The sequence below is a fragment of the Nicotiana sylvestris genome, chromosome 3, assembly GCF_000393655.2.
Source record: "Nicotiana sylvestris chromosome 3, ASM39365v2, whole genome shotgun sequence".
Lineage (NCBI taxonomy): Eukaryota > Viridiplantae > Streptophyta > Magnoliopsida > Solanales > Solanaceae > Nicotiana > Nicotiana sylvestris.
The window spans coordinates 168,306,150-168,378,238 of record NC_091059.1 but is presented as its reverse complement, the minus strand read 5'-3'; the positions used below and the strand labels follow the sequence as shown (position 1 = coordinate 168,378,238).

The following is a 72,089-nucleotide window of genomic DNA, read 5'->3' as shown; positions in this document are numbered from 1 at the left end:
TTAAAAGAAAAGAAAAAAAGGAAAAAGAAAAAAAAGAAGGAAAAAAAGAGAGGTGAAATTGTGGGATGTGAGATATGAGAGAAAGAAAAGAGTGATGATAAAAAAAAAGAAAAATGAAGGAAAATGGGCAAGCCAAGAGGTGCTAGAAAAGCAAAGAAAAGAAAGGACTGAAATGAACAAATTGGGATGATGCAAACTGACCGTTGTACCCTCGAAGTCATTTTAGAACCGATAACTGTGGCTAGGTGCATTGCACATAAAGTGAGGTTATCTTATGTTAAATGCCCTAACGCTAACGTGATGACTTCATTTTGTAATAGTCATAGCAGAAGGGTGGTTGGTTTGTGGTTTTTAAAGTGGTAACTCTTCTCTATAACACAAAGTCAAAAGGCAATGGAAGACAACAACAGAACTGAGTTGGTTGATACCGGTGCCCTGAAGCAGTCGGTTGAACAGGATAATGGGTTGGTTGAAGAGGTAAAGATGTTAAGAGAACACATGGCGGACATGTATCAGGCCTGGATGACTGAGAAGGCACCACCCCCGCCACCACCTAGCTTCCTAAATGCTACCCTTACCCGACCACCGGTCACAGTTCCTGATGATCCCCCATACTCTCCAGATCCACCCACTTATCATGACTTTCCCAACTGCCCTAGTAGCTCCATCACTCATCTTCCAATTACCTTTCCCAAAAATTGCCCTCCGGTCTTATCCACCATCCCCAACAATGAACACCCATTCAAAGCTCACGATGCCCAATATTACCCCTCAGAGGTTGCCCACAAAGTTCCCAACTCATACAAGCAGGGCCCGCGGGATGAACCTCATGTTGAAAATGAAAAGTTTACAGGAAGAAAAGGGCGAGATGGGATACCCAGGAGGCCGAAAGGCATAGAACAGTCCTTAAAGAACAAGCAAGGAATGAGAGACCAGGGTAGCATGTCTTACAAAGAATTTTCTGTGTCCCCTGACGTTCGTCTGCCCGCGGGATTCAAAGTGTCAGGATTTAACTTGTATGATGGGTGTGGAGATCCGATAGCCCATTTGAGGGATTATTGCAGTAAAATGAGAAGTGTTGGCGAGAAAGATGATTTGTTGATGGCGTACTTCAGTGAGGGCCTGACTAGGGCAGCTTTGGAATGGCATAATCGTCAAGATGTTGGTAAGTGGCCTACATTGGGTGATATGGCTCAAGATTTTGTTTGATACTTTCAATACAGATCAGGTGTTGTCCCAGACCGCTCCTCCCTATCTCAAATGGAAAAGAAACCCAAGAAAAGTTTTAGGATTTTTGGCTTAGATAGAACGAAGAAATTGCTCGGGATAGTCCTCTTATTGATAGAAAAGATGTTGGTGAGCCCCGCCGACGACAGGGTCCAATGGTCGTTCTTGCTAAACGCTTCCAGCCTCAATGTCGACCTCATGGATATGCTTGCAATCCTCTCCAATGCTGCTTCTCCCCACAGAACTCCCAAAGTCGTACATCACTTTCCCAGTACCCTGTCCAAAATGCACCACTATATGCTCCACACCCACAAGGCCCGCGATGGCCCACACCACTTCCCCAAATGTCTTACCCGCCCCCACGAGCCTGCCAAAAACCCCCTGGATCAGGTTTTTGGCCCAATCAAGCATTTAAAAATGAGAGGATGCTGAAAAAAGAAAAGGCTTTCACCCCATTGGGAGTGTCATACGCCAGTTTGTTCCAAAGGTTGAAGCAATTGGACATGTTGAAGCCGATTCATATAAAAATGTCAAACCCTCTGTCAAAGAAGTTTGATTTTTCTCAAAGGTGCGCATATTGCTCAGATGCCCCGGGGCATGACATAGAGAAGTGTTGGAATCTGAAGAAAGCAATTCAAAAGCTTATTGATGCAGGTGACATTGTCGTGCAAAATCCAGATGCAGCAGACACTAGCTAAAGTCCATCGCCTGAGACGCATATGGTGAGTATGATTTGTTTTGAAAAGGAATATGAAAATTCTTTTGAGATCCTCGAAGGTCCACGCGCTGCAAGGTTTTCAGTGCTATCAGAGGTTGATCTTAAGAATGAGCTAGCAAAGGGAACCCAAAAGCGATTTGTTAAGAACAATGTGATGGAAGTTTGTGAAGGTCCTAGTAATGTTGATGCGGAATTCAATAACTAAGATGCCGAGCTTGGCAATCGGAGAGACGCTCCTGTCTTGGTTAGCCAGGGAGAAGTTTTGGTGGTTTATTTTGTTGTCATTTCTGTTGTCCGGGTTATTTTCAGGGTTGTAATCCGGATATTGTCTTGTGACTCAAACCCTTCTATCCTTTTATTTTGCCTAGTTTGTTTAGTCGTAGTAGCTCGTTTAATGTTGTCTAGGTTTGTTCCAGGTTTGTGACCCCAGTTTAGTTTGTTTGTTTTGTTGTCCAAACCCTTTCACCATCTTTCTAATGCAAGTTTCTGTTTTATGTTATTTCTAGTCATTTTTGTTTAGTTCTCTTTTCCTTTTATAATCCTTTTCCTGTTGACTCTAGTGACGTGACACGCACGCGTAATTCTCAGCCTGGTTTTAAAAGTCAATTTAATCACGAAGCAATGAAACAATATTGAAGATGTTAGGACATTTGAGGGAAACAAGTAAAGGCATGTTGAGATCACTTCAAGCCCGAATTGTGTGAAACTGGGGCAGATAGAATATGAAGAAACCCTATTGAAATGTATCATGCCGCATCAGTTTGAAGCTAAAGGCAAGTTTGCCCAAATTGACAGGGGTCGTTCGTGGTAATGAGAGTGAGAGTGTTGTCCAATGGTTCTTTGTATATAACAGATGTAGAAGGCGAATGTGTGGATACGGTCGTCAAGTCTGGCGTAATCAAAAGATGTTACGAATGTTTTTCTTAATTTGTTTAATTGTGTTGTTTGTACCTGGTATGTTTTAAAGATTGGAATGACGAAGGCATTTTGTTCTGCTATCTAAACACTTTATCCTTCGTTCTCCTTTGAGCCTTATTTATTTTCTTTCATACCCCTCTTTCGAAATTAATAACGAAGATCAGAAACGTAAGCGTGAAAGATGAGTAAAGGAAAAAGAGAAAAGAAAAAGAATGAAAAGAGAGAGAAGAAAAAGAAGAAGAAAGAGAAAAGAAAAAGAAAAGAGAAAAGAAAAAAAGAATAAGAAAGAGAAGAAAAACAACAACAAAAGAAAAAGAAGGAAAAAAGAGAGAAGAAAGAGAAAAGGAAAAAAAACACAACAACAAAGTAATTTCTATGACATGAACTACGTTCGACCTAATTCTTTTTAAAGATACGTAGGTAGTCTCACGGTTCGGTCTCATAAAAATAAAAATCCAAAAGTCCCCAAGAAAGAAATTGGGGCAGAAGTTGTGGTTGTTGTAAGAAATCTGATTCCGAAAGTTGTAATTTAAAACCCATGAGAATTATTTTTGAGCCTTTGACATCCTTTCTTTTTAACCTTATCCAAAAGCCCACGTTACGGTCCAAAGAAAGACCTTCCGATCAGTTTTCGAGAGATGCCAAGTCAAGCAAGAGGAGGTAATTCATATCAGGGGAAACACTCTGGTCCAAGCAGAAAAACAATAAAAATGAGAGAGTCTTATTGGTGAAAACTCTTGCGGGCACCGCAAGGCGACGGTAATTGGAGAGAAAGAATCAAAAATGAGAGAGGCTTGATGGTGAAAACCCTTCAGGCACCACAGGTCGAATAAGGATTATGAATCAAGATTGGATAATCGGAGCATTGAAGCTCAGTTTCACAGTTTAGGGGTGTAACAGGAGTTGAACATCAGACTTGCTCAACAGAATAGGCCACATGTGCATGTCATGGTCATTAGAGTTGGTATCCACATCTGATAGGTTTCTACTTTGTAGTTTTCTTGTTAAAAATCATTTCTTTCCTTTGTCCTTCACTCTATTGCTTTTGTCTTGTTTACTTCCTCTTTCTGAGTCGGTTTGGTCAGAACAAGTGAGAAATGACTTCAAAATTTGCCGCCAGCTTTCCAATTGCACAAAACGGGATCTAGCCAGCACATCAAAGTGGCATAAGTTAGGAAAGAACAACAAGTGCTCTGAGTTGGTAGCAATCAACATGCTTTGGGGTCCATGAGAAATGCAAAGGTTTGGTATATTTCAACTCGTGAACAGTGCAACAGATAGAGGATGTTGGGTGAACGGGTCAAAGGTATTCTCTGTGCTGAGATCAACAAAGAAAGTGTTTAACCAGTAACAAGCAAGGTATTCCAAGCCGAAATCAAAGTTATCGTGACAAGTAAGGGAACAATAGACTTCAAGGCCAAGGCCAGTGATTTAAGTCAGGAAGGAACAACATGCGCACTATGTGGATGGCAATTAATGTGCTTTGGAATTCATGTCAACACAAGAGCATGATGCAACAGATGGAAGGTGTTAGGTGGACGGATCAAAGGTATTTTCGGTGAAACAAAAAGTTTGGTAAATGTCAGTTCATGAGCAATGCAATAGATAAAGGGAATTGGGTCTGAATGGAGAAGGAGTATTTTATGTGATAAGGATGACAGATAAAGTGGTTAGTCCATAAGCAAGCAAGGTCCTTGAGTGGAAATCAGTTATCATGGGAAGTGAAGGAGCAATCGCTCTCAAAATCAAGGCTACAAACCAACCACCACATTTTAAACTGACAAATATTTTCTTTGATTAAAACAAGGGCAGTAAATTTCGGTTGTTTCGGAGAAACCCTCCGTGGAGAAAGGCAGTCACCAAACAGGTTTGATTTTTGATTTTCAGGACCCTCCTGGAAAATGGGACCTAGTTTAAAGTTCAGAAATAGCATAATCTAGCATAAATGTATCCCAAAGGAATATAAGTTGGTTTAGAAGTGTGCATGCTTGAGATAAGAATCAATTAAGAGTTTTCAGGACCCTCCTGAATAATGGGACTTAGCTTTAAGATTTCTATTAGATAACAACATTTAGCGTAAAGTCTGCTGTAGGGTAGTATAATTCAACCATAAAAGTTGTCACTCTTAAGATAAAATTGGACTTTGATTTTCAGGACCCTCCTGGATAATGAGGAGTAGTTTAAAGATCCTTTTAGATAGCAAGATTTAGCATAAGTCACACCTGTAGAAGATATAACTTACATTTTAAATTGTCGTTTAGTTAAGAGTTGTCAGGACTCCCCTGAATAATGGGACCTAGCTTGCAAATCCTTAGTAATACTTGGTAATATGATTTAGTTTTACAATCACATCTGTCCCCAGCCACCAAACTGGGGTAGAAGATTTTCTTTGTTTTTTTCTGTTTTGTTGAAGTCAGGAGCCCGCCTGGAGAACAGGGAATACATTTCAAGTTGAAGTCGGGAGCCCACCTGGAGAGCAGGGAATACTTTCAAGCGCAGCAGTCAGGAGCCCGCCTGGAGAACAAGGGAGTACAATTTAAGTTTTAGCTTTCAAACTCTTTGTTTTGTCTATTATGAAGTCAGGAGCCCGCCTGTAGAGCAGAGAATATATTTCAAGTTGAAGTCAGGAGCCCGCCTGGAGAGCAGGGAATACTTTCAAGCGCAGCAGTCAGGAGCCCGCCTGGAGAACAAGGGAGTACAATTTAAGTTAGCTTTCAAACTCTTTGTTTTGTCTATTATGAAGTCAGGAGCCTGCCTGGAGAGCAGGGAATATATTTCAAGTTGAAGTTAGAAGCCCACCTGGAGAGTAGGGAATACTTTCAAACGCAACAATCAGGAGCCCGCCTGGAGAACAAGGGAGTACAATTTAAGTTTTAGCTTTCAAACTCTTTGTTTTGTCTATGTTGAAGTCATGAGCCCGCCTGGAGAGCAGGGAATACATTTCAAGTTGAAGTCAGGAGCCCGCCTGGAGAGCAGGAAATACTTTCAAGCATAGCAGTCAGGAGCCCGCCTGGAGAACAAGGGAGTACAATTTAAATTTTAGCTTTCAAATTCTTTGTTTTGTCTATCTTGAAGTCAGGAGCCCGCCTGGAGAGCAGGGAATACATTTCAAGTCCAGCAATCAGGAGCCCGCCTGGAGAGTAGGGAATACATTTCAAGTCAGCAATCAGGAGCCCGCCTGTAGAGCAGGGAATATATTTCAAGTTGAAGTCAGGAGCCCGCCTGAAGAGCAGAGAATACATTTCACGTCGGCAGTTAGGGAGCCCCGCCTGGAGAATAGGGTCAGTTTTTACTTTAGTCAAGCCTAGTTTATAGTTTTCCTAGTCTATTCTTTAGTTTAATTTCATCACTGCATCAATAGTACAAGCGGTTTACAATTTTGCTAACAAACCACAAATCTTCCTAGTGCAAACTGGGGCAGAAAATTTCTTTGTTTTGTCTATTTTGTTGTAATCAGGCGCCCACCTGGAGAACAAGGGGAAACAACTCAAGTATTTAGGGAAAGAAGTGTCGAAGGAAGACAATTCAAGTTTCAGGGGAAATGGTTCAATGTGCAAAGGAAACCAGTGTCAAGTAACAAGAGAAGACGGTTTGAGTTCAACAGTCAGGCGTCCACCTGAAGAAAAGGAAAAACATCTCAAAAGGCAATGCAAGTCAGCAACCAAAGAATCTCGCAGCAAAAATGCGAGTCAGCAGTCCGGGGTGATCAACAGAAGTTAGTCACAATAAAGAAAAAGAAAGGCAAGAAGTGAATCCAAATGCAGAAGTTGATGAAAGATGTGAACTGCTTAAGACGTGGTGGAAGTCACAAGCACTACATGTTCGGTCCTGACCCAAAAGCTATAGAAGAACGAGCTGGCACCTGCAGCTAACAAGCGCCAAGGTTCAAATCTAAAGTCTGCATGAAGAACCATTCAAGACTCAAGATCAAGCTTCAGAAGACTTATAGATAGGAATATTGTAACTCGTAGTTGATAGGCGTAGCTAGTCTTTTTCATGTTTTGATTTTGATGTAATAGCAGGACTGCGGACCGGAACCTCAACGGAACGGCACCTCGAGCGGCTCTCCACCTCAGTATACTCCATCATCTTACTCATCTCTGAACTACACGTCACCTGATTCTTTTATAGCCAAGGATATGTAGGCAGCCCAGATACCAAGGCTCGGTCACATTCCTTTTCTCTCTCAGTTTTAGTCTCTCCAAATAAGGGTCAGGTCAAAAAACCTGTCTAGTCAGTCTTTGTCTGAAAACTCTGTACGTTTCCAGTCAAAGAGGGCAGCTATAGACATGTGATTTTTGACCCTCCCCAAGATTTTTCATATTTTAGCGCGTAAATATTTAATTTAGGCATAATATAGATATTTTAAGTAATTTTGACTCTTTTACTTTATTTTATTACAAGAAAACAAAAAAATCACAAAAATAGGTTCATTAATATTGTAGTCATTTTAATCTTAAAAAAAATCTAAAAAAACTATATATACAACAATAGTATCGTATTTTTATATGATATTTGAAAATACCAAAAATAGATTTGTTTTAATGATTTGTTTTATTTTAATAATTATTTGAATAGTAAGAATAATTAACAAATGGGCCCGTATTTTTAATCTCGTTCGCAGCGAAAGAATAGAGCTTGGGCTCGAGCAGCCCATCTTTAGGCCTAATTTTGGACCTAGCCCATAATTGCCAAGCCTATAATTCTTAGGCCCATACCCCTTAACCTAAAACCCTACAAAAACCTAGACTATAAATAAAATGAACGGATAAAAAAATACACAAGAAAGTTGCGCAGAAACGACCCCTACCTCCCAGACTCCATCTTCTCCAATGACCCCCCTCCACAAGCCATCATCCTCTTCAGAAAAAGCAACCGGAACAAAAATCCAAACACTGAAGAAGGACGGATGCAGAAAAGAGAAGGAAAAGGGCGGACAAGGCTGAAAACGAAAAGCTAAGAAAAGTTGCGCGCAGTACACGGACCCCCTGATCATCGTCTTCTCCAACTCACCCATGGAACCTTGGACAAAATCCTAGCAAGGAGCTTCAGTCGTAGAACTAAAAGAACTCACCCCCACCCGTTCCCTTCTTCTTCAACAACAGCCAACCACCCATAACCCAGCACCAAAACGCTGTCGCCGAGCTCCATCACCACCATAGCAGCCCACCCCTTCACCAGCACATCGCCGGACCTTCTGCCAGCGACGCCATATCCGGCGAGCTTCACCTTCGCACACACACAGTCACGCACATGAACAAAGTAAGGGAGCGAGCGTAAGGCAGCTGAAGTTTTGGAGTCGTTTGTGAGTTCGAGTCGTATAGAAAGTTGTCGTATGTTAGTTCCGGTCAATGGTTATCACTGTCCATTTTTTCCGTCGAGCTCGAGCTGCTGAAACTCGACGTTGCTATAAACTCAGGCGTTCCGTTCGTACGTCGAGGTGAGGCTTCGGGTCCGGCGAGGTCGTAAATTTGTCGAGGTTAACGTTCGTAGCTCCGGTGTTGGTTCTGTTTACTTTTGGACGATTGAGTTGGGGTGTTGTTCAAGTTGGGTTCGTTCGAGTTTCCATCGAGGTACTGTCTGTTGGTCTTCCAGTTCGATTTTTACTGATTTCGTTCAAAGCTATATCGACTTCCGACTGTAATTATCGCTGCGTTTCAATCCGTGTAATTACTGCATTTCAATTAATCAGGAAGCTAATTTAGGTTACTTCTAATCTCTTATTTCATTTTGGAACTAAACATGATTTGAGCTAGAGTTTGTGGTTATAACTGTTGCGCCGGTATTTTAGGAGTGAGCTTACTTAAAGGATGATTTTGTGATTGTTGGCACTAGAACGTATTCAGCCATTGGTTAGCGTATCTGTTTGTTGGTGATATTAAGGTAGAACTCAATTGTTATAAGGTTTTGTTGGCCTTCCTGATTAGTTGGAAGTTTGATTCATGTTATGACTCCACCTTGGTGACTGATGGGAATATGTTTGTGACTTATTGCTTACTGCTAATTGACAAAGGGTACACTCTATTGTTTCTATTTCTATACCATGTTCTTTCCAAGAGTCCAAGTAACAAAATCCACTAAAAAATGAAATACAACAACCCATCTCTTTATGCTTGAATACTAGTTGATTATTGTTACAAAAGCTTATGTCTAATAAGCGACGAAAACAGAGGCGAACGAACTTGAGATTTTGAATGATGTCATATAATATTTGTTTGGTTGTGCTGATTTTGATTCTGAATTATTCTGTTAATAAGCCATTTTGATAAATGTTTTAGCCATAAGGCCATTCTGAAATGAGGAATGTATAGACTTGCAACTCATTTGGGCCAGCTGCCAGCCCAATGCCATTTTAGCTGAACGCTTAGCTTCAATTTAACACAAGCCCAATAGTTATTAAGTTAGTTTGAACATTAGCCTAAAATAATTACAATTCCTTTAAGCTCTCCTTAATTAATTAGACTCTTACAATTGGTTTGAGATGTGCCATATTAGCCAAGTCAACAATTATGGCCCTCACTTAATTAACTTTAATTCTTTAGAAATCGAGGTGTGCCATTTAGTGAATTTTTCATGGCCCTCGCAAAGTTAAAAATGCGTAGTGGCTTTAAGGGCGATATTTTAATAAAGTTGTTTTCCTAAATTCGGGTGCGCATTTATTTGACCCAAATCCAAATCTCAACGATGTTAAAGTATGTCAAGGACCATAGGTGCATTTATGTGACGTGGTTCGATACGTGTCTTAATAACGTTGCACTCTTCTTTAAATAATTAAATGAAGTAGTTAAAGAGTCAGAATTGCACATAGGTTAAAACCTGTATTAAAATCAGATAATTAAGCCGGATATAACAGTTGAGCGATCGTGCTAGAACCACGGAACTCGGGAATGCCTAACACCTTCTTCCGGGTTAACAGAATTCCTTACTCGGATTTCTGGTTCGCGGACTGTTAAATAAAGTCATATTCTCCTCGATTCAGGATTCAACCGGTGACTTGGGATACCACAAATCTCCCAAGTGGCGACTCTGAATTTCTTAGTATAAATTCCGTTTCGATTGTCTTTTAATTGGAAAAACTCCTTTATACATCCCCTTTCATCCGGGGGTGTAGGTAAAAAGGAGGTGTGACAGTACTTACCTAAATATGGCAAGTACTACCTCTCTGATTCTGTCCAAATGAGTTCTATTTCCTGAATCTGGATTGTATTTCGTCTACACGCGTTTGATTCTATATTATGTGGGTCCGATTTCGTTTGGATTTTGTGATTTACACTTTCCCTAAAAACTAGGGTTTACCGAATTTCTCTCTTAAATCGATTTCAAATTGATTTTCATGTTGTCTTTCCTTGTTTATTGTTTATTTTTACTTTGTTTCCTTATATATTTGCCTGATTTTTGACTACTATATAAACGTCCTCATTTTCCCTTCTGGGATAGTTTTAGAAATTGATCCTTTACTAAAATTTAAGGTTTTGTTATTCTCTTGCTTGCTATTCTGTGTTGGCCGGCTGAAAGTCAAGGCCATTAACATCTTAAACTCGTTCCTGGTGCGAGCACTGCCTTGAGTTCATCAAGGCTTTTGGGAACTTTGACGCATTAGGGATTCTGGGTTTTCTGTGGAGATTTATTCTTTATTGTTCTTCGCCTAACTGGTGAGTTACTATACTTTGCAATTTCTTTCCTAAGCATCTATGGTTTGTACATGTTTTCATTCCCGAAGTTAGTCAACTCAATATGTTTTCTTGGGTTGTGTTTATGTGTAATTCTGTTTGCTTTTTAGGTTTCTTTAACTTTAGTTTCAAGCATGCCTAGTTCTATTGAATTATGACTAGCCAATGTGTCAAAATTACTACTGTTTAGGGCTCTTTTTGTGTTTTATTTAGTCTTTTGTTTGCATATGCCTTACTTGCATAATTTGAACTTCTTTTAGTCGACTAGTGGATTGCGTGCAAAGCATGAATGTATACACTCACTGTATGGACAAACCTGTTCTAGATTTCTGTGGTAGTTTGCTTAGCTAAGATGCTTTGACCCTGCTCTCTATCAGCTTGCCCTTTAGCATGTTTAACCCCCATCCTTGTTTCACCAGTAATGGTAATCTGCTCTTCTCATGTCTAAATGCTGCCCTATTACTTATACTCAGCATAATCTAAACTTTCTTAGGGTAGTCGGTCTACTGCTTGTGGTATGCTTCACTATGATTTGCACTCTGTGATTTTTTATCTCCTGAGATTGGATCTGTACCCTGTAGCATCTTAACATGTTTAATTTTGGATCACTTCAACATGAGTCTGACTATTGTGGTTGTATGTTGTTTCTACATATTGTGTTTAGATAATACCTTAACTCTATAGAGATTCTCCTTTTTTACTTGAATGAACTTTTTACTAAGTCCTGTGTATATTGGAATGCTCTTTAATGCTGCCTAAAAATCTATTCTAAGCTTTTTTCATGTTATTCTGGTTTTCTAAAAGACAAACACTATATTTTCGTTAACTAGGACCTTACTCTTATGTCAACATGTTTTCAGTATGCTTTGGTTCATTTGACATTCTCTCCTTTCTGTAATTATCAATATATGTAACTCTCCATTATGTCTAAGTGTAAGCACGTGATTTTTGACCCTCCCCGAGGATTTTCACATTTTTTAGCATAAATATGTAATTGGGTCTAATATAGTCATTTTAACTATTTTGCTTTATTTCGTTGCAAAAAGAAAAATCACAAAAATATATATAAATTTTAGTTTATGTATTTCTCATAAACTTGAAAAATACAAAAAAAAATTGTACTTTATTTTGGTACTTTATATAAATTCGAAAATTACAAAAAAAATATAATTCTATTAATGTTTTGTAGTCGTTTTAATTTTGGAAAAATACAAAAAAAATATTACTTTATATTTTGTCTTTATTAAAAAACAAAAATTACAAAAAATAGTTTTATTAATATTTTATAGTCATTTTAACTTTGAAAAATACAAAAAATATTACTTCATATTTTATCTTAATATTTACGAAAATTACAAAAAATAGTTTTATTAATATTTTGTAGCTATTTTAAATCTTGAAAAATATTTAAAAAAGATATAGTTTTGTTTAAATACTAGTCTTATTTTTGGTAGTTATTTTGCTTACATAGGACTAGTTAAGCAACGTGTTCCTATTTCTCGGGTCCGGGCAAAAGAATAATATTCGGGTTCAAACTACCCGCTTTTAGGCCTAATTTTCGGACCTAGCCCATAATAATCCGAGTCCGCCACACGTGGGGAACACGGACGGAATCCCATACACGGGGAACCCCACCACGCGTGGGGGACACAAGCCTCGAACCCCACCACGCGTGGGGCTCATTTCCCTGGGCAAAACCATATCAAATAGACGGACAGATTTTTGGGATTTAGGGAGACTACTGTAGATCTTCTTCTTCAAAAGAAGAAGAAGAAAAACCCCTTCTGAGCCTAGTCCCAAAACCAGTGGAAACCATTTCCCTCCGTCACCTTCACCAAACGTCTGAAACCACCTGCTGAGCAAGCAAAACCCAGCAGCCATCGTCTTCTTCCTCTCCTTAGCAAACCAGAGAAACCCTACCCAAACCCCACGTCCAAACACCATCCGCAACCACCACCACCCCCTCGTCGCAACTCCCCAGCTCCGCCATCGTCAACCTACCACCCAAACACCACCACCGCAGCTTCAGCCTCCTCCGCCATCGTCGACCGCTGACCACCAAGCTTCCAGCGAACCTCCATAACTGCCCAAGACACCACGACCAACAGCTCCCCCCCTTTGTCGTCAAACAACCACTGCCACCTACACCACCGAGCAACCAGCCCCCTCGTCGTCATTTCCAGACGACAACCAAACAACCCGTCACCTCCACGTCCAAACACCATCGCCCAAACACCACATCCATCAACACCATGAAACCACCACCGGACAGTCCCGACCGTAGCGGCTTCACCATTTTTAGTCCGACGAGCAGCTGTTGCTGCGTGCCAAGCAGCTGTGGCTGCGTTTCTGAGCAGCTGTCGTTGCGCGTCTTAACCTTCCCATCGTGACCCATCTCCGACCTGCTGCATCGTCCAACCAGCTTCCCCCCGTTGTCGCTGTCCTCCACCAAACAGACCATCGACCATCTTAGCCCAGTTCCCTCCATCTCGTCACCTTGGTTGTTCCCCGTCGATAGCCCAGTTCCTTACGCAACAACCAAACAATCCTTGGTTGTTGACAGTTGTGGGTCCGAGCTTTCTATTTCCATCGAGGTCGTCTTTGGTTCATCGAGGTCCGGTACGTCGAGGTGTTCGTCCGAGGTTTCATCATTGTTCCTCGTCGAGTGAGGTCCGGTTCGAGTTCCGTAGGAGGCACTGTTGTCGTTCTAGGATTGTCGAGGTTCGAAGGTTGGTGTTCTTCGTCCTTTGTTTCATTTCATTCGTTTTGCATATTATGGTTCAAGGCAAAAAAAAATTAGAATATTCGATATTTATGAATGTCAACAAATGCAATTTTTTGTTGTTGTGTTAAAATGTTTATTCTATGTTTAGACTGCATGCTTAAAGTAAATATGAGCATATGAACGAGGTTATTCTATTTTTCATTTTACCATGGATATTATTACCTGTCAGAATCGTTGTTTTTTTGTTTAACCTCAGATGATTTCATTGGTAGAAAATCGTAGTTGCCTTAAGTTTGCCCTCAAATAATAAAAACGAGACGAGCTTCGCCAAATAAAAATGTACAGGTTGCGGAGCCCTCACAAAATATATGTATTAAATACTTAGATTCCGGGACGGGCCGTTTTAGCAAATTTCACGGCCCTACCCAAAATAATAATGCGCTAGTTGCTTTAGGCGCGCCTTTAATAATTTAATTTTCCTAAACTCGAGTGCACATTTATGTGACCCAAATCTAAATCTCAACGGAATCGAAATGTGTCTCTAATCACGGGTGTATTGATTATGGCGTGGCCCGAGATGTATTTCCATGACGTTGCAAATTCTTTTAAAAATAATGAATGAGACGAGCCTCGACAAACAAAAATGTAGAAGTTGCGGGGCCCTCTAAATGTTATATATTAAAATACTTAGAATTCGGGACATGCCGTTTAGCAAATTTTGCGGCCTTCTCCAAAATAACAATACATTAGTTGCTTTAGGTGCGTCTTAATAACGTATTTTTCTTAATTCGGGTGCACATTTATGTGACCCAAATCCAAATCTCAACCGAGTCGAGATATGTCAATAACCACGGGTGCATTGATGTAACGTGGTTTGAGATATATTTTCACGACGTTGCAATTCTCGTAAAAAATAATAATAAAAGCGGTCAAGAGTTTAAAACTTGCACATAGGTTTTAACATGTATAAAATCAGATAATCAAGCCAAATATAACAGTTGAGCGACCGTGCTAGAACCACGGAACTCGGGAATGCCTAACACCTTCTCCCGGGTTAACAGAATTCCCTATCCGGATTTCTGGTACGCAGACCATAATATAGAGTCATTCTTTTCCTCGATTCGGGATTAAAATTGGTGACTGGGGACACCCTAAATCTCCCAAGTGGCGACTCTGAAATAAATAAACCAATCCCGTTTCGATTGTCCTTTAATTGGAACAAACTCCCTTGCGCCCTCGCGGGTGCGGAAAAAGGAGGTGTGACAGCTCTGGCGACTCTGCTGGGGATTAGACCCAGAACCACTGGTTCAGGGTTAAGAATTCGAGCTTAGAATAATTGTTATTATTTGGCTTTATTTATTATCTGATTTTATTACATGTTTTGAGCCTAATGTGCTAAATGCTGCTTTTACCGCTTTGATATTATTTGAACTGTATATAAATTGTGCCGAAACCTTTCTCTTCTTACCTCCGGGGATGTGCTTACTGGTTGAGACTCCCTATTCTGTTAGTGTCATACCCTGAATAAAAGAGGCTCGGAAAGTTTCTAAGCCGGCTGGCCTTTTGGTTCCCGGAAAGGAGCTCCTTCCTCAGCTCGAGTTGTCCGCTCGGGTACACTGTCTAGAACACCGACCCAGGTTTTTGAACCTAGTATAACAAAGCCACATGCCGGATCCCTAGTAGGAACGTTTATTTGCATCATGTGCATTTGACTTAGGGGACTCAACATAGGGGTTGGGTCCGTCTAGGACAAGCAACCTGAAAATAATAGACCATCTTTCGGCATCCTATGTGCTACATGTTGTATTTAGTCAAGGGCGAATGGGTCATTTGGTCATTTCCAGCATGGTGTTATTTTAATCAAAGCATGGGGAACATTTGTGGAATCCAAGAAGCCTTGGAATTCCCTATGTCCCCCACGCTTCGTTTTTGGGAATGCACATGGGGAACATTTGTGGAATCCAAGAAGCCTTGGAATTCCCCTATGTCCCCCATGCTTCATATGTTGGAAAAAGCGCACGGGGAACATTTGCGAAATCCAAGATGTCTTGGAAATCCTTATGTTTCCCATGCCACATTTTTGAAAATAATAATAAATATAAAAAAATAAAAATACATATAAAAACAAAGCATGGAAATTCAAAAGATTTTGTATGTCTTCATCATTTTCCACGGATTTAAAAAAAACGTGAAAAAAATGAGAAAATAACAGTGTAGAGATATAACTAGTTATTTTTATAAATAATAAAAAAAAAACAAATGTCCGAGTAGTATCGAAACTCTGCCGAAATTTTGAAAATGAAAAGAAAATGTCTTATTAGTTTGTTATATTAAAAGCAAAGGAAAAATAGAAAAAAAATCATCATTGTTCTGTCAAAAAATATAGAAAAGAAAATAGTTTGTTTTGCCATGAAAATGAAAATGAAAAAGAGTCTGGTTTTTAAAATATTTTATTTTATTTTATTTGTCTATGAAAATGCCAAAAATAAAATAAAAAGAGTAAGGCGTTGAACGTGATTTTATTATTTGTTCCAAAATAAATATGTTTTGATTCTTCTTTAAAAAATTCAAGCATTTCTTTTATTAAAGGAAAAATTCCAAAAAAAAAAAAAAAAAACATTTTCTTTAGAATAAGAAAAACAAATGAAAAAGAAGGAATGTTTTTAGGTTTTACGTTAGTTAGTTTGTTTGTTATGAATGAAAAATAATAGTTTGTTTGTTTGTTATATATATAAAAAAAAAAAGAATAATAGAAAATGGAAAAGGGTCTTCTCAAAAATAGTATATTTGCCCGAACTACGCGGGTTTGATTCTCACCGGATGTGAGATACGTAGGCAACCCTCATCGGGTCCAACCCCACCTTTTGCTAAAAAGCCAAAAATAAAATAAATAACAAAAAGTATATGTCAAATTTTAATTTTGGTGATGTTGTTTTGTCATAAATAGCCGAATGTTCCCGAATGGGACGCCGGAAGGCTGACTTTGCATAAACAGCCACCTTTGGGTCATTTTTTAAGACTTGGTCCAGTCGACCCACATAGCCTTAAAAATCTTCGTCCCCGAGGCATTGAAAGGCCGTGTTTGCAATGTTGAATTTTCTATTTTTGAAAAATGATAAAAGAGTCATAAACAAGTCCGGGTGATGCCGCTTATGTCAAAAATGGCCAAATGTTCCCGAAAGGAACTCCAGAAGGCTGCCTTGGTACAGACGACCACCTCGTTTTTTTTTTCCTCACACAACCTTAAAAATCTTCGTTCATGAAGTGCTGAGAGGTCGTGTTCAGAAATCCTTTTGAGAAAAATCGCATATATTTTTGTTTTTTATCAGAATAAGTGTCGTTTGTTAAAATCTTATTAATAAATGTGCAGAATGAGCACGACTCCAAATGAACCCTTTTCAATCATGAATAAAATCCCCCTCCAATTGCGGCTCTGGTGGAATGATTTAGGCAAAGAAGGGCATGACGAAATCAAGAAGTATCTGAAAGGCCTCACGAGTTTGTTGGATATCAGGCCACGAGGAGATATCATAAGGGCACTAGTCCCCCACTGGGATCCTGCGCACAATGTCTTCCATTTCTCGGATTTTGAACTTACCCCAACTTTAGAAGAAATAGCAGGGTATATCGGCAGCGCTGAGACTCCTTTGAGGCACAAATATCTGATTGCTCCAAGAGCTGTAGCAATACACCGGTTTCTGGACTCCTTAAAGATAGTCAGAACAATTCATAACCCTGACTTGGCAAAAGGTTTTTGCAGCATGAGTTTCATATATCAAAGATATGGTCACATAGGAGGATTCGACAAGCCAGAAAACCAGTTGTGCAGCAAAAGTAATCGTCAAAAGTGGGAAGAACATAGACGGATTGCTTTCATGATAACTTTCTTAGGACTACTAGTATTCCCAAGAAAAGACGGGAATATTGACATAAAGATAGCAGGGGTCGTCAGTACATTGCTCACACAGAGAGATAGTACGTTGGCGCCCATGATAGTATCTGATATGTTCCGGGCTCTCACGTCTTGCAAAGCCGGAGGAAGCTTTTTCGAGGGTTGCAATTTGTTGTTGCAAATGTGGATGACCGAACACCTATGTCACCGAGCCCAGTTTCTGAGCCATGGATCCGCTGAAAAGACCTGCATAGAGGAGTTCTATACCAGAGTTAATGAGACCTACCTACCGGAAGGAGTCACAGCATGGACCTCATATTTCCATACCCTCAACGCCAGTCAAATACAGTGGGCGCTAGGATGGTTACCGATCGACGAAGTCATATACATGCCAGCAGCCAGGCCCCATTTTCTCTTAATGGGACTTAAGAGCATTCAACCATACGCGCCGCATCGGGTTTTAAGGCAACTTGGGAGGTGTCAGATAGTGCCGAAAGACGAGGATCTAAGCACCCAGGTGATTGAGATCAGTCCCGACGGCCAGTTTCCTGAAGCAAGGGTTCGCCAAATTTGGAGCCAATGTCAATACTTAGAAGCAAATACTTGTGTAATGAATCGGGCAAAAGGGGAAGTTTCGCCCGGGTATCAGGCCTGGTACAAAGGGGAGACATCATCTGGAAGGCCGACCAAAAGACCTCACCTGCAAGAATTTGCCAAATCTTCACAAGAGCAGTGGGGCTGGTTGGCCAAAGAGCGGGAATATCTTGCCGAAACAGGCAAACTGAAGCAACAAGTTCAGGATATGAGGTTTGAATGCCAATTACAGTCTGCTGCCCACAAGGGAGAAAAGAACAGATTAATCAGAGAAGGCGAGATCCTCAAAGCTCAGATCCGGAGGATGAAAAAGGAGGCTGATAACCAGCTGAGAAGCCGGGCGGATAAAAGATTGATAGCGGGGTTAAAGGATCAGGTTGCGGAATGCCAGGAAGATTTGGAAAGAGCCAAGGCTAGCACAGCAAGATTGCGGACCAAGTGGGCAAAGGGTACAATGGCCCGGAGGCAGCGCCTGCAACAAGTCATAAGGGATTATGAACTGAGCATCGGGACATTAAGGGAAACGAATGCCTCTCTTCAAGAGAGGATCTTCAAGCAAACACGAGATGCCCAAGCCGACAGAAGGCGATGTTACGATGCAATGACCAGAATGGAAAGACAAATGGAGATGTTCCAGGATCAGCTTGCCAACAATGCGCAAACACTAGGATTGAAGAACCGACAGATAAGGCAGTTGTTCGCAGAAAGGGACAACATTCGAGGAAGGATCGACGAGATTGGGCATTACATCTACATGAGATGCCTGGCATGCGAGCAAATGCCTCGGAAGACCCTCCTTGTTTCCATCATGGGTTGCGTCCACCGAATCATGAATGAGTTGAAAAGCCTGCAGAGGGACCTCACACCAAGGGCCGCGGAAAGGCCGAATGATGCCTCGCGGGCCCCTAAGTTGGAAAATTAATCTTTGGTTGAGTCTTGTTTATTTGGCTTTGTTGCTTTTCCATATGTTGTTTTCTTTTCTTTTAGTCAAAACGGGTTAAGAACTGTGGAGTCTGTACTATTGCTATTCCTTGCTTGAAGTAATTTGTAATAGCAAAATTTTGAGAATGAATTTAATGATTTCACAAGAATTTTGTGTTTCTTTACTTTAAGGCAGAACTACGCCTGGTCTGATTCGCGCGGGGACGTGATACGTAGGCAATCCCCATAAGATTCGACCGCCTTTAATAAAGAAAGAAAAGAAAATATAAAAATAAAAAAAAAGAAAAATAATAAAAACAAAAAAAAAGAAAAAAAAACAAGAAAAGGGGATAAATGAGCAAACCGGGATGATGCATGTTGTTTAAAGCAAAGCATGTAGAAACGGTTAACTGCCTAGGAGCATTGCATCCTCTATGTGTTGAGATTAAATCCGTTAAACTCTAACGCTAACAAAGTTTGTTGTTGTCTGATCAAGACAGTTAGTTGTTAAAGAATTCTGGCAACACACCCTTACCAAACCAGATCCAAAGGACCGGTAGCAATAAGCATGACTACTTCAGAGAATAGTAACGAGGAAGAAAGGCCGATGAGCCAGTTGTTAAAAGAAGCGATGGAAAAGATTGAAAGGATGGGACTAGAGATGAATGCAATGCAGCTAGCTTTAGCCAAAGCACAAAAGAGTCCTGAGCCATTGGGGCGCATGCCGGAATACCCTCATTCCGGCCCTTCCACAAGCCTCCCAAATCCCCTTTATCATCAAGAAAGAAGCCCTCATGATTCCCAAGCTCCACCACCCCATCAACCTCTCCCAACACCCAATATTCCCATTTTTGTGGGACCAACATCAGCCCCTTTGCAAAGAACGACCAGTGAGCCATTGTTTCAGGCTCACGATACACAATACTACCCCCCCGAGCCTACGTTTCATGCCCCCGAACCACAGGCTTACAATCCACATTTGGAAGTGCCGACAGAGATTGAGAAGCCGGCTAAGGCCCCTGAACAGGATGAAGTATTGAGAAAGTTCAAAAGCCTGGAGCAGTCCTTCAGGAACTTGCACGGGCTGGGCAATCAAGTCAGCGTAGCATACAAAGATCTGTGCCCTTTCCCAGACGTCCAACTCCCGGCTGGGTTCAAGATGCCTAAGTTTGATTTATATGAAGGGCACGGTGATCCCATGGCACATTTGCGGGGATTCTGTAGCAAAATGAGAGGGGCAGGCGGCAAGGATGAGCTGCTGATAGCTTATTTCGGCCAAAGTCTGAGCGGATCTGCACTAGAATGGTATACCAGGCAGGATTCCAGCAGGTGGTACACGTGGGATGATCTGGCGCAGGCTTTTGCAGGTCATTTCCAGTACAATCTCGAGATAGTCCCTGACCGTCTCACATTATTGAGAACTGGGAAGAAACCCGGGGAAAGTTTTCGCGAGTTCGGGTTCCGCTGGAGAGAACAAGCAGCTAGAGTCGATCCTCCCATGAGAGAGGGAGAGATGGTGGACTATTTCTTGCAGACACTGGATCCAACCTACTTTGGTCACTTGGTGACAACAGTTGGAAAATCTTTCAACGAGGTGGTCAAGATAGGGGTCATGATAGAAGAGGGTCTGAGGTCTGACAAAATCTTGAACTATTCGGCACTCAAAGCCGCAACCCAGTCTATTCAAAGCGGCACGGTAGGTGCGCTGAGAAGAAAGAAAGAAGAGGTTGCCACGATCGAGGCAGGCAGTTGGTCCAGGGCCGGCAGGCCGCACTACAACCAACCCAGACCTCACAGGTCAAACTACCCATACAACCCACCACAAAATTTCTATCCGCCTCGAGAACCACATTGTTCCGTACACCAGGCCCAAGCATACACTCAGCCTCCGGTTCGCCCACAATGGCGCGCGCCGGCTCCCCAGAACATATATGCACCACCACAAAACACCTATCCTCCACCGAGGGCGTATAGAAACCCTTCAGGGGCAGGCTTCCGGGGAAATCCAGATGCTAGGAATGACAGGTTGCGGAAGCAGAGAACTTTCACGGAGTTGGGAGAAACCTACACCGCTTTGTTCCACAAGCTGAGGCAATTGGGTTTGGTTAGTCCTGTCCAGACTCGAGAACCAAATCCCCCACCTCAGAATTTGGATCGATCAATAAGTTGTGAATACTGCTCAGGGATGCTCGGGCATGACACCGAGAAGTGTTGGAAGTTAAGGCATGCCATACAGGATCTTATCGACACCAATAAGATCGAGGTCCAGACACCAGAAGCTCCTAACATCAACCAAAACCCACTGCCAGCGCACCACGAAACTCACATGATTGAGTTGGTGTGTGAGGGAGGAGAATTGAGAAAACCCTCACAAACAGTGATGATGATCCAAGCCGCCCCGAAAGAAGTCTCAACCAGTGGAAGGACGAGTGTACAGTCGCAGGGAGAAGGCGTCAAGCCGGTAGTGATATTGGGAAAGAGCCCGTCCGCCATAACAAGCAAACCCGAGCCAAGCAAGTTGGTAATATCAGGAATCCCGCCCACACCGGCAGTCGTGTTAAAAGGGGTATGTAGAGAACTGGTGACCATAAAGCCTGTGGTCCAGCTGCCGATGATTGACAGCAGGGCTGTGCCTTGGAAATATGAAAAGGCGGTGGTGATGTACAAAGGAAAACAGGTGGAAGAAGTCAGTTGTGAAGCGCAAGGGCTGACTCGATCAGGTCGATGTTTTGCTCCGGTGGAGCTAAGAAGAACCAACCCAGTTGCAACCAAGAAACCTGTGTCCGAAGAAGAGGCTGAAGAGTTCCTGAGGAAGATGAAAGTACAAGACTATTCTGTGGTCGAACAGCTGAGAAAAACACCGGCCCAGATCTCACTGTTGTCATTACTGATCCATTCTGAGGAGCATCGTCGGGCCCTGTTGAAGATATTGAACGAAGCTCATGTACCCAGTGAGATTTCTGTAAACCACCTGGAAACCATTGCCAGCAAGATTTTCGAGGTGAACAGGGTAACATTCTCAGATGATGACCTGCCGGTGGAAGGTACGGAGCATAATAAAGCTCTATACCTAGCTGTCAAATGTGAAGACTCGGTGGTAACTCGAGTATTGGTGGATAACGGCTCAAGCGCCAATATTTGCCCACTATCTACCTTGAACCAGTTAAAGATCGACCACGGAAGGATCCACAAGAACAGTATCTGTGTCCGAGGGTTTGACGGAAACGGAACAGCTACTGTAGGGGATGTTGTACTTGAACTGACCATTGGTCCGGTCCTGTTTACCATGGAATTCCAGGTGTTGGACGCCACAGTATCTTATAACCTGCTGTTGGGACGACCCTGGATTCATGCAGCCAAAGCGGTGCCTTCCACCCTACATCAGATGGTGAAGTTCGAGTGGGAAAGACAAGAGGTCGTGTTACACGGCGAGGATACAACGTGCACCATGGGCGGAACCATTGTACCTTTCATAGAGACCGCTGATGACAAAGGTCCTTGGGTCTACCAGATTTTCGATACAGGGTCGGCCAACAAAATTTCTGAAGGAGAAATCATCCCGCACCCTAGGGTAGCTGCCGCAACAGTCATGATGGTCTCAGAAATGCTGGGTAATGGATTTGTGCCGGGAAAAGGCCTGGGAGTCGAGCTTCAAGGGATTGTCCAACCTGTCTCCCTTCCTAAAAATCTGGAAACTTTCGGATTGGGGTTCAAACCAACCGCAGCAGATAGGAAGCAAGCGCGAAAAATGAAGAAGAGGGTTTGGTTTCTGCCTAAACCAGTACCGCGTCTCTCACGGTTTTTTGTCAAAGCAAGTGCCAGGGGGTCACCGGTCCCGAAGATTCTAGGACCATTGATCGGTATAAATGAGGACCTGAATCAGAGTTTTGAGAGGCTCTTCGCTGATGTCAGCGTGGTAGAAGCTGGGGAAGGTTCCAGCAGAACAGAGATACAGTTTGTGGGACCTGAGGCCAAGACCAACAATTGGACAGTTACTCCTCTTCCTGTCCGAGGGGAGTCTTGGTAGTAGGCTTTGATTTATGTTTTGTGTGTTTTGTTTTGTTCGGATTATCCCAGGGTGTAATCCAAATTTTACTTTCGTTTTTGTAAAAGTGTGAACCCTTTTATCCCGCAAGTTTAATAAAATTCTCTTCTTTTGCCCATTTTAATTTTGTTTCGTTCTTTTGTCTTTCTGAACAGTTCTCTTTTTACTGGTTCTAATGACATGGCATGCACAGCGGATCTTCGACCTAGTCTAATAAATCAATCTGAATCTGACTCAATGATGCAAGAGGTCATTTGTGATGATGAATCTGAATGTGATGAAGGTGAAGCCTTCGAAGAGATAAACCGAGAATTATGCCAATTTGAAGAAAAACCCAAGTCTAACCTAAATGACACTGAGGCTGTAAACCTAGGAGACGCTGATAACGTCTAAGAAACCAAAATCAGCATCCACATTGAGCCGAATGTCAGGGAAGAATTGATCAGAAACCTCATGGAATTCAAAGATGTTTTTGCATGGTCCTATGACGATATGCCTGGATTAAGCACAAATTTAGTGGTTCACAAATTGCCCACTGACCGGGCATACCCTCCGGTCAAGCAAAAACTAAGGAAATTTAAAACAGAAATGAGTGTAAAAATCAAAGAAGAGGTGATTAAGCAGTTGCAGGCAAAGGTCTTTCGGGTCACTCGATATCCCGAGTGGTTGGCCAATATGGTACCAGTCCCAAAGAAGGATGGAAAAATCAGGGTGTGCGTCGACTACCGCAACCTCAACAAAGCAAGTCCCAAGGACAATTTTCCGTTACCCAACATTCATATCCTGATCGATAATTGCGCTGGGCGCGAGATCGGATCCTTTGTGGATTGCTATGCGGGTTATCATCAGATCCTAATGGACGAAGAGGATGCTGAGAAGACAGCGTTTATTACGCCATGGGGAACCTACTGCTATCGGGTAATGCCGTTCGGGTTAAAGAACGTCGGGGCAACGTACATGCGAGCAATGACTGCTGTGTTTCATGACATGATACACAAAGAAATCGAGGTGTACGTCGATGATGTGATCATCAAATCTTGGCGTCAGGAGGACCATGTAGCAGACCTAAGGAGATTTTTCCAAAGACTCCGGAGGTATGATATCAAGCTTAACCCGGCCAAATGCGCATTCGGGGTTCCATCAGGAAAGCTGCTAGGATTCATCGTCAGTCGACGGGGGATTGAGTTAGACCCATCCAAAATTGAATCCATCCGAGATTTGCCACCGCCAAGGAACAAAACAGAGGTAATGAGTTTGCTGGGTAGACTCAATTACATCAGCAGGTTCATCGCTCAACTCACAGCAACTTGTGAGCCCATATTTCGGCTGCTGAGAAAGGATGCTGCGGTAGGTTGGACGGCAGAGTGTCAGGAGGCTTTCGACCAAATCAAAGGGTATCTGTCTAATCCACCCGTATTGGTCCCGCCTAAGCCCGGGAAGCCCCTAATTCTTTACCTGACGGTCTTGGAAAATTCATTTGGTTGTGTATTGGGGCAACATGATGACACAGGAAGGAAGGAGCAAGCCATCTACTATCTTAGCAAGAAATTCACAGTACATGAGGTCAAGTACACTCAACTCGAGAAAACATGTTGCGCCCTAACTTGGGTAGCTCAGAAGTTGAAACACTACCTGTCTTCGTATACTACTTATCTCATATCCCGTTTGGACCCATTGAAGTATATCTTTCAGAAACCTATGCCCACGGGAAGGTTGGCAAAATGGCAAATTCTGCTCACAGAGTTTGATATCGTCTATGTAACGAGGACGGCCATGAAAGCCCAGGCGCTGGCAGACCATTTGGCAGAGAATCCCGTTGATGAAAAATACGAGCCCTTAAGAACGTATTTTCCTGACGAAGAGGTAATGCATACAAATGAGTTGGAATTGCCTGAGGAACCGGGTTGGAAGCTTTTCTTCGATGGAGCTGCAAACGCGAAAGGGGTTGGAATAGGAGCAGTACTCATTTCTGAAACAGGACGGCATTATCCTGTTACGGCTCAACTACGCTTCTATTGCACCAACAATATGGCCGAGTATGAGGCTTGCATTCTGGGTCTGCGCTTGGCTGCTGACATGGATGTCCAAGACGTCTTGGTCTTGGGAGACTCGGACCTCTTGGTACATCAAATTCAGGGTGAATGGGAAACACGAGATCTAAAGCTCATACCATACCGACAATGCTTGCATGATCTGAGCAAGCAATTTCGATCGGTGAAGTTCAAACACATCCCGAGAGTTCACAATGAGGTTGCGGATGCCTTGGCCACCTTAGCATCAATGCTGCACCACCCTGACAAAATGTATGTTGATCCTCTGCACATCCAGGTCCGCGATCAGCACGCCTACTGCAATGCCATAGAAGAAGAAGCAGATGGCGAACCCTGGTTTCATGATATTAAGGAATACCTCAGAATGGGGATATATCCAGAACATGCCTCTGGAGACCAAAAAGAGCCCTTCGGCGTTTGTCGAATGGTTTCTTCCTCAGCGGAGGAGTATTGTACAAAAGAACCCCGGATTTGGGATTGTTGAGATGCATAGATGCCAGTCAAGCAACGACGGTTATGGCAGAGGTACATGCTGGAGTTTGTGGGCCACACATGAGCGGATATGTATTGGCAAGAAAGATCCTTCGAACAGGGTGTTATTGGCTCACCATGGAACACGACTGTATCACTTTCGTGAGGAAATGCCATCAGTGCCAGATACATGGAGATTTGATTCATTCTCCGCCAACAGAGTTACATACGATGTCAGCACCCTGGCCGTTTGTGGCATGGGGCATGGATGTCATTGGGCCCATCGAGCCGTCAGCATCCAACGGTCATAGGTTCATTCTAGTGACCATTGATTACTTCACCAAATGGGTTGAGGCTAAAACCTTCAAATCGGTAACCAAAAAGGCAGTGGTGGACTTTGTTCATTCCCATATCATCTGCAGATTTGGGATCCCAAAAGTGATCATCACGGATAACGGTGCGAATCTTAATAGCAGCTTGATGAGAGAGGTATGCCAACAATTCAAGATTACACACCGCAATTCCACCCCATATCGTCCCAAGGCGAATGGAGCAGTCGAAGCAGCCAATAAGAATATCAAGAAGATACTGCGAAAAATGGTGGAAGGGTCCAGACAATGGCACGAGAGATTACCCTTTGCTTTGTTGGGTTACCGCACTACCGTTCGAACTTCCATAGGCACAACTCCTTATTTGTTGGTGTATGGAACTGAGGCCGTAATACCAGCGGAGGTCGAAATTCCGTCCCTCCGAATTGTCGCTGAAGCCGGGATTAATGATGATGAATGGGTCAAAGCTCGATTGGAACAGTTGAGCCTGATAGATGAGAAAAGATTGGCAGCAGTGTGTCATGGTCAGCTGTACCAGAAGAGAATGGCAAGAACATATAATAAGAAGGTGCGCCCCAGGAAGTTTGAAGTAGGGCAGCAGGTATTGAAGAAGATCCTCCCACATCAGGTCGAGGCAAAAGGCAAATTCGCCCCAAATTGGCAAGGGCCTTATATCGTGACCAGAGTATTGACCAACGGTGCTTTGTGTTTGACAGATGTCGAGGGGAGATGTGTCGACATGGCTATCAATTCTGATGCAGTCAAGAGATATTATGCGTAATTTCTTTAATTATGGCAATTTTTGGTTTATTTGTTTGTATTTGGCATTTATTGGATAATGAGATGACGGAGGCAATTCTTTCTTCTATCCAAACACTTTTAACCCTTGCTTCCCCCTTTGAGCCTTAAGTAATTCTTTCATACCCCTCTTTTGGAATCACTAATGGAAAAGACAAGAAAAAAAAAGGAGAAAAGAAAAGAAAAAGAAAATGAAAAGAAGGAAAAAGAAAAAGGAAGATAAAAATCATAAGAAATGCAAAACCGTGGGAACTACGTTTGACCTGATTCCTCAAAGAGGATACGTAGGCGCCTCACGGCTCGGTCATAGTATGCATCATAGTGAATATAGGATGCATAATGTACATAGTGTGCATAATAGGCACAGTGTGCGTAACGCACATAGCGCAACATAAGTGTAAAAAAATAAATTCCCCAAGCAAGAAAACTGGGGCAGAGGTTATGTTTTAAGTTCCAACAAAGGTTTGATTCCAAAAGTTGTAGCACATCACCCATCAAATTATTTTCATTTTTATAGCCTTTCTTTAACCCCACACCAGTGCCAACATCAACGTCCAAAAGACCTCCCGATCAATGTCCAAGAGATGCCAAGTCAGGCAAATAAGACCGAGAATAATACACCGATCCCTAGCAAAGAAGAGGATCGTAAGATCGGGAATGAATTGGTGATCAAAGGAATATCCAGAAGAGAGGGTCGTATCTACAACACCCCGATTCCTCGAAAGAAATAAAAGGAGAGAGTCTTATCGGTGAAAACCTTCACAGGCACCGAGAGGCGATGTAAGATGAGGAATATGAAATGAGAGAGTCTTATTGGTGAAAACCTTCACAGGCACCATAAGGCGCCGGGAGATGAGAGAAAAGAGAGAGTCTTATTGGTGAAAACCTTCACAGGCACCATAAGGCGCCGGGAGATGAGAGAAAAGAGAGAGTCTCATTAGTGAAAACCCCTCGAAGGGCACTATGAGGCGACAAGACAAATCAACAAAAGCTACCACATTCGCAACGAAATGGACACTCATTTATCATCCCCAGCAAGTTAGACCATCAGGCAAATCGATTGATACAAATAGACTGGGTCGGGAATCTATGGTGCACGACATGATCACGAGGACCAGTCATGTCCTCCAGATAAGTTCTTCTGAGTTTCTTATCCCACCAAATATTGGTTCAGAAAGATTTGCTCCTTTTCTATCTTTTATTTTCTCTTCCTAAAAATTTGTCTTGAAAAGGATTTTTCAAAGCTTACTACCAGAGACCGAAGGGGAGTTCATCCAATGCAGGATAACACAAACAGTCTTAAAAGCCGGCCCTAGGCAATGCAATAATCGTGCCTCGCAGTTTTGGAGGAAGTAAGCTCCAAAGGGAATGGTTTCAGGAGTAAAAGCAGATTACCACAGCATGTGCTTAAAGAAAAGCAGAAAAAGGAACAAATTGAAAACCAGCCCCAGCAGGCTAGAGACCCCCAGCAGGCAATTTTGTCCACTAACCAATTATGGGGACATAGAGCAAGAAAAGGGGAAGAGAGGAAAAATCATCCGTCGGAAAGGCACCCACTACCACCACGATTAAAACTAATTAAATTCTTTTGTCTGCTGCAGGAAAACAAAGGATTGATGATGGCAGCGAGAGGCAACGCCAGGGAAGTCACCAAAACCGGGGCAGAAAATTTTCTACCGATTGTCAAAATTTTCTCGGAAGAACGGGGAAACAATTTCAAATACATTTAAGTTCTAGGTAGCCCACCAGTATAATGCGGGAATACATTTAAGTTCTAGGTCGCCCACCAGTAAAATGCGGGAATACTTTTAAGTTCTAGGTCGCCCACCAGTAAAATGCGGGAATACATTTAAGTTCTAGGTCGCCCACCAGTATAATGCGGGAATACATTTAAGTTCTAGGTCGCCCACCAGTAAAATGCGGGAATACTTTTAAGTTCTAGGTCGCCCACCAGTAAAATGCGGGAATACTTTTAAGTTCTAGGTCGCCCACCAGTAAAATGCGGGAATACTTTTAAGTTCTAGGTCGCCCACCAGTATAATGCGGGAATACATTTAAGTTCTAGGTCGCCCACCAGTAAAATGCGGGAATACTTTTAAGTTCTAGGTCGCCCACCAGTATAATGCGGGAATACTTTTAAGTTCTAGGTCGCCCACCAGTATAATGCGGGAATACATTTAAGTTCTAGGTCGCCCACCAGTAAAATGCGGGAATACATTTAAGTTCTAGGTCGCCCACCAGTATAATGCGGGAATACATTTTAAGTTCTAGGTCGCCCACCAGTATAATGCGGGAATACTTTTAAGTTCTAGGTCGACCACCAGTATAATGCGGGAATACATTTAAGTTCTAGGTCGCCCACCAGTATAATGCGGGAATACATTTTAAGTTCTAGGTCGCCCACCAGTATAATGCGGGAATACTTTTAAGTTCTAGGTCGCCCACTAGTATAATGCGGGAATACTTTTAAGTTCTAGGTCGCCCACCAGTAAAATGCGGGAATACATTTAAGTTCTAGGTCGCCCACCAGTATAATGCGGGAATACTTTTAAGTTCTAGGCCGCCCACCAGTAAAATGCGGGAATACATTTAAGTTCTAGGTCGCCCACCAGTATAATGCGGGAATACTTTTAAGTTTTAGGTTGCCCACCAGTATAATGCGGGAATACATTTTGTCTGTTCATTCCATATTCTAGGTCGCCCGCAAGTATAAATGCAGGCATGTCATTATCAATAGGAGACGCACTTCCTAAGTTTAATCTTACCAATAGGAGACCCTCCTGTAGAACGGAGTTTGTTGAAGGACAAAGAAGAGAAGAAATCAGGCGTCCACCTGGAGAACAAGGACAAAGAAAAATAGAAATCAGGCGTCCACCTGGAGAACAATGACAAAGAAAAGAAGTAATCAGGCGCCCACCTGGAGAATAAGGACAAAGGAAGGAAGAAATCAGGCGTCCACCTGGAGAACAAGGACAAAGAAAAGAAGAAATCAGGCGTCCACCTGGAGAACAAGGACAAAGAAAAATAGAAATCAGGCGTCCACCTGGAGAACAAGGACAAAGAAAAGAAGTAATCAGGCGTCCACCGGGAGAATAAGGACAAAGGAAGGAAGAAATCAGGCGTCCACATGGAGAACAAGGATAAAAGAAATAGAAATCAGGCACCCACCTGGAGAATAAGGGAATACAATTGAAGTATTGAAGTCAAAAGCCCGCTCATATGAGAAAGGAGCACACTTAGAATCAATGAAGCAGAGGAATACAACAGGAATCCCCAGCAGGAAGCAATAAAAATCCCCAGCATTCACAAAAGGCTGGTCAAAAAAAGACAACAAGAAAACAAGAGGGGAAAAGAACCCAAGGTACGGAAGTGGAGAACAGATGTGGTCCGCTCAAGAACTAGCACCTACAACTAGCAGTATCAAGGTTCAAATCTGAAGTCTGTATGAAGCACCATTCAAGACTCAAGACCAAGTTTCAGAAGACTTACAGATAGGAATCCCTGTAACTAGTAGCTGATAGGCTTAGTTAGTCTTTTTCAGTCTTCATTTTTTGTTGTAACGACAGGACCGCGGACCGGAACCTCAACGGAACGACACCTCGATCGGCTCCTCACCTCGGTACACTCTACCATCTCTCTCATTTCCGAACTACACGGGGCCTGATTCCTGTATAACCAAGGATATGTAGGCAGCTCAGATACCAGGGCTCGGTCACATTCCTTTCCTTTCCGTAGTGTAGTCCCCTCCAAATAATGGTTGGGTCAAAAACACGTCTAGTCGTTCTTTGTCGGAAAACTCTTCGTGTTTCCAGTCAAAGAGGGGCAGCTGTAAGCACGTGATTTTTGATCCTCCCCAAGGATTTTCACATTTTTTAGCATAAATATGTAATTGGGTCTAATATAGTCATTTTAACTATTTTGCTTTATTTCGTTGCAAAAAGAAAAATCACAAAAATATATATAAATTTTAGTTTATGTATTTCTCATAAACTTGAAAAATACAAAAAAAAAAATTTGTACTTTATTTTGGTACTTTATATAAATTCGAAAATTACAAAAAAAAATATAATTCTATTAATGTTTTGTAGTCGTTTTAATTTTGGAAAAATACAAAAAATATTACTTTATATTTTGTCTTTATTAAAAAATGAAAATTACAAAAAATAGTTTTATTAATATTTTATAGTCATTTTAACTTTGAAAAATACAAAAAATATTACTTCATATTTTATCTTAATATTTACGAAAATTACAAAAAATAGTTTTATTAATATTTTGTAGCTATTTTAAATCTTGAAAAATATTTAAAAAAGATATAGTTTTGTTTAAATACTAGTCTTATTTTTGGTAGTTATTTTGCTTACATAGGACTAGTTAAGCAACGTGTTCCTATTTCTCGGGTCCGGGCAAAAGAATAATATTCGGGTTCAAACTACCCGCTTTTAGGCCTAATTTTCGGACCTAGCCCATAATAATCCGAGTCCGCCACACGTGGGGAACACGGACGGAATCCCATACACGGGGAACCCCACCACGCGTGGGGGACACAAGCCTCGAACCCCACCATGCGTGGGGCTCATTTCCCTGGGCAAAACCATATCAAATAGACGGACAGATTTTTGGGATTTAGGGAGACTACTGTAGATCTTCTTCTTCAAAAGAAGAAGAAGAAAAAACCTTACTGAGCCTAGTCCCAAAACCAGTGGAAACCATTTCCCTCCGTCACCTTCACCAAACGTCTGAAACCACCTGCTGAGCAAGCACAACCCAGCAGCCATCGTCTTCTTCCTCTCCTTAGCAAACCAGAGAAACCCTACCCAAACCCCACGTCCAAACACCATCCGCAACCACCACCACCCCCCTCGTCGCAACTCCCCAGCTCCGCCATCGTCAACCTACCACCCAAACACCACCACCGCAGCTTCAGCCTCCTCCGCCATCGTCGACCGCTGACCACCAAGCTTCCAGCGAACCTCCATAACTGCCCAAGACACCACGACCAACAGCTCCCCCCCTTTGTCGTCAAACAACCACTGCCACCTTCACCACCGAGCAACCAGCCCCCTCGTCGTCATTTCCAGACGACAACCAAACAACCCGTCACCTCCACGTACAAACACCATCGCCCAAACACCACATCCATCAACACCCTGAAACCACCACCGGACAGTCCCGACCGTAGCGGCTTCACCATTTTTAGTCCGACGAGCAGCTGTTGCTGCGTGCCAAGCAGCTGTGGCTGCGTTTCTGAGCAGCTGTCGTTGCGTGTCTTAACCTTCCCATTGTGACCCATCTCCGACCTGCTGCATCGTCCAACCAACTTCCCCCCGTTGTCGCTGTCCTCCACCAAACAGACCATCGACCATCTTAGCCCAGTTCCCTCCATCTCGTCACCTTGGTTGTTCCCCGTCGATAGCCCAGTTCCCTCCGCAGCAACCAAACAATCCTTGGTTGTTGACAGTTGTGGGTCCGAGCTTTCTATTTCCATTCGAGGTCGTCTTTGGTTCATCGAGGTCCGGTACGTCGAGGTGTTCGTCCGAGGTTTCATCATTGTTCCTCGTCGAGTGAGGTCCGGTTCGAGTTCCGTAGGAGGCACTGTTGTCGTTCTAGGATTGTCGAGGTTCGAAGGTTGGTGTTCTTCGTCCTTTGTTTCATTTCATTCGTTTTGCATATTATGGTTCAAGGCAAAAAAAAATTAGAATATTCGATATTTATGAATGTCAACAAATGCAATTTTTTGTTGTTGTGTTAAAATGTTTATTCTATGTTTAGACTGCATGCTTAAAGTAAATATGAGCATATGAACGAGGTTATTCTATTTTTCATTTTACCATGGATATTATTACCTGTCAGAATCGTTATTTTTTTTGTTTAACCTCAGATGATTTCATTGGTAGAAAATCGTAGTTGCCTTAAGTTTGCCCTCAAATAATAAAAACGAGACGAGCTTCGCCAAATAAAAATGTACAGGTTGCGGAGCCCTCACAAAATATATGTATTAAATACTTAGATTCCGGGACGGGCCGTTTTAGCAAATTTCACGGCCCTACCCAAAATAATAATGCGCTAGTTGCTTTAGGCGCGCCTTTAATAATTTAATTTTCCTAAACTCGGGTGCACATTTATGTGACCCAAATCTAAATCTCAACGGAATCGAAATGTGTCTCTAATCACGGGTGTATTGATTATGGCGTGGCCCGAGATGTATTTCCATGACGTTGCAAATTCTTTTAAAAATAATGAATGAGACGAGCCTCGATAAACAAAAATGTAGAAGCTGCGGGGCCGTCTAAATGTTATATATTAAAATACTTAGAATTTGGGACATGCCGTTTAGCAAATTTTGCGGCCTTCTCCAAAATAACAATACGTTAGTTGCTTTAGGTGCGTCTTAATAACGTATTTTTCTTAATTCGGGTGTACATTTATGTGACCCAAATCCAAATCTCAACCGAGTCGAGATATGTCAATAACCACGGGTGCATTGATGTAACGTGGTTTGAGATATATTTTCACGACGTTGCAATTCTCGTAAAAAATAATAATAAAAGCGGTCAAGAGTTTAAAACTTGCACATAGGTTTTAACATGTATAAAATCAGATAATTAAGCCAAATATAACAGTTGAGCGACCGTGCTAGAACCACGGAACTCGGGAATGCCTAACACCTTCTCCCGGGTTAACAGAATTCCCTATCCGGATTTCTGGTACGCAGAACATAATATAGAGTCATTCTTTTCCTCGATTCGGGATTAAAATTGGTGACTGGGGACACCCTAAATCTCCCAAGTGGCGACTCTGAAATAAATAAACCAATCCCGTTTCGATTGTCCTTTAATTGGAACAAACTCCCTTGCGCCCTCGCGGGTGCGGAAAAAGGAGGTGTGACACTAAGTATTGAGTAATATGGCATTAGGTTAGAGTTAACCTAATTTAGACCTTTAATTGTCAACTAGTGTAACCTATGTTTTGCAAACCTGTTTCTTCTCCTAATTCCTATAATGACTGTTTATGTGGTACTTTGACTATGTGAACCTGGTTTGAATTTGCTGGTCTAATTGACCAGTTGTGATGTATGATCATTCTGGAAATTTCTGTACATCCTCCTCGTCAAAGTACCACATAAACAGTACATCCTTATCGTCAAATCTAAAACCATTGTCAACAACAAATGGTCTATTGTCTCCTCGTCTAAACCACTAAAGGCTGTAATGTTATATATGCGCGTTTAAATCCAAGGTCACCTAGAAATCATGTCTATAGGAAATTAAATTCCTTAATCTTGAATTGTGTAACCTGAAAAATCTATTTTTCGCGTGCATTTGCTGTTTAATTGTGGAGGTTAATTTGAGCCTTTGATTGCATCATATGTGAAGTCCAATGTTTTTTATATGTCGCCTAGTTTTTGACATTTGAGTAGCCTAAGTAAAGTCTAGAACCACCCAAAATAGAGTTCCAATGCCTCTTGGACCATAGGCATGGGACGGGTAGCGCACACATAAGGTACGACTTATAATTGAACTAGTACGCTTTAGGTAACGACTTAAAGATAGTAATCGGGTAGCAAGAGATGATAGTTTGTGCCCGCTGAATAGTACGAGTAACACCCCATCTTGAGGGAGTTACGAAGTATTATTTATGTTGCACGGGGTGATCCTTTAGGCTAAAAAGCTTAGGACCCCCATCTTATTTCCCCTTTATATTTTAGTCAAGTGTTTGTACTCATTTATTCAAAGTCTTTTATAATAATAAAGTTTCTCAAACATCTTGCTCTTTATACCTTTGTTTATCTGACTAATTCATATAATTCAAGTTCGGTAGGGACTCACAGTTGTGGACCTCGAAGAGTTCCTAACACCTTCTCTTCGAGCTAATTTCGAGCCCTTATCCAATCTTTGGTGATGCAAACTAGTCAAACCTGAGTCATTTGTAAATAGGTGCCCGAACGCACCTTAAAAATTGTTAAGTGGCGACTCTCCTCTTTTATCCCTTCCTTTAAAAGAGTTGTCACATGTCAAAACCCAATTTCGCAAGAAAAAGGAGCGCGACAACTGGAACGCCAACCAACACCCAAATTTGTTAACTTTATCCAATAACTGCCCAAGGGAAAAATAATATAATTAGAGCAATGACGTCAAAGTAATAGAAATTCATGTTTATCAAAACTGCTTTAACGAAAGGTTAAATTCGATCAAGCTTGAACAACACCTACCGACCCTTGGCCACGAATTAATGAAAGGTTAAGTTCGATCAAGCTCGAACAACGCCTATCGGCCCTCGGCCACGACTTAATAAAAGGTTAAGTTTGACCAAGCTTGAACATCACCTACTGGCCCTCGGCCACAACTTGACAAAAAATTAAGTTTGACCAAGTTTGAACAATACATACCGGCCCTCGGTCATAACTTAATGAAAGGTTAAGTTTGATGAAGCTCGAATAACACCTATCGAACCTCGGCTACATCTCAACTAAGAGACATACTTGACCTCTATAAACAAAAGGTCGATATAGCCCCTAGATATTTAGTTCAAAGGCTATGACCATCTAGAAGACGACAACAATAAAAAGGATAAAGAAGCGAAAAATGCAGACAGGGAAGTAAAACATACAAGTAAAGAAAAAAAATCGTAGCAAATGAAAAAGGTACATGTAAAACAATGATCAACTTTGGTATTCATACATAAAGAGTTTTTACAAAGGAGCTTAAAGACGCCAACATAAATATACAAAAATGTTAAAACGAAACTACTGGCCATTGCCACCACAACCCTCAACACCCTCGTCATCTCGACCTTCAACGTCATCACCACCCCGACCTTCAACACCATCGTCATCTCGGCCTTCAACGACTTCACCATACCTATCTTGACCATAGATGGAGTCATACCAAGCAATATCCTCAAGTCGATCCACATCCTCATCCTCATCCTCCTCGGAACCGGTTCGGGGCATAGCGGGATCATATCCATAAGTAAGCCGAGCCTTGCCAGCCTTAACCCGAGTATCCTTGAGGGCCACCTTAGAAATGGAGCCCGTTGCATGAAGGTCATGGAATATATCCAGTTGGGGTTCAACATGGATCCACTCTTCATACAGCTCCCAGAGGACGTTAGATGAATCAAAATCATTAGACGAAGAAGGTCGTGCGAACAGTTGGGTATTCTCGGCCTCCAAAGAAGCAACTCGATCATACAACTCAGAGTTTTTCTTATCCAACTCCCCAATCCTTTCCTCAAGTCGGTCCTCCTTATCCCTCGTTGTCGATCGATCATTCTCCCGCCCAACAAGAAGAGTTTTGTTCGCTAGCTCAAGGATGTCAACCTTCCTCCGAGCATCCAACCGAGAACATTTCGCATGTTCAAGATCCGCCTGCTTCTCAGCAGTCTCATCCCTGAGAGCCTCAACCAGGAACTAGAACTCTTTTAGCTAGCCTTGCAATGTGACTATTTGATCTTGAAGGTCACTACATTCTCCACGCCTTTACTAAGAGCACGCTCCTCTTCTTTGCTCCTCAACTTTCCCTCGAGGACACTACACTTTTCTATGGCTGCTATAAGCTCCTTATCCCTATTTTTCAAATCTTCTCTCAAAGCTAGCACATCGCCTCCCTCACGAAGCCGACTTTGAGATTTCGGTACTTCCCACCGTACTAGGTATACTTTCCTTTCAGATTCATGAAAATCTCTTTAAGCCTTTTCTCCCTCCGAGCACTCTCAATTTCCAAAATGACCATCTACAAATCAAAGAAAAGAGGTTAGAACTTAAAAATAAGCTAAGGCATTAGGAAAAGGGCGGATAACAATCGTATTTACCCTGAGAGTGAGGCCGGCGATACTCTTTGACAAAGTACTATCGGTTATCTTCTTGAGGGTCTCACCCTCGATATCAAAACAGAGAGGACCAAGGGCAGGGACTACCTCCTCGGTATTTACAAGCAAATCATGGTCCATTGGGATCGTAATGGTCCTAGAACCTCCCTTCAGTCTCACCTCGAATTGTGTGAGGCCCCCCATTGATCATCCTCGGATTGTCCAAGTCAATATCAGAACACAACTCGTCGCCCTCCTCAGCTACAATTTTCCCTCTATCACCGGTGGGCGAAGAAACATCCATTTCTACCCGAGAGGACAAAGCCTCTTCTCTTCTCAAAAGCACGAAGCTGCTGTAAAATGCCCTCACCAAGGTCGTCTCCCTCTTGGGATGCACATCCACGACCACTTCTTCCAGTTATGGGGCCTCGGTGCTTGCCCCAGTATCTTCTCCTATATGAATTGTCATCGTCTCTCTAAGAACCAAGTCTTCCTCCACCGAGCTAACAAAAACCAGGATTTCCCCTCCGGCATCCACGACTCTCCTCTTCTGAATCCTTAGATCCCCCTCACCAGGGGAGACTTCGTCGTCCTGATCAAACATCGAAAATAGTTGAGGAGTAGAGGCATTAGTTGGGATGGGGGTAGATTTGTGGGCAACAGTAGCCAACACAGGGGTGGGCAGCAGTAGCCACAACAAGGGCAGAAACCAAAGGCGTAGCAGCCTTTTCCTAAACGATGGCACATGTGTTGATACCCAATTTTGCCCTCATATTTTTAAAATATGTATATACTTTCAAAATGTCATTTTTGCATCATTACTTAATTAAAATATTTATACAAATATTTTATAATTTTTCATGATTTTTAGAGCTTTAAAATTAATTTTTTTTGCATTTAAATTACTTAAATATTTATTAATTATGCCTTTAAATTGTTTGTGATGATTTAATCACCCCAAACGTATCATTTATATCCACATGTGTGTTTAATAATATTTTTATTTTATTTTATATAATTACATCTGTATTTTAGTTATTTATATAAATTTTTGCAATAATAACCTATATTCACGTATAATTACCTTTATTACATTATTTGTGCAAAAATAGCATTTTATATTTTTATAATGTTAAGTTATTATTTTCAATCATTTTATTGCATAAGTAATATTTTTATTATTTTATTAATTACTTTTATAAATTAATTTTTGATAAATTTTGTGTATTTAAACTATGGCCCAGTTTTTAAACAATTTCCAGACCAAATTTGGCCCAAATCCTTAGCCCAATAGCCCCCAGCCCAATCCAAATGACCCTATAATAAACCTGGTCGGTACCCATCTCCATGACCCACCCCATTCAATTTTTAAATCCTGGTCGTTGATCTCTCAAGATCAACGACCCTCGTTTATTCCCCCTCTTTAACTAACCTAACCAAGAAACCCTAACCCCATTTGCCTGAGATCTCCGCCCAAAAATCCTCTCTATTCTCTCCTCTCAAACCCTAGCCGCCTCACTCAAATCTCTCCCAAATCCGATTAATCATGGATTCTTCCTATGATTCTCTTACCTTTTATGGATCATCTCATCGTTTCTTATAAGACTATGGTGTTCATAGTACTTGCCTAAATTTTGGCAAGTGTCAATCCCCAAAATCGGGTGCCACTGCCTTCAACCTTTGAGATATACATTATTTCGTCTATATGCACTTAATACCAGGCTATATAGTCCGATTCAGTGAGATTTTCGACCATTTGTGCTTTCCTTTTGAACTAGGGTTTACTTATTTGCTCTTAAATTGATTCTGAATGATTTAGCATGCTTCTATTTCCTTATTTATTTGGTTAATTATGTTTCCTTGTTTGGATGTTGATTTTGGATACTATATAAACCCTTCCTGATTTCCCTTTTAAGGAGACCTAATTTACTGCTATTACACTCACTATACTCTTCTCTCACTCGTGCACTTCTTCTGAGACACTTGAATATTTTTTAAAATTGTTGATTTCTTGGCCGGCTGAAAGCCAAGGCCATAATACTGTTAAAACGACCTCCTCCGGTGCAAGCACTGTTCGGAGCCCTTCTCGAGGCTCTTGTGAACTCTGAAGCATCAGGGATTTGGGGTTCTCTTTCAATTGCTGCTATTGAATCATTACCAATATTCTAAACTCCTCACTCTTTTGCTCGTTTAACTTTGCTACTAGTTAGTGTCCTTGACTCTTATAGTGTTAATTGTTTTCCTTTCTGTTTGTCTATGACATGTGTGGTCTATGTGCTAATGTTGTTTAAATTTTGCAATCATGATTCAATTTCCTTGCTATTCATGGATCCTTGATATTGTATTCTTTGTTTCCATGATTTTTATTTTTTAGCAATCCCCTACAGTTCCATGTCCTTTATCAGTTAAATTCAGTAGGCTTCAGTACATGTAATATGCTTTCATTATCGGAATGGATTCCATATTTCTTAAGTGCTTCTAGACTAATGTGTGTTCCCTACCTTATCTTGTATTTCTATGTTTGTGTTCTAGACCTTGTTGAGTTCTTCTTGCCCAACATGATAGATCTCTTAGGTTGTATTGATTAGCTAAAGCATGTTTCGTGCCATTTAAGTTATATTGTATGTTTGGTTTGTTAATCTTATGTCTTTAGAATGCCTTCTAGGGTAAATTTCTATGTTAGTTTCCTTTCTGTCTAAGTAATTGGTACGAATGATTATGCTTGCCCGTCTTATTCCTCTTAAGTGATATATATTCTCATGAGTTAAGACACTGTTATGGTCTGCTGTAAACCAAGCTACTAGTTTTGTTGTTATACTGGTTGTGGTCATGTTAGACTCCCATATTAGGAACCTTCATGTGAAATTGCATATCCCTCTAACTACAATTATTTCGAATAAGGCTCACTTGTTTAAAGTTTTCTCTAACCAATTAGTTAATATTTTGTGCTAAACTTGATTTCTGGGAAATTAGCATGTGTGTGTTTGTCCTGTTAACTCAATAGACTTACTTCTTAAGCCCTCTTAATGTGTAATTGTGTTCAGCATGCTACACCCTTTTCTTTGTTGAATAATTGCTCAACATGGTGTTAATTTTTTCTATGTCAAACTTGATATGTCAAAGATGTCTACCTAGTTGGTATGTTCAAGCCCTTTTGTTTGACCAATCTAGTTCCCTTTGCTTCTAAGAATGATGATCACTGCTAATAGACTTTAGAATTGTCAATTGGTTACCAAATATGGTTTCTCCCTTCTAAGCCCGGTACGAGTTTGTGTATGGCCCAAGGTGTGTAATTGATACACTCTCACTCTTGAGATGTGCTGGGTTATGCATTTACTGTTCGTGTGAAAGGTGAAGGTTGCTGAAGGCCCAGGTGTCACTGGGTGATTTCTCTTTTGGGCCTGCTCTGTTTATTGGGTCTGTAGTCTTTCAGTATGTAATATTCACCCTTGTATCCATTATTTTTGGGTCTGTAATAATTTATAAACAAAAATAGATGGGGAAATTAGTAAAAAGGGGGTAGGATACTCTAATTCTCACATAAATAGGTAGAAAATATGCCTATAGGATCTATGTAGTCTATTCGCTATTTTCTCTACATGTTTTAATTTCATGTGTAGAAAGACTGCCTATTGGGACCACGCGCACACATCACTTAACTTGCCAACACATGCCATTTCAAGTGTTTGTTGTACCTGTTCCCACTACTGTGCACTCTTAGATAACATGTCTACAGGGCGTAGCAATGCAATATTTACTTACCTAGGTGCCATACCTATTGGACTTTGAATGATTAATCTATCAATCGCCTTAATTATTTTAATGTACTGCTCATATGGATACCATGGATATAAGGTATAACGATCAATCAGCTGCTCCATATCGTTTGTACTTCTTTGCTTAGATAGCATGCCTATAGGGATAAAACTATATAAAATCAATTTCAATTGCTGACTACTAGATATCATGCCTTTAGGACACTGTCACCTTCCTAAGGAACTTGTCAATAAAATCAGCATTGGTAATTCATGATTCAAGGATCGTTTCATTGCCTTTTGCGCAAACAATCTAGAGATCATGCCTATAGGCTTGTAACCTGCAAATCTATTGCTTGTACATTGTTAAAAATCAGAATCACTTAGAAACCATCTCTACATGATTTATAACGATTTAGTTTGTCTGTACGTTAGCCTAAAAATGCGACATTACCTATTTGATACTGGAATCATATAGAGATCATGCCTATAGGACTAAAGACTTTAAGTCTTAATTTGATATGTTCTACTGCTTAATATGAAAATCAGACTGCGTGCTTCTTTGTTTATATGTGGAGGCCAATATGAGCCATTCTTTGCTATTATGTGCAGTCCTATTTGTTTTGAATGCGGGATTTGTTTTATCATTTTTGAGCAACCTAAGTAAGTCTAGAACCACCCAATAGAGGTCCAAAGCCTCCTGGACCATAGGCATGGGACGGGTAGTGCACGCATCGAACACGACTTAGAATTGAATTAGAGTGCTTTAAGTAAACAACTTCAACATAGTAATCGAGTAGCAGGAGATGATAGTCTATGCCCGCTGAATAATATGAGCAACTCCTATCTAAAAGGAGTTGCAAAGTATTATTTATGTTGCACGAGGTGATCCTTTAAACTAAAAAACTTAGGATCCCCCTTCCTTTATATACTTGCTATTTACATTTAGCTATTTAACCTAGGCCAATATACTTGTATCTTTATAACCATTAAATATTTGTACCAATTCTCATTGTGTTATAATGAAATTCTTCGATTTTTATATTCTCTTTGTTCATTTGATCCCCTAGCCTAATTACATAATCCACATAATCTAAAATTGGCCGGTACCTACAGTTGTGGACCTCGAAGTGTGCCTAGCACCTTCTCTTTAAGGTAATTTGAGCCTTTACCTGATCTTTGGTGGCGTTGACTAGTCAAGCAGAGTTATATGCAAACAAGTGTCCTAACGCACCATAAAAATCGTTAGGTGACGACTCTCCTTTTTTAACACCTTCCTTTAAAAGAGTTGTCACACGTCGAAACCTGCTTTCACGAGAAAATGGGGCGCGACAACAGGCGTCCTGCTCCTTCGAGAAGACCCCCTAACCGAACCTGGAAAAAGAAGAAACTTTAAAGTTAGCAAAGCCAGCCAACATACAAAAAGAGGCAACGATCATGGCCAGAAAGAGGAGCTACATGTGGAAGGTTGAGCCGATCTAAACTTCTTAAAGAAGCTCGGCCAATCATGAATCCCTGCGCCATGAGGGAGAATCTGCCCGATCCAGCCGGCGATGCATATGGCTAGAGGGGGAGGACAGTTGTTGGCTACCGGAAAGGAATAATTAGTTAACTATCCCAAAATATGCGAAGAGATGCAAAAGGTAAAAACAAAAAAAAATAGACACTTAGGTGTATAATTCCAAGCCTCAGGGAAGCCGTGTGTGTTGGCTACGACGTCCTCGGTTCTGACGTAAATAAAATCAAGCCAGAATTGGCGACTGGCTTTGTCGTCCATCTTCACCACCAGGCACTTGCCTCCATGGTGACAGAGGTTCAATATCACCCCCTAGAAGCTAGGGGAGAATAGGTGCACTAAATGTTGCACTGTCATCTCGACACCGGCGAGCTCAGCAAACTTGGCAGCATCTTTATGACCAAATAAACGTAAGGGGCAGGCTGAGAAGGGAAAACGCCATAGTGGCGGAAAAACTCCTTCACCAGCGGGAGAAGAGAAAGCGAGTAACCGATAACGAATGGGTAAGCATATAGAGCGCAGTACCCCCGGCGGTGAACATGTACTTCGTCCCGCTCAACAGGGATCAGTTTGATATGGTAGGGGAGACCGAACTTGGCTTTAAATTCATCCAACCAATTGGATGCCATTATCAATAGCAATTCTCCATGTGTCGCGTCCGGCAATCATTGGAAATCGGACCTGGCCTCGGGTTGTGGGCGATGATCTCCTCCGTCGAGGGAAAAGTTTCATCCTCTACGGTGGCAGCTGCATTCTCCCGGAACACAACCACCAATGGAACGACATGACTCACTTTACCGACATTAGATGATACATTCGACATGCTTATGAGAAAGTGAAGAATGATACTAGGAAGAGAGTTTAGGGTACGGAAGAAAGCAACAATGTAAAAAGGGAGAGGTTCAGAGAGGAAATTTGAAGTGTCAAAGTTTGGAAGAATAAAATTTTCAAATTTGGATTTGGATATCCCTATTTAATATTGAGGCACTAAATCTGAGATGATTTGTCATAATAGGCACAAAATCTAAAACGGCTCATCATAATTGGCACCATAACCGAAAGGGCAGATCTAATCAAAGGGTACACACAAATCGATGCAATGCGTCGGGAACAAGCATCGTCATGATGCATGATGTGATGACATCACCCCCTCTCTTGGACCAGTTGGCTCCGACAAATCACCCGAAAAATATAAGGGATTTAAAATACGCGGCCCACGGCGAGCCAAGTTGCCTGCTCGCTACAACGACTGCGGCCCATGTTATCTATTCAACAAGCTCAACCATGAACAACATTATCCGCTCATTGAACCCGCCCGCAAAGACGACCTTAGCAAGTGGAGACACTAACTGTATGAGACAAAATTTATCTTAGTTATGTTTAGACCATGTCAGCATTAAGAGAGCCTTCGAGGAGTGTCATGTGTCACCAGTATGACTTCAACAAAAGACAAATTCATCGTCGAGGTTATTTGACAAGAGATGAAGGGCTAGGTCGAGGAGTCAACGAAGACCAAGGTCGAGGAGGAGCACTCTTTTTTAACAGAGTAATAACGGCTAGTTTTAGGATAACACTTTAAAGAGAATATTCTAGTGAAAATTCTCTGGATCTGTACTATTAGGGTTTTGTGGCACATGTCCCTTTATAAATAGAAAGATACATAGTTATAGGGGACATTGAATACTCATTTGTAAAAGACCACTTTGACATTCTCTAGAGATTCTTGCTTTATTACATACATACAAAAGATTTTTTTTTCTTGAGATCACTATCTAGTCTTTCCCCCACAATCCAAGGAGAATTCGAATATTCAAAGGCTGATCAATCATTTATCATTGTCAGAAAGAACATTACACGATTCCACCCCTATTTTTCGGTCATATTTATTATATCTATTTACATAAATACTTCATACATCATTTATTGCTATTTAATGTTATTTATATCGCATTTACGCCATTAAGCATTGTTCATTATCATATATTCATCACTGTCACCACAAATCTTATAACATTTGTCACGTCACTAGTTAAATAATTTAGTGGATATTATTATTGGAAAAGACTAATCCTAACTTGTAAAGAAAATATAATTGTTTAAACTTAGATCTAAATTTTGGTCAAACAGTACACAGCTTTACCCTTATCCTAGAAGGACATATAAGCAATTCCGATAGACCATTCGCTAAAGAAATAATGAAAATTCACAGTGAATTGAATTTGGGTATTTTGTATCACGTTTCAGTGTATTTCATCATCATCATAGAATTCTTTTGATCTTTTCTTAATTTAGTTTATTTTTATTTTTTGTACAACCATGGGTTGTGTAGACGCTTAAAAATATCACTACATTATTTTCTTCCCTATAGATTTATATAAAGAGGATGATTGCTTCCTTGTTTTAGAGGTGGTGAGATTAAGTTGAATGTCTTGCCTCACCTTTTGTCTCTCATCTTTCTCATATAGTTACGGCATCGTGGTGGCTTTAATTAATAGGAGTAGTAGTAACAAGAAGTAAGAACCACAAAACTTTAGAAATTGTTCTCTTATAGTTAACCCTTCGATTTCATATTGCTTCTGGAAATCTATGTATTATAGCATGGTAAGTTTCTTCAAGACCCAAAGTATATATATATATATATATTTTAAAATTAGAGGTGTTTGATCATGTTTTTGGAATGAAAAAAAAATGTATTTGAGTAAAAGAGTTTTTGAACAAAATATACTTTTTTTTAAAAGAACTCTTAAATTTTTTTAAAACCTTGTCCAAATATTAATTGTTAAAATAATTTTAAATTAATTAATCAAATACAAATTACTTCTCATCAAAAATATTTTTAAAAAAATATATTTCTCAAATAAGCTTATTTTAGAACCTTGACCAAATAGATTATTACTCCCTCCGGTTCACAATAAGTAACCAATTTGCTGCGCCCATTAAAAAAATACTAAATTCTATACAAAAATACCTAGTATGACTAAATTATCCTTAATTAAATATTTAATGTTAGGAGTAAGAAAATTTTTTAGGAATATGTACATAAGGGTAATTTTATAAAATTAAATTAATTTTTTTTGATTATATAAATAAACACTTATTGTAGATCAAAATTAAAAAATAAATTGATCATTTATTGTAGACAGGAGAAAATGAGTATCTTTCAACTCTTAAAATTCATTATTGAGAAGTTGTTCAGTCGTTGTTACTCATGAATTGCTTATGTAGCTCTATTTTCATTAATTGTTTTAATTATACACCACTTTTAATGACTTTTCTTCTATTCCCATAAACACACGTTGCACAAAAACTCCAAAACATGCCACTTGTCAAAGAAGACAGTTAAATAATCCAATATATCTCAACAAATTGCAACTCCCGAGGCTGGCACAATTATCAAAAACCAGTCCTCTTCATTATCCTTGTTTGAATATATCAAGAACGAAGATAGAACATCACCTTCATTTTATCATCTGACGCACATAACGCCATGCATTTCTCTAATTTTAGACCCATAACGATAAGCCTTACAACCACATTTAAATACAATATTAAAAAGGGAAAAATCATTAAATCAGTAGCTATCCACATATTATAAATTTCACCAATCTAAAGCACCTTTTCCTCGCCGTTGCTACATTGAAAAAACAAGAACCAAAAATATACTAGTGAAAACTACCAAAAATGGTTAGCTTTGAGACATTTCTTCAACCCAATAACTTTGTTCTAAAAAAGACTAGTGGAATGATGGGTTATGATGTACCTGAAGGAGTGGGCATTAGAGGAAGATATGATCCTGAATTTTCCAAGATTTTAACTAGGGATGCTTTGCAATTTGTAGCTGATTTACAGAGGGAATTCAGGAGCCATATTAAGTATGCTATGGAGTGCAGAAAAGAGGCCAAAATGAGATATAATAATGGAGGATTGCCAGGTTTTGATCCAGCGACTAAATATATTAGGGAAGGAGAGTGGATGTGTGCTCCTGTGCCACAGGCTGTGGCTGATCGAAGGGTGGAGATAACTGGACCTGTTGAGAGGAAAATGATTATAAATGCCCTTAATTCTGGTGCCAAAGTTTTCATGGTACGTCAATTTTACGGTATCGATAATTTTTACGGTATCTGGTCACTCTTACCTAAATAGGGGTAGTACTTTAAAAAATAAGGTCGGTTATCTAGTAAAAGAGATTAAAATATACTGATAGTATAAAACTTCTTTTACTTATATAGTAGTGACTAGAAAGATGGTAGTAACTTTCAAGATTTAAAAAAGCGAAAAGAGAAGGAAACTTAGGGTACTATTGTATGTAGCCGTTGTGACCAAGTTTGAAACAAGTGATTTTTGTATAGTGGTCACCTTATGATATGACTCGACGTGGAGCTTGTAATGCAAGACCATATGAATAGAGGTGGACCTATGCTATACCAAGAGGGGTAATTACCGGCACACTTAAAGTTTGGTAAAAATTTCATATATATATATATGTATATAATTTTAGAAAATAGTGATATATTAGCAGTGTCACCCTATATATAAAGCAAATTTTGGTTGAATCTAAAAGTGCACCTGTGATCTTCAAACTTTTGGATCCGCCTCGGCCGACATGAGCACGATTTTGTCATGTAGCAAGCATATAACGTTTATCAGTTACGACTTGAATAGAAAACAAAATATGGTTTGGTTAGTACCACAACAATAACAGCACTCAGCCCCATACAGCATCGCTAGTCTGACCACCACTCTGTAGAACTTACCCTTAAATTTCGGTTTGGTTAGTACTAGTAATGGTAAAATTTAGTAGATCAGTGCTAGAAAGAGTGAATGGTATTGTAGATTAACTAATGATATCTCCAGATGTTCAAAATAATTGTGTAAAAAGGCAGTGGTAAATTATGTTAAAGGAAATAGTTAATTTAAGCAATTTGAGTGTTGGCACTGGAACTTAAGTAAGTTAACTTCAAATTGGACTGGAAGTCCATCCAGAATATGTATATTTTGTTTTTTCTTCCTCCATATAGTGATGCAGTTTATAAACTACTGGTAATCAAGTTCCATTAATTAACTCCTAGATTTGTTGTGTATATTCCACAGGCAGATTTTGAAGATGCACTGTCTCCAAGTTGGGAGAATCTAATGAGAGGCCAAGTAAATTTGAGAGATGCAGTGAATGGAACAATATCATTCCATGATCAAGCCAGAAACAGAGTTTATAAACTGAATGATCAGACGGCTAAGCTATTCGTGCGCCCAAGAGGCTGGCATTTGCCTGAAGCTCACATCTTCATTGATGGTGAACCTGCTACTGGTTGCCTTGTCGACTTCGGCCTCTACTTTTTCCACAACTTTGCCAACTTCCGCAAGACGCAAGGACAAGGATTTGGACCCTTTTTCTATCTTCCCAAAATGGAAAATTCTAGGTTAGTGGTCTTTTTGTTAGTTGAATTTAAATAGTATTTGAAAGTTAAAACTTCAAGAAATGTAGTTAAAAATTTTCTTTTGTTTGGACAGGGAAGCAAGAATATGGAACAATGTGTTTGAGAAGGCAGAGAAATGGGCTGGAATTGAGAAAGGAAGCATTAGGGCAACTGTCCTGATTGAAACTCTTCCGGCTGTGTTTCAGATGAATGAAATATTGTATGAACTGAGGGACCATTCTGTTGGCCTCAACTGTGGTAGATGGGATTACATTTTCAGCTACGTCAAGACTTTCCAGGCTCACCCCGATCGCCTGCTCCCTGATAGAGTTCTTGTTGGCATGTCTCAACACTTTATGAGAAGTTACTCTGACTTGCTCATCCACACCTGTCATAAACATGGCGTCCATGCTATGGGAGGCATGGTATGTCAATACTAGTTCATCTCCTTTTTGTTTTCATTTATGTTCTTTTATTTAATTCTACACAGGCACATTTGTTATATAATGACTATGAAGTCAATTAAAATGCATAAATGCCAACCATATGACGAGGAAGCATTAGCATGCTACTAGGATGAGTGACCCCGTGGAAGTTCTTGTGTTGCATCCCTTATTTTGCCGAGATCATTTAGAGGGTTGGCGCGAATAGCATACAGGGTGGCACTACCGGTAGAGCTTTCAAGCTATACATCCAGTCTTTCAAGTATTGATTTTAGAGAAGTATGTACATGATCGTTCCTGCATCAGAGCGCTGTAGGTGTGCTCTAGGAACAACCTTCATGCTGTTGATATGTGTGGAAGAGGCTAGGTTGGCCAGCGCATCGGCTGCAATGTGGTTGTCCTTCAGTTTTTTGCATTAGGATAAATTTGGAATATTATGGTACATGATCATTTGATGCATAATGGCTTTGTTGAATCCTTGAAACAGGCAGCTCAGATTCCAATCAGAGATGATCCAGCAGCAAATGAGGCAGCATTGGAACTAGTAAGGAAAGATAAGCTAAGAGAAGTGAAGGCAGGGCATGATGGAACATGGGCAGCTCATCCTGGCCTAATTCCCGCTTGCATGGAAGTATTCACTAACAACATGTCCAATGCACCTAACCTAATCCACTCCATGAAGCGCCACGATGCATCAGTCCTAACTGAAGAAGACTTGCTGCAGAGGCCGAGAGGTGTCCGAACGATGGAGGGTCTCCGGCTGAACACCCGAGTGGGAATTCAGTACTTAGCAGCCTGGTTAACAGGAGCTGGCTCTGTCCCTCTTTACAACCTGATGGAAGATGCTGCCACAGCTGAGATTAGCAGAGTCCAAAACTGGCAGTGGTTGAAATATGGAGCGGAATTGGACGGAGATGGCCTCGGTGTGAAGGTGAATTTGGACCTATTTGGAAGAGTGGTTGAAGAAGAAATGGCTAGGATTGAGAGAGAAGTTGGAAAAGAGAAATTCAAGAAGGGAATGTACAAAGAGGCTTGCAAGTTATTCACAAGGCAATGTACTGCACCAATCTTGGATGATTTTCTGACTCTTGATGCCTACAATAACATTGTCATGCATCATCCTATTGCATCTTCCCGCCTCTAAATTTCGCAGCCTAATTTGCTTTTTCGATCAATCTGTTGTCTCTGTATTGTGACTGCACTGCTATCTTCCCCAGTAATAATGAAAGAAAAATGGAACTTTGCCTTTGCGGAGATAGCTGACTATCCAAAGGCTCTCTTTTTCAGCTTTGCTTTTCAATCAATCTGTAGTCTTTATTTGAGGGCTGCTATCTTTCCCTGTAATAATAAAGACAGTTGTTCATTTTATTGTTCTCATTTCCTAGTACGTACAATTATTTTCTTCTGAATATTTGTGTTGAAATTTCGATGAATTCAGAATACTATAGCCTTTGGAAAAGTTTGTACCCAAATTTAAAGAGTTCCACACTAAGAGCCCGTTTGGACAGAAGAATTTTTTCACTTTTTTCGAAATCAGTGTTTGATCACAAAATTTTCAATTTTCACTTGAAGATTAATTTTGGAATTGTTTGAAAATTTGAAAAACTCCAAAAAGTTATTTTTAAAAATTTTTACTCAGATCACTCACAAAAATTTAAAAATAACCCAAAATTATATTCATGTCCAAACACAGTTCTAATTTTCAAATACTATATTTATTTGAAAAAAAAAATCACTTTTTTGAAATTTGACAATTCTTATGTCCAAACGCCCACAAAGTTTTGAGGATAAATTACCTATGAGGGTAGTATTTTCAGTTCATGACTCATAACCTGATCATGTGTTACGTGAGACTGAGAACTTTCATTGTTCAATTATCTAAGCATCAAAATCAATGTATCTCTTGAATTTGAGGGCGGCAAACAGACGGATTGATTAAATTTGGGCAGGTCAAAATCCGTTGAGTCAATAAACGGGTTATGACTTAATTCGTCGAAAGTTTGTTTGGGTCAAAATGGGTTGGATCAATATAAGTTAAATAACGGGTTATAACCTAATCCATCCAATTATTACTCAAATCGAAGCAACTAATCTATGCCCGGCAAGTTACACTTATTATAAAACAAAGGCCCTCGGAAGAGCCTGAAGTAGAGAAACCTACAAATAAATAAAAAAATACCTGTCAAAAGCTTCACCTCTGTAAACGTGGAATAAAGATCGTCGAGCCGCCGACAACTCCCAGGAAACTCTATTCCTCTAGATGAAAAGTTGACAAAATCATAGAATATGAGAATTCAAGAATTGCAACTAAGATCTGACTCTAAGCCAGTACCAATTCACAAAATTTTTAAAGCCTGTGAAATTACAAATTTTATGATTATTAATGTATATTCCAACCAACGTTTTACCAAGATGCCTTCATCTACTTAAGCTCCGAAGACTTTTAGCTATAAGACTTTGACCTAACACGTTAACTTTCGGGCCGGGATGGCGGGTTACAAATTTATTGGTCAAATTTGACACCTCTAGCTGAATTCATTGCAAAATCCTAGCAACACAATGATAGGTACAAAAGAAGGGTGCCTAAAATTGATGTAAAAATAGAGCGGGCTAGCCAGTTTCGGATTGGTCATTCAAAAATAGCCAATGCTTGCAATGCCATTGAAAAATAGTTACTATTTTTCTGCAACACGGAAAGTTCCAGCATAATATACTGGAGATCGGTGCACCTGTATATGAACTTCCAGCATATTATGCTTGAAATCCAATACGCGGAAAGTTCTGGCATAATATACTGGAGATTGGAGTACTTGTGTATGAACTTCCAGCATATTATGCAGGACCGATATATTATACTGAAACTCCGGTATATTATGCTGGAAGTAAATATACTGGACTTCCAGCATAATATACTAGAACTCCAGTACAGTTCCAGTATATTATGCTGGAGTATTTTCTGAATTTTGAACAGTGTTTTCGTTCAGATTTATCTTTACATGAAAAATGGCTAAATTTTGATTTCTTTTGAAACTGTGGCTATTTTTGAATGGCTACTTGTAAATATGGCTATTTTTTAATTTCTCCCAAAACTGATTCATCTAATTCTTGTTAGAGCAAGCCCATCTAGAAAATGATAATGCTGGACCTTCTATAAGCTTTTGGTAAGGCCCAATATTTGGGTACTTCTTTTCTTTGACTAATTAACTTAAATAGCAGTCCATTAATTAATTAAGCAAAAAATGCGGATTTATAACATATATATATATATTATTCATTTAGATATAATTAATGTACAGTTTATGTATACTTGATAGAAAAAATAAATATTGAATTCTACTGGCTATTTATGTAAAGCTTCCCTAAAAAGCCTTTACATAATATTCTAGGGAATTGACCCATCGGCCGAGCAAAGTCCAAAAGGTTTCTCTAGAGTTCCTTTCAACTCAAGTAGTAGTACAAACTTCACCCTAAATTGTTAATGACTAGCGAGTCAATTATGAATGGAATTGCAGTCTTATGCTCAATGTTTGGTGAGAATTGAAAGTTAGATGAAAAGATTATGTCACTTACTCACTTACATAAATATATAAAATAATTAAATAAGAGTATGTATGCGGCGCAGAGCTATCCTTATCCAAGAAAAGTTTCGCTGAAAATTTATATAGTATAAATAGTTTTTAAATTTTTCATGTGTTTAATTCTTAATATTTTGAATTTCTTAGTGAAAATCCTACCTCAATCAGTAAATATATTATAAAATAATTAAGTAGGAGTGTGTTATAAAAAGTGTAAGGACCTGTGGGCGAGGAGAGAACTGAGTCCCCTCATAGTTGTCACTCGCGAAATAAAATATCCCCTAATATTGGGAGGATTTTTATCCCTAAAATTAATCTCCTCATTCTACCCATACGTATCCTGAAAATAAACAAAAATATTAAGAGGTTGTTTGGTTCACGAACTAACTATATAGGAACTATATAATTTTAAGGATTGTTTATAGAGTATATAATTTTAAGGATTGTTTATACAGTATATAATTTTAAGGATTGTTTATACAGTAAATACTAAATTGAGGAGGCCAACCAAACAACCCCTTAAAGTATAGCTCAGGGCTCGTGTAACAATCTTCTGAATCTCAAATTTGTAAGTCTTCCTATAGTATGAAACTCCAAATTTTCTAGGTGATTTCGCATATTATCCGAGGGGTGTATTAATTTGTCTTGGTAGATGGAACAAATGCTGCCCTGATCCTCCTATAAACTATTAATAATGAATCACTAATTGGAAACTACTATTAAACAGCTCCATATATAGATTATGTTTTCAGGAAAAAAGTCACTACTATAAGAATCAAATTAACAGTCATCACCATTATGCACTACTCCATAGAAAAAGATGTTACTCTCTCTCCGGTCGATAATAAGTGATCAATTTATTTTTTTATTTTGGTCCAAAATAAGTGTCCATTTATATAATTAAAAAAAATTCAATTTGTTTTTCTGAAATTACCCTTATGTACGTATCCCTAAAAAGTCATTTACTCCTCACATTTGAGAAGAGAAGTAAATACTACTATAACTATGGTGCAACCTTTAATGAAGGGTAGTTTAGTCACACTAACTATTTTCATCTAGAATTTAGTATTTCCTTAATGGGTGTGCCCAAAGCAAATTGGTCACTTTTTGTGAACCGGAGGGAGTAGCACTCACAAACTCAGAGGCGGATCGAACATAGGGTTCAGCGGTCGCGGGGCACCATAATATTCAATATAAATTTATCACTTCTCATTAAGATTGGTACGGGAACCTATATTAATGTCAACTATTTCTTAAAAATATTTGCAAGTATACATTGAGCTTTTGCGAAATTTTCTGGTGCCAGTGATTTCTCTCGTTATAGTATGCGTCTGCCTTGCCTCTGCACGCACTAAATCTTTTTTAATCACATTCTAAAATGCTTATTATTCCCTATTTAATAACTTTCCATAAAATCTGGAGGTGCTCCGTTCAAAGCGGCTACTTGTAGGGCTAGAAAACTTAAAAAGGAATAGCACAATAGCTGTAATAAAAGATATAGTACTATTCTAGGAAAGGAATCAGGTGGATGTGTTGTTTTTTGGTTGGAGGAAGTGGTCATTACTCATTACTCATTCGTCATCTAAAGTATCTGCTTTTGTTGCCCTAAAAGCAGCAAATATTCTACGAATTTAGTACTATATATTATTATATACTAACTATAGTTCCTTGGATTTGGAGTGAGACTTTGAAAGTTGAAAGTGGAAACCTAATCCAGCAGGAGTCCAAAGCTTTACCCACTTTTCTTGTTTCTTTTGGTGCCCACGTCAACACGTGTCAAGACTTAGATTCTGGTTTCCAACTTAAGCTAACAATCCAATTTATTTATAGACATAATCCTTTTCCACTATTTGCTGAAGCCAATTATTTGGTTTGATGTGTTCAATTCTAGTTGGTTTGCCATTATCTAAATCTAGGTGAATTCCAGATTGCTATCTACTTTTAGCAAGCCAAGGAGAAAAAGTTATTTTTTATAATGGAACATAAACCCCACAATAAGACAGAGCCCTGTACTTTGCTCTCTTTTCTTCCCTTAATTTAATGTAGAGATTAGGGACATAATCAATGTCACACTTTGACGCTGGCATTCCTTAAAACCCTAACAAGTGAGAGTAAATGAATGAATATATACGACAAAAACTCTGCTTAAAATAAGAGATTGAGCCCTACAAATAGAAGGTAAAAACGCCAATTCAAAATAATGGGTGTGACTTCAAATAGCTTAAATAAATGGGTTTAAGTAATATACAATAACTGTGTTAATTTTTTATTTTCATATTATAATAGGTTATTAATTCTCCATGTTTCATGTTATTAGATCATATTTGTCATAAATAGTTGTGAATTAATTATTACTGCATGTAACTTATCATGATGGTATGCATAAACTTAAATTCTAAGTAATATATATAAGTATATGTCGTCTGATGTTCAATTCCAAATTTAAAGACCAAAAGGTTTATGGAAGGATCTGTTAATACAGAGCGATGTGATGTTGCATAAGATTAATTAATAAGAAAAGAATTTTGCCTTTAGGGGAGGTCAGAATATCTAGATCTTTTCTATTAAAAGAAAACAAAGTTCGCCCCCTCCTATAATTAGTGAAACACAAATTTTTGGTTATATTGCTTTATATACACATGTATTACACTCTTTTTATCTCAATTTACATGATACTTTTTCCTTTATAATCTGTCATAAAAAAATATCTTTTTATATTCAGAACAACTTAACTTTAAAATGCTCCCTTTACCCTTAATGAAATGATTTATCATCATACAAACATTTAAGTCTTATTTTAGACCATAAATTTCAAAAGCCTTTAAACTCTGAGCCTAATCAAACGGTACCACATAGATCAAGACAGAAGGAGTATTATTTATCGAAGAAGCAAGACTCACTTTAATAGGTACATTTGAAAATCTCCAACATGATCACTCTCAGAGAGGGACATGTGTGTGTGCGCGCGCCATATTATGAAACATTGAATCAAGATATATATGATAAAATTCTCCAGTCTCCCTGCAATGTCTTTGTCAAGATTGAAGAATACGTTTCCCTTATTGATATCTAGCTAGAAAGGGAAAGTGACCCATACCCATAATTGTGAATTATTCATAAAGAATACCAATAATATTTATCTGATATATAAATTTGCAGGTAGGTCAATAGTGTATATCATCTTGAATAGGGAAAGGAATATCTTAATGCTAAAAATGGAAAAAGATTGTTATCATGCTATATCCAAGTTCTGTTTTGTTTCCAATATGCTATGAAAGAATTTAGTAACATGGTGATGGTATATCCAAAAAAAATATTTTAAAAATAAGTTCTCGACTCGGAAAATACATTCCATAACGTTGCAAAATGGGTTATTTCAAGTTGATTTTTTAATATGTGATATAGTGTGTTAGTTACTATTTTTAGCAGGTTAGTATTAATATTTATCGTATAAATTTATCTGTAATTACACTATAAATGCATGATTATATAAATATATTTTTACACAACAAGTGTAAAATTACATAATTAAGCTTATAATCTAATTAACTGTATCTAGACGGGTCGCAATATGCTAAAAGAGATAATTAATGCTGTAGGATTGTAATTTGTATCAGTGATGCTCATTTACCTTAAATGGAGTAGTTGAGTACAGTTGAAATTAGAAATCAAATTCTTTATTCGTCGACAAGAAAATTAAATGTCATTGACATTAAGAGAAAAAGAAGAAGAAGAAGAAAGAATTGATTTAAACTGGATAAGAAGGTCTGAAATAAGAGTGGAGGAATTGATTGATTACTTACGCCTTTAGGACGTAACATACGAAAATTTCTAAATGAGGATTTGATTTTCACCAAAATATTCTTTTTCTTTTTCTATCAGCCGTCCCCTTCCCAAGAAAAAGTATACCATGATCTGGTAGATGCTTTAGCCATCTAATAGGAAAAGATGGCGTTTGGCGTATTGGCTGAAACCATACGGAATTTAAGTTATAGGGTGTGTTTGGTATGATAATGCTTTCAGGAAAAATAAGTGGTTTTCATTATTTGGTTGGTGAGTGAATTTTTTTTTCTGAAAAATACTTTTTAGTATTTGGTTAGAGGGTATAGAATATTTTTAGAAAAATAATTTTTTATGCTACCTTCATCAACCTACCTTCCCCAAAATCTTCATGTTTCTTGTACTCCTACTCCCCTTCCCTCTCAAGGGCTCTATTTTTTTCAAAAATTCAATTACTATTCTTTTTCAGAATTCACACAAACCCAAAGGAACTAATGTCCTACTTTACTTTTTCACACAAGAACAACGTTGAAATTTAGGCTCGATAAGTAAAAAGAAAATACTCTTTTTTTTTTTGTTGAAAAAGAAAGTATCATTTCTACAACATGAAAAGAAATTACTCATTTTGTTGAAATACTTTTTCTACATCATAAAAATAAATATTCAGTTTGTTGAAATGAAAAAAAAAAATATTTTTTCTATAGCATGTAAAAAAAGTATACGTTTTGTTGAAATGAAAGAAAATATTTTTTCTACATCAGAAAAAGAAAATGCTTAATTATTGAATGAAAGAAAATATTTGTCTATATCATGAAAAGAAAATACTCGTTTTGTTGAAATAAAAGAAAATTCTCTTCTATATCATGAAAAGAAAGTACTCATTTTGTTAAAAAAAAATATTTTTTCTGTTTCAGGAAAAGAAAATACTTAGCTTGTTGAAATAAAAGAAAATAATTTTTCTATATCATGAAAAAAAAAGTACTCGTATTGTTGAAATGAAAGAAAATATTCTTTCTACATCATAAAAAGAATATACTCATTTTGTTAGAAAAAATTATTCTATTTACAACATAAAAAGAAAGTACTCTTAATAATATTTCTATTTAGGGTGGATGGTGGCGAGGTTTGGGTGGTGGTGGTGGTGGGGGGAGGGGGAGGGTTTGGGTTGGTAGGGGTTGGTGGGGATGGGGAATAGGGTGGAGAAGGTTGAAAAAGATATTTGGAAAATATTTTCCCTTCTTTTGATAGGGAAAACCTTTTTCCTTCAAATGGAGAAAAATAAGATCATGAGAAAAATGGTTTCTAAAACATTAAGCCTACCAAACATGAAAAAATTGGAAAAAAAAAATCATAAATATATTTTCCTTCATACCAAACACATCCATAGTATGAATTAATAGTGTAAAAAATATATCACATATAACATAGATAAAATTTTATAATAAATGTAATTGATAAAATTATAAAAATAGTAATTAAATTAACCTGCTATTGAATTACTTAAACTGCATTAATTGGAGAGTAATATATGTTTAATACCTCGTCAGTATATATAATTTAAACGTAAAAAACGAACAGCCCAGTGTACGATATATCTCGCGTATTTGGTCAAATTCATGTATTTGCCCGTAAAAATTCATCGAATGTGTATATATTTTTAATTTTGAACCCAGTACGTTAATATGATTAGAACCCAAAATCCATAAGATTCAAATCTTGATTCCGCCTCTGCTCGTATTACGCACGGTCCGGAAAAGGACAACACCCAAAGAGGGTGATGTATATTATACAAACGTATCATGAGAGGTGCCAATCAACTTCAACCAGCAAATCCTTTCATTTTGGAATTTCAATAACCCATGTTATCATATTATATTGCTTTAGAAGTAGCTCAAAACCCCTACACAGTAATCAGTTTACATACAAGTCCTTATGGAAGAGGACAATAGGATGGCTGGTTAACAAGCCAATGGCACTTTTTTGTAATGGATTGAGAAGTTTTATTTTGTGTCTCATACAACTTACACTAGTTGTATGAGACTCCTTTTTGTCTCACAAATTTGTAAACCCTAATCTTATACTTTTGGGTCCACAGAAATCTAGGTCCACAAAAAAGTTGTCTCGTACAACTAGTGTCAGTTGTATGAGATACAAAATAAAATTTTCCATGGCAGTTTGTACAATTCCAATATTCTAGGTGTTCCTTCTCCCATCCAAATTATTAACCTTCAGTTTAGTTGCGCGAAAATGATCAAGGGAATATAGGAGGACGTGATCTCCTGCTAGTCTATTTACAATTTGAATAAAAGAAAATTATAACTCTAAAAGAATTCTTTTATTTATTTATAGATATTCTGTGTTATTGTTTAACAGGAGGTTGCAAGAAAAAGATATTAATGGGTAATGGATACTCCAGCTGTACAAATAATCCTCTCATTTTGCCCATTCTGAAGACTAATTTCATTGATATTTTAGTAAAATGATAAGAAATAAACCTTAAGGCTAACTCAATCTTAAAAACTAGCTCATGAAATATGAATCATCTAAAATTATATAAGGAGTCTAATATTTTATCCGAACAAATGATATGGAAAACTTAACAAGTACAAATTCGATGTGTATATACATATAGAGGAGGGGTTGAGGAGAAACAAGTAAATTAAGTTGATAAACAGTGAATGTAATGAAAATAACTGGTCCCCAAAATAAGCAGCGTGCAGAAGTGGTAACTTGATCATAGTCATGACTATGTAAAATAGAGTACGTAGCTATCAGAAAATCCTGCCTACCACTTAGATATGTGTAAGCAAGATTGCGCATTCATATTCGCTCCAACTTTTTCAATTAATAACCTTTCCTTTCGCTTTCCTCTGTGACTATTTCCGCCGTTAATTAATTATACTATGTGTTAATTGGAGCCATGTGAATGAGGGAAAGGACTCAAATGACTTCTTCTTCTTCTTCATCCTCCATATTTCTTCTGCCAATTAATAAGTGCCAACACCTAGCTAGTTTGGGTTAGACTTCCTACTAATTGATTTCATATACATCGGTTGTTAGGCTAATTGATCCAAAGATACTCTTAATGTGGTTGATCACAAATCCAACAAAGTATCGCAGGTTGTGAACTAACTAACTGACGATCTTTGACTCACTAAGACACATAATGTATTTGGCAATCTATCTAACTTGTTCACCAATTATACACTTTATAATTTCGAGTTTCGATCTCTATCACAATTATACCTTCTTCTCATCCTCCTTCCTATTTGCTTGTCCCTCTCACTCTTCTAGTTCTGATCAAGAAAAGTCTTGCACATCAGATAAAACGGCATAATCTCGTCTATACACATGAAGTGTTGAAAAGAGGTCCCTACAGCTGGAGATTATATTGTCTTCTCCATTTAATATACTGGGCTAATAATTAACGGAGCCACTTTTTCTCTCTAACTCCTTGTTTTTCACATCACTTTAGGAGAAGTTTTATTTTGTGTCTCGTACAATTTACATTAGTTGTATGAGGCTCCTTTTTGTCTCACAAATTTGTGGATCCCAATCTTACACTTCTGGGTCTAAAGAAATTTGAGTTCACAAAATTGTGAGATAAAAAAATTACCTCATACAACTAATATCAATTAAATGAGACACAAAATAAAATTTTCTCATTTTAGGCTATTCGTTTCGTACTAGAAAGAGAATAACTCAGAGTCAGAATAATTGAGGTACATGTCTGATGAGGAGAGGATAGTATAGACAGCATGATTATTGATCAGACGCTTAGCGTTAATTGGTCCACCTTCACATATATCTTTGATTTTTTCTGCTTTACCTTCAATGCTTTGGCTCTTCAAACTTCAAAGCCAAAAATATAATTTTTAGTCGTTTTTAAAAGTAATAGCCGATAAAATACACTCCAATCGTTCTAATTTATGTGAACTTATTTTTTTTGGTCCGTTATAAAAAGAATGATCCTTTCTAAATTTGAAAACAATTTAGCTTAAACTTTCAATTCTACCTTTAATGAGAAGCTTTTATAACCACACAAATACTTTGGACCCTTTTTTGAGTTGTTTAGGATCACAATTTCCAAAAGTATTTATTTTTTCTTAAACTTCATTCCCAGTCAAACAGGTTCATATAAATTGAAACGAAAAAAATATTTTTTTACATATATATGTATTATATACAAAAAAATAATTTTTTTGACTAACAAATATAATTTGTTTCAGCCGACTGGCCGGTTTAATATTTTGCCCCAAAAAAACTAGCTATTAATATCCAAAAGCTAGAGATATTGCAAAAACACGGAAAATTTTATTGTATCTCATACAATTAACACTAGTTGTATGAGGCAATTTTTTTGTCTCACAGTTTTATGGACCCAAATTTCTGTAAACCCGAAAATATAAGATTGGGGTCACAAATTTATGAGACAAAAAAAAATCTCATATAACTAATGTAAGTTGCATGACACACAAAATAAAACTTCTTCAAAAACATCATCAGCAGCAGCGCAACAAAAGGAGGGTTTTATGTTGTTTTCAGTTCTCAACAACTAATGCGGCCCACAATGGCCACGCGTTGATAGCAGCTTCCCCGAGATCCCTTTTGTTGCTTTCCAAGAATATAAATAACTAAATTGAGTATACATTTTGTACGCCGAGGGATGGAGCTAGTAGCTAGTGTGTAGGTTTCGAGTCTCGTCGAACTGAGTTACTTTAACTTAAATCTTGTATTACTTTTAAATTTTTTTAATTATATATAAATTATTAACGTAGAATTTAGTAAATCATAAGTGCTAGAATTTCGGCACATAAATTTCAAATTTTGCTCCACCTCTGCCCCTATATTGTCAGTATTTTAAACTGTTAAGTTAATCGACTGAATGCAATGTCGCTCTTATAAGCCGAATTAGATTACTCAGAAAAATGAAGTATGTTTTAATTAGTTAAAGAACATTAGTACTAATAGTTTCAAAATTATTTAAGTTTTTCAGTGTATACAAGTTATTAATTAACCTAATTTTAAAAGGGGTGATTTGACATGGTTACTGTATGTGTTGGTTAGTTTTGCCTTATGAAAAATCCTCATTTTGGCCGTTTTTGCAATGGGATAAGCTATTGCAATTAGCAAACTACGTTCCCATCATGGATCTATCCATTGTTTCAAGCTGCCAATCACATTCTGTTGAAGTACAATTCCACCAATCATATTAGTTCACATTTATCTGTGTTAAGCTATGAAATATTGCTAGGACCACAGACCAAGTAACACATTTAGTACATTGAATCCTATACTGAATTGTTGACAGACCAAGTAGCACATTTCCGCTAAAACATCTTTTGTTTTACATCGGATTCGATTTGTGTGTTCCTTTTCTAGAGTCTTCTAGTACAACTTAATAAACGTGCAAAACCAAGACAATACCGTTTTGATTTTCTTAGGACCTGTTTGGCATAAAATTCATTTTTTTTCGAAATTAGGCGAAATTTTTCGAAAATTTGAAAAACTCCAAAAAGCTATTTTTCAAAATTTTTACTTCAGATTACAAACAAAAATTCAAAAACAACCCAAAATTATATTCATGTCCAAACACAACTCTAGTTTTCAAATAACGTTTTTACTTGAATTTTTCCCCATTTTTTTTGCGAAATTTTACAATTCTTATGTCCAAACGCCCATTTAGTATTCAAGGTTAATAAAAGACTTATAAAAGCTCAAGAAGAAGAATCTATACCAGAAAAATAATTTATGGTCAACCCTATCCTCCCTTTGAGAATAACTTTTTTGTTATTTAATTCTTAATTCAAAATAAATAGAAAGAAACATTAAGTATTTGGATATTGGCAAGGTGTCTTACGACTTGTGGGTTATTTTTATGATTCCAATCATATAATCTACTATTATATTTTACTAGTCTCATGATATGCGCATTGCGCGTGTACCTTGTCTAAATTGGTTAATAGCTTTTTAAAAATCATATAAATTTTAGAAGTCCTCAATCATCCACCAATATATTTAAAAAAATCATCAACCAAATATTCCCCGTAAAGAATTAAAATAAATCTAAGCATCAACCAAATATTCCTATCACAAGTTTAAGGCAAATTACATGCTCAAAAGAGCGCAAACACTCAATTAACACTGACATAGTCTTCAAAGAAGAAACCTCTATCCTAGGAGTATTTCCTAAAAAATGCTTTGCATATTTTACTTTAAGAAAACTCAGTTTCTTTCCTCTATTTTGTAATTTTGAAATAAACTGCTATTTATCTGGTTTCAATTTTTCTTAAAAAAATCAGAATAACAACATATTGAATTTTACATATGTAAGATTATAGGAATTTGGTTTCCTTTCTTTCCTTTTCGCTATTTTGAAATTTAATTATTGCCACTTAATTGGGTTTAATTTTAAAAAGAAAGATAAGAATAACCAAAATACTGAATTATTAATTGTGATGATAATTTAATGTTTGATTTTGACTTGGACACCACAAACACTTAGTATCAAAAACAAATATTCATGGACAACTCTAGTGGTGAAGAAATTCGGGATGCAATAGAATTTTGTTACTCATTTTTCGGGTAATTATTAATTGTGATGATACATTAATGATTGTTCTGGTTGAAGTAAAATAGAATTGTTACGTGGACGTATTAATTGTCATTAATTGTGATGACAATTTAATGTTTAATTCTAACTTGGGCTTGACAAAAACTAATATACACAGATTTATTCAAGTCTCCAAATTTAGAATGAAATTAAAGAAAATAAAATATGTAAATTTAGTTGCAATTACAATTATATCCAACATATAATACACTTATGAATGGTAAAAAAAACAAATGACATTTTGATAGGGCCTTCGTGTTTTTAATATAGTATAGACATAGATAAAATAAAAAAATCATTTACAAACATAGAAATGAAGGCAATAAGTTAGCAATATGCATATATATTGTTTTCCTTAAATACCATGAAGCTACGTATGGCCAAGGGTGGTCAACAAAACACTTTTTGCCAAAAAATTATGTATTAATTATTGTTACTAATTAAAAAATAAACTTTGAACACCCTTGCATGGCTTACTAGCAAAGTTATTGAATTTCATGGCTTTGCCACTGTTTGCAAGAGCAGTAGTTGTTGCAAAAAAAAACAAAAAAAAACTTACTCACACCACAATATAAGTTACATCTAAATAACAAGTGTACATCAAAACATAAGATGCATGATATATATATTTATAAATTATTAAATCATGATTTATTAATACATGTCTTCGCCTAATAAATCACTTAACCATGGAAACTGTTATCACTTCGTTGCATTTGTTAGTAAGCTGTATTTGTAAACTAATTCTGAAAAAACAGTATAACATATAAACAGAAAATGTAAAGAGATAAAAATCAATTCGAGCCCACTAAATTTACAGTGTTTCCTTAAGGAATTTAATCCCCTCTTAGTACCCAAGGTTATGGATTATTTCCTCCCAGGATAGAACGAATTACACACTAGTGTAGTGGTACTTCAAACCCTAGTATTTCAGTGAACACAAAGTTCGGTAGCAAATCACACTTGCTGTTGCTTTGTTTGATGTTAAAAGTATGCAGAAGGAGGTGAAACTCAGAAAATCGTATGGAAATTATAAGAGAATAGACTTGTATTTATAGCCAAAGTTAGGCTGAAATTTGAAGAGGCGCAACTCTTCAGAATTGTTGTTTATGCAAAACGACCATAGCATAAATGCCATAACATAAATGACTATTTACTCAACAATAAAGAGGGAAATTGAAGAGGATTTTAATATTAATATTCTGTTATTAAAATGAATATAACATTTCTGTTAATATTTATCCGAAGCCGAGCAACGATGACGCGAGGCTTGCCTTCTTCTCAACTCTTTAAGAGCTAGAAGAAGAGCAATTGCTTATATACCTATAAAAAATCTCTTCCTCTTCCAATATGGGACAATGTTCCGTTATCAAGAAGGAAAACTTAAAATTTCACTTAAAAATTTTATTTCTCTCCATTTCTCATTCACCCTCTTTTGAGCATTTAATATACTTAAAACCCCTACTGCATTCACGCTCACTTTTCCGTTTTTTATGTTGCCTAAGTTATTATCACAAATGCTAGATAATGGAACTATCCAACTCGGTGAAGTTACTAACATAAAGTGACTCATGTTAGTTACTAACAACAACAACAACCTAGTAAAATTTCACTAATGGGGTCTCGGAAGGGTAGTGTGTACGCAAACTTTATCCCTAATTCGAAGGGGTAGAGAGACTGTTTCCGAAAGACCCTCGGCTCAAGAAAACAAAAAGACAGAAAGGAGACAATATTAGTATCAGCAAATAAATTATATGAAAAATAGGAACAACATGAAATTAAGAAGAAAGATGCAAAGCAAAAGCGATAGCTAGTAAATAGTTCCTGCGCTGAAAAGTGAAATATTAAGACACAACATTGCCACTAATTATCGTAGACAAAAATCCTACCAGACTGGTCTCGCAATGGTACAAAATAAGGAAAGACTCAAACTATCTCCTAACCTACAACCCTAATACTCAAACTCCACATCTCCCTATCCAGTGTATTGCCCTCGGAAATCTGAAGTCTCGTCATATCCTGCCTGATCACCTCTCCCCAATACTTCTTAGGTCGCCCTCTACCTTTTCTCGTGCCCTCTGCAACCAACTGCTCACATCTACTAACCGGCGCATCTGGGCTTCTCCTCTGAACATGCCCGAACCATCTGAGTCTCGTTTCCCGCATCTTGTCATCAATGGGAGTCACATGCACCTTCTCCCGAATATCATCATTGCTAATCTTATCCATTCTAGTGTACCCGCACATCCATCTCAGTATCCTCATTTCCGCTACTTTCATCTTCTGAATATGTGAGTTCTTTACAGGCCAACACTCAGTCCCATACATCATGGACGGTCTAACAACCGCTTTATAGAAATTAACTTTAAGTAACGGCGGCACTCTCTTATCACAAAAAACTTCAGATGCTAACCTCCACTTCAACCATCATACGCCAATACGACGTGTAACATCCTCATCAACACTAAAATTCGGCGCTGCAATCATGTAAATCATGAAGTGTACGTACGTTGTTTTATTTTAGAGTTAACTTTTGAGAGATGTTAAAGAAATGAATCTAAACCATGATTACAATTCCTTGCTGTAAGCTGTTCACTGGAAACATTTTTAAAAGGATTATTAGCACCATAATTATTATATTTTGTTGTTGGTCCAATAAACTCACTAGTGTATAGTTCATAACATATCCTCTTATTCATCCAACAAAAAATTAGATATTGTGTAAGTCGGTACTGTAGATCCTTTTACAAATTGCACAAAAGTACTGGTAATAATCATAAGTATTTTTGAAAAATGTAAAAGTGTTTGAAAAATCACACTCCGAGTTAAAAATGTTTGAACTCTATATACAGTAATATCTGTATATATTTAAAATGTTTCTTAATTACATCTTCAAAATAGACTATACGTATGATTGACACCAAGTATATATATTGGATGAAGATTGCATAGAGTCATTTGACTAATGACTTCATTACGAAAATACTGTATATATCTGTATCTCCCTACCAACCAACACGTATATTTTGAAATAATTTGACAACCGATAGCGGATTATTTACATTATTTTGGTATATGTCCTTGTCCCCAACTTGTGGATAGATCCTTACTCTATAAAATATCTATCTACCTATATAGAATAGGAGAAGCAAATACATTACATTAAGACAAGTGTCTTAACAACAAAAAGCCAAGTGGCATTATTAAGACCAAATAAATTACTTTTCTAACTAACTTTTTTTTTGAATTTTAAATTTTGAATTAATTGGTTACACTACTTTAATTAATAAATTTAGATATCTTATAATTATGAATAAAAACAAAAATACAAAAAAAATATTCTCATTCAAATTGGAGTTTTAAAATTATTTTACAATAAAAAAAGAAAAAACTACCAATTCAAATTGGAGAGTAATTTCTTTCTAATATAGTAGTAGGAGAAGCAAATACACTACATTAAAACAAATATCTTATCAACAAAAAGCCAAGTTGCATTGTTAAGACAAAATAAACTACTTTTCTAACTAACTTTTTTTTAAAATTTTAAATTTTGAATGAATTGGTTACACTACTTATAAAAAACGATTACAAAAAAAAATATTCTACTCATTCAAATTGAAGTTTTAAAATTATTTTACAATAAAAAAATAAAAAACTAACAATTCAAATTGGAGAGTAATTTCTTTCTAATATAGTAGTAGTTTGTGTGTGTATATATGGGAGTAGTTATTATATTAAATTTGTTACTTATTAATAATTCATATGTCAATTTAACAATATTAAGAAATGGAAAATACAATTAGATAACCAAGGAACAAATATATATATATATATATATATATATATATATATATATATATATATATATATATATATATATATATATATATATATATATAAGACATATAAAAATAATTATAATTATTATGAAAAAATTCGTACATATACACATAACTAAAATTTTAATAAACAATTAGTCATAAATGAAGAATACTAAAAAGAAATCAAATGATATCATAAAAATACATATACTAATTAAACTTCTCATTTAGGAAAATTTAGTTAATAAATAGAACTCATAATTTTATAATGAAAAATACAAAAATATAAAGAAACTATTAGGAAATTATACATAAGATAATATATTATATATAAAACACATTTTATTAATTAGTAAAAATATTAGTACATTTTTTATAAAAATAATAAAAGGCTTATCAATAATTTAAACAATATAACATAAATATAAAAATATATATTTCCAGGATAAGAAAATACATACGTATGTTCTACTAGAAGAGAAGTAGTATCAAAATATTAAGTCAATTGATAAATTAATAAGAAATTTCATTAATAAATGTATAGTACTAAGTACTTGCAAATTTAATAAAGAATAAACAATTAATTTGTTTACTATAATGCTTTGTAACCTTTGATTTTTTATAGATTTTATTATATTTATGTACACTATATTAAATAATAAAATAATAACTAATATTTATTAACATAATATAATATATTAGATCATAATTTTATAAGATTAATATTCCATTAAATTATCCGCGCATCGCACGAATTCTAACGCTAGCATATAGAAGAGTATTGATGAAATCAGGAAGTTGTCTATACTAAATTACCAACTACAATATCTACATAGTATTTTATGACCTAATTATTGATCATTTAATAGTGAAACTTTTTGTAAGCGATGTTAAAACTTGAAGAAGTGACTAAATAAATAATTACAATAATGGCTAGCAGCATTTTTAAAATATATTTATACCCTACATTTTCATTTTACTTTCTCATTTATATATATACATTTAGTTTTTTTTTAAAAATCAACAAAGCAGTTACATATGACACCGTTGGGGACAAGGTGCATCTGCCCCACCTTTATTCCATTTTATGCAACTGTGTATAACTGATACATGAGTTAAGTAACAAGAATATACATATACGAGAGCAAGAGCTTTAGTACTCAGCAGTTAAGAATATGTAAAGTATCAAAATTCTTTTTCACTACAAGCAATTAAATTCACATAGCTTTTTATCTTTCTCTAATCTTATAATATAAGGTTTTATTCAAGTAAGATCCAATAGAGTAAAATAGAAAAATTATTAGAAATCGTGGCTACCCGATTTCGTGGGCTCGAGGGTAACTTCAAGAGCGAGATCGAAATAGACCAGGCGCGAGCCCGATGGCAAAATACAAGCTTCGATGATCGAAGTGCTCGATGAACACTGAGGCCAAGTATGACCGACCTCGAGATAATACCGTTATAGTCCCATAACAGAAAGAGCAAGATTCCCGCAGTGGCCCTAAGATCACGACTTAAATTCCGGAACGGATTTGTACTTGGCGGTTAGACAGTTGTATAATAAGATTCCCTACTTGTCACACCTACTTTTTTGCGCGCCCCGCCCCGAGAGGTTAAATGCGCGAGGGAGTTTTTCCAATTTAAGTGACAATATTCGAAATGAGATTATTTATTTAATTCAGAGTCGCCACTTGGGAAAGGTTTGGCTTTTGGTGTCCCAAGTCACCGGTTTATCTTGAATCCCAAATCGAGGAAATTTTCGACTTTTCCAAATGAAGTCTGCGAACCAGAAATTCTAAGTAAGGAATTCTGTTGACCCGAGGGAAGGTGTTAGGCACCCTCGAATCCCGTGGTTCTAGCACGGTCGCTTAAATTGTTATAATGGCTAAATATCTGATTTAAATACATGTTGTAACTTAGTGCTTTTATTAAGTTTAAATCGCTTTATTATTATCGTTTTTATTTTTTATAGGATTGCAACGTCGTGAAAATGCATCTCGAACCACGTCACAATCAATGCACCCGTGGTCGTCGACACATTTAGACTCCGTTGAGATTTGGATTTGGGTCACATCAATGTGCACCCGAATTTAAGAATGTAATTTAATTAAGTCGCACCCAGAGCAACTAACGTACTGTTATTTTGGGAAGGCCGTAAAATTCGATAAACGACCTGTCCCGAATTCTAAGTATTTTAGTATATACATTTAGAGGGCCCCGCAGCTTGTTCATTTTTGTTTGTCGAGGCTCGTCTCAATTTTATTTAAAGGATAAACCTATAGTGACTACATTTTTCTATTACGTTTGTCTCTAAAAAATAAAAGGAAGAGGATACCAAATTTACTTGTTTAAACAACTACATACTAAATCTTTAATATGTTTGCCGAATCCGAATTTTGTTTTATTACGTGATTGGTTGTTTATGAGAGTTACCTCATGACTTGTCTTCAACGAGTGAATACGCTTGTTAATTGGCTAAGGGAGATGGCAAACAAACTAATAACATATACTAAACTTACATTAAACGACCTTCAAATTTGAATTTTAAAACTAGCTTATTTGGGCTTTGATTAATGGAATCGGCTGTTTATTAGGAAAACTACTACTAATTGAACTCAAAAATGCCTATTAGTTTTCCTCAAAAGTCATCGCATTATTTCGAAACAGTGAATCTATATCGAAACCTATATCGAACCTATATAGGAACAAGTAATCTAACAAGAGGGTTGGCATACATGGCCACCCTGTTAACGTAACACCACATGAGAATTAGCTTGGGGTACATTTATCTTGAGAATCAAATGGGACCAAATATAACAGATTTGACAGTTCAGAGGTCTAGACAAAAATACATACAGATGCTTGCCATGATTCTATGTTATACTGTCATAACTAAATCGAAACCTAATGGTTATACACATTGAAAATACGTCTGATCTAACAAACAATACTATCTAATATGTCAATCAGGATGTGTTTAATTCATACAGAGCAATTGCAGTTGGAACTAACTTAAACAAATACAGGCCAACTACCATTTAACCTATTTTGAACACAAGTATTGTGAAGTAAACAAACGTTCATTTCTTTATTTCTGCTTCAAACTTCAAACTTTCAACAAACATGATTTCAAAAGTGTGTACCTGGAAGTGCTTACAGAAGAAGAAGAGAAGTCAGTAGAGTAACAATGGCAATATAAACAGCAGCAGTAACAACTGGTAACAGCAGAACAAGCTTGAACGCAAGAATGGCAACTACAGCCGATAGGAAAGGTAGCCAAATGACAGCAGCACACAATGGAGTAGAATCAAAACTCCAGGCAGACCAAGACCAATGATAAACCAATGAAAACACTCAACCAAATAGACTCAATTGGAACTTCAAAGAATCAGAATTGATTGAAAAGGCTGAAAACAAATGAAGCCCAAACAACAATAGGAAGAAACAGTTTATAATTTTTCTGTCTGTTTTTCTCTCTTGTGTGTGTCTGTATATATCTAACAATCAAATCTCCAGAAATCTGAGTTCAGTCTAAAAATCTGTCTGCCTTTTTCTTTTTTAAAATTCAGTCCTCAAAATCAATCCAGTCCCCTTACTAATGGAAGTTCTTTTTCCTTTTATAGCCTAACATCAGGCTATCTACAGCCTGTTAAAACACATCAGAAACCTTCTCTTTCTTGCTGTTTTTTCATTCAACATTTTAAAATATGAAACATTCCCATGAGATTCCTGACAGCCCTTTTAATTGGCTTATTAAACTAAAAGCAGACATGGGCAGCAGGAATATAACCTGACAGCACATGCTGTCAAGTTATTCTTCATCTTAACAAAGGCCTTTATGATCATGTTGTGCACAAGTGCACATGCCCCCCAATTCAGACTGCAGTTAAGACCAAGACCCTTAAATTTCTGATTCAAGTACAACAACTATAAGTAGTTAAACTCAATTCCTAATTTGATTTAAGTAGGATTTCAACAGAAAACCCAATCAAATTATTATCATTCAAAGCTTTGAACTTATTGACGATGTGTATCGACTCGACTATACTAATTACAACATATACAATCGAAAGCCATGATCAGAACTCTAACAGTATCAACCTACAATTCAAATTGTACTGACTAAGCAAAAGTTGTACTGGTGAAATCAATTAATCAGTCAATTTCAAAGTTCAATTGATTGCACAGCTCATACACATATACACATTATCAGTGAATAGAAGACAGACTCGATCAAACACAGAGGTGGACAACAACAGTTGATAAAATTTAAAAGACACAAATTAAACAAAACATTTGGCCATACGAACAGACCTTTAACAACACATGTACTGAATCGAGGAAAGAAAAACACACCTACCTTAAAGTCCTTGAAAAAAATCAGAAAACCAGCTCGTGTTTGAAATGAACCTTCTTGGGGTTGAACGGACTTTAATCGAAGTGTTCTCAACTGAGAACACATCGATTAAGGTCCATTAGACCCTAATCACTTTAGCTCAAACGGACACAAACCAGGCTTGGGGTTTCTGGAGTTCATAGATGGTAGATTTGGGATTTGGGTTTCCATGGTTAGATTCGGACCAAACCAAGCATGGTTTGGTCACGAGGGAAGTTCGGGGACTGTCTGGCGTGAAGCTCGGGTACATCGGTGTAAGTCGAGGTTCTGCTCGAATCTTCAAATGAAGATTCGAGACGATGGGGGAAGGTTCGAGATCAATGGTTTGCAGATCTATGTTCAGGGTGTCAAGGTGGTCCTAGGGTGTTAAGGTGGGGGTCACCGGCGTCCATGCCGCCGGATTTTTGGTGAGGGGAAAGGGGGGCGGCTCTAGGGTTCCGAGGTTGGGTCTGTTGGAAGGGATGAGGACGAAGGAGGGGTATCTGGATAGGGGGTGGGGTACGGGTGGAAAGCTTATATATGGGGTGGATGGCCTGATCTCAGCCGTTAGATCAATCGAGATCAACGGCTTGAATCTGGAGGTTTAAGTGAAACGATGTCGTTTGCTTTCATACTAGGGTGGATCAGGCTGGGTTTCATTGGGTCGGGTCTGATAACGGGTAAAGGGGATGGAACGAGGGCTGTTAGATCAGCCCGGCTTGAACGGCTGAGATTAGACGGCCTTATACGACGTCGTTTGGGTAAAGGATTGGTCTGATCTGGGCCGTTCCCCTAAATCAATCAACAACTCAAAAGGATGACGCCCATACGGCGTCGTTTGGGGCATCTCGCAGAAAGCCTGGTTGGACTGGGTCATTTGTATGAGTTTGGGCCTGATTTCATTTGAAATTATGGCCCAAATCCAATGTTTTCCTTCTTACAACTTAAAAAATAAAATTCCTAATAAAATTATACCAATATTAATTAATACTCAAAACAACAATTATCACTCACATTGACATTTAATTAAAATCACTTAATGACAAAAAAAAATAGAATAAAAGACGCATATTTTTTACGATTTTCCTTTAAAAACCAATTACGGTTCAACTACACACAACACATTTTTGTATTTTGTTTTCAATAAAAGATGGGAAAAAATCACAAACAATTAACAAAGTACCGCGTAAAAATCCAAAATTGTATAGCAAGACCATTTGCTATTATTTTTATTTCTTTTGGAGTGATTGTCGCGTAAACAAAAATCACGTGCTCACAGCTGCCCCTCTTTGTTCGAAAAACACGAAGAGTTTTAGTGCAAAGATAAAGTGAGCGGATATGAGCGATTTTTGTCTATCGGAAAACTCCGTGTGAAGCACTTTTTTTTTGAAAGATTTGACCGAATCTTTGCTTCGAAGTTTTCCTACATATCCTGGGCTAAACAGGAATCAGGTCAATGTAGTTCGGGAAATTTTGGCAGCTGGGACTACCATGGGATTGCAATGCTTGCTGTTACTGCTGTTGCTGTTGTCATTGTTGCTTTACTGACCGCCTTATTACAACCAAAGAAAGATTGAAACTGAACTGAATACTTATATGCATGTCAACTGCTAGTTACAAGATTCCTATCTATGATTCTTTTGCAGCTTGATCTTGGGTCTTAGCTGATTTTGCTTGGAGACTTCGATCCGAATCTTGATGCTTGCGAGTTGGAGGTGCTTGTTTATCCCTGAGATACTGAGTGAGACGTGATTGGCAGAGTTCGGAATCTTGATCAAGTCTTGGAGAGATCCGCCTTCCATTTTCTCCGGTATCTCGGGACATCTTCTTCTTCTTCCCCCTTTTTATTCTGGGTTGAGACTCATCTCGTGAGTCGTCTCGATCCATGCGCCTCGAGGTTAGACCTGCGGGAAAAAACAAACGAACGAAATTTTCTACCCCAGTTTCACTAGGAAAAATTTCGTGAGTTAGTTGCCGGGAAGTTTACAAAGTTGATGAAGGGATTGGACCACAAAATGCAACTTCGGGATTGGATCCCTAATATAGCCATAAGGTAAAAATGCTCAATTCAGGGTTGGAGCCCTAATACTGACTAGCTGGGGAGAAGTTCAGTTTAGAGTTGAAACCCTAATACAGACTAACTGGGGAAAAGTTTAGTTTAGGGTTGGGGCCCTAATACTGACTGAATGGAAAAGTTCAGTTTAGGGTTTAAAACCATAATACTGACTTACTGGAAAAAGTTCAGTTTAGGGTTTAAAACCCTAATGTTGACTAACTAGAAAAGTTCAGTTCAGGGTTTAAAACCCAAATGTTGGCTAAAGGAAAAGTTCAGTTTAGGGTTTAAAACCCTAATATTGACTGGATGAAAAAGTTCAGTTTAGGGTTTAAAACCCTAATGCTGACTAAAGGAAAGAGTTCAGTTTAGGGTTTAAAATCCTAATGCTGACTGAATGGAAAAAGTTCAGTTTAGGGTTTAAAACCCTAATGCTGACTAACTAGGGAAAAGTTCAGTTTAGGGCTGGGGCCCTAATACTGACTGAATGGAAAAGTTCAGTTTAGGGTTTAAAACCCTAATACTGACTTACTGGAAAAAGTTCAGTTTAGGGTTTAAAACCCTAATGCTGACTA

The 72,089-nt window shown here is 38.2% G+C and overlaps 1 protein-coding gene across 1 annotated transcript; it reads left to right on the top strand.

The window, feature by feature from the left end:
• The first annotated feature begins 45,008 nt into the window (after positions 1-45,008).
• LOC104226359 (malate synthase, glyoxysomal) lies at positions 45,009-48,676 on the top strand. The gene is made up of 4 exons (XM_009778333.2): positions 45,009-45,523; positions 46,532-46,857; positions 46,949-47,279; positions 47,785-48,676. Exons 1-4 carry the CDS (start codon positions 45,122-45,124, stop codon positions 48,439-48,441), a joined length of 1,716 nt encoding a protein of 571 aa, XP_009776635.1. The 5' UTR covers positions 45,009-45,121; the 3' UTR covers positions 48,442-48,676.
• The last annotated feature ends 23,413 nt before the right edge of the window (positions 48,677-72,089 follow it).

Bases quoted from the DNA above. Each gene is read 5' to 3' on its own strand.
- LOC104226359 (XM_009778333.2), top strand. From the start codon at position 45,122: ATGGTTAGCTTTGAGACATTTCTTCAACCCAATAACTTTGTTCTAAAA. The intron at 45,524-46,531 runs GTACGTCAATTT...TATATTCCACAG, and splicing joins CTGGTGCCAAAGTTTTCATG to GCAGATTTTGAAGATGCACT. The intron at 47,280-47,784 runs GTATGTCAATAC...TCCTTGAAACAG, and splicing joins TCCATGCTATGGGAGGCATG to GCAGCTCAGATTCCAATCAG.